Source organism: Furipterus horrens, unplaced genomic scaffold (genome assembly GCF_987537825.1).
Source record: "Furipterus horrens unplaced genomic scaffold, mFurHor1.1.pri manual_scaffold_5, whole genome shotgun sequence".
Classification (NCBI taxonomy): Eukaryota; Metazoa; Chordata; class Mammalia; order Chiroptera; family Furipteridae; genus Furipterus; species Furipterus horrens.
The window spans coordinates 4,258,116-4,330,204 of record NW_028327175.1 but is presented as its reverse complement, the minus strand read 5'-3'; positions in this window follow the sequence as shown (position 1 = coordinate 4,330,204).

Sequence of the window (72,089 nt, the reverse complement as noted above, 5' to 3'; positions counted from 1 at the left end):
GTGTCCTTGTATAAAAGGGGAAATTTTGGTCATAGAGTCAGACACGTGCAGAGAGAAGATGACGACCATCCGCAAGCCCGAGGGGAGCCAGAACAGACCCTCCCCCCGCCAGGCTCCGAAGTGTGGACTTGCAGCCTCAGAAACTGTGGGACGATAGGTCTCTGGGATTTGTCACTCCATCGATGTAACTTGGCTACAGCAGTCCTGGCAAACTAACACACCATGTTTTCTAGGACGTTTCAGCAGTGTGCTAAGAACCTGAAGATACAATGTCAATGTTTTCCTGGCTCCCTCTCTACCCACTTTTGAGAAAACCAGATTCCTGGTTTACTTGCATGTAGATATCCATCCTATGTGCTCCAAAGCCTTTCCGCGTCTTTCTCTTCATACTTTGTCCATCTGACCCACTCCCCCTGAAGTCACAGTTCTGTGAACCCTACTCGTGGCTTCTCTCAGGTCACTAGTGAAAACTGAAATGAGGACTAAGAATGGAGGGCAGAGGACAGGCTGCTGAGGCAGAAAGATGCTCAAGACCTGAGCCTGGTTCAGGCGCCTCACGAGGAGGCTGCAGCGGGGCTGGACCCAAAGAACACCTGACCCCCAGGGCTGGCTGCTCTCAGACTCGTAGGCCCTGATCTTGGCCGTACTAGTTACAGATACTGTGTCATGAAATTAATAACTAAATGGTGTTATGTGTTTTTAAAAATCTCAATTAATATGCAGATTTTTAAAAAGGCTAAAGCGCTTATTTATTCATTCAGGTCTGCTGCATGGGCAACAGCAGACCCTCCATATCACCCTGCCCAGGCTCTGTAGCTTCAGCTTCACTGGAGAGGACACTCCAGCGTCATCGCAAGATGTCGATTCAACACGGGAGGAGACAGATACCGTGTCACTCCCGAGTCGGACTGCACAGCCATTCTCGGCGGTGCAGATGGACTCTTAAGGAGCTACACCATCGTCTCTCGAGACGGACGGCTGCCGACGAATCTATTCATTCAGCAGATACTTACTGATGGCATCCTGTGTTCCAGGCACTCAAATCATTTGTAGAAAGTTACGATTCAAAGGTTTTTTGATCATGCTCTTGTGTAAGGCATGGACCCTCTGGGGCCTTTGAGTTTTCTATTTGCATGAGAGGAAGGGGAACTATATCACCTGCAAAGGCCTTCGTGGCCCTAAACGTCTATGACTTTTATGATTCCATTCATTTCATATTTTAATACTTCTTTGTTCCACTGTTTGATATTTTTTACTTGTGCAGAATCCATTATCCTGATTCAAAAGCCCAACCAAATGTGTGGCCGGTCCTGCCTACAGATGCTCCCAGGCATTGAGCTGCTCAGGTTTTCTAGGTCACAGACGAGATGTGGAAAATGGCAATATTATAAGTAGCAGCTGCCCCTTTAAGGCTTAGTACTGTGCTTTCTATCACCCCAAAGAGTCCTTCTTAACGTTTACCTTCGACTTCAGAATATGCTATAAACAGTCCACTTACCTATTTTTTTTTTTTCAAAATTAACAGCTATCGTGCGCACATGAAAGGGCACCATTGTGAAGTCTGTTTTCCATGTCTTTTCACTAAAACGTATTATTTTCAACATCTCGCTGTTTTCCTTCTCTGCCTGCTGCTGAGCACAATCCCGGCAGTATTCTCGTGACTGCAGCCGAGCTCCCTCCTGGCCTAAAGCCACGGTGTCGTTAACGCCACGAGGTCCCATAACGTTTCCCCAAACATGTCGTCCCTGCTGCCCCTGGGGAGCAATGCATGGAGGGGGAGGTGCGGGCTTGGTGCGAAGCGCATTCTTTTCTGCTTTCCTAATTTCAGATAATTATCGAGCTGAAGTTTATCAGCTCACTGTGTGCATACTGTGGCATTCAAGTGCTTTCATTCGGGTGGCTGACAGTAACTAGGGTTTTCTTCGACGTGGGTACGTCGTCGTCGTCGTCGGCAGCCGTCCGTCTCGAGAGACGATGGTGTAGCTTCTTAAGAGTCTATCTGCACCGCCGAGAATGGCTGTGCAGTCCGACTCGGGAGTGACATGGTATCTGTCTCCTCCCGTGTTGAATCGACATCTTGCGATTGTGAAGACACGTGGGTACGTGTCTTCAGATTTAGGAGGTGAAACTGCACATCACTAAGTGTGGTGCTTGGAAGCTCAGAATGGCTCTAACTAGAATTTAATCAGTTGCAGTTATTAGGGAATTATTTCATGCACCTCGGGGCATTATGTTCATCCTTCTCTACCAAGGTATCACCCAATGGGAGCTGCAACATGATAGTCACGAACTGTGGTGGTGTTTTACCTGTAACTCGGGGAGCGAGGTTAGGAGCAGGGACTGGATCCGTGTGAACCAACTAAACTTAGGTTCAAGTTCATCACTGCGGTGACACCTGAACATTTCTAGTTCCGTTCTCAGTGGTTTCAGAAAATATATAATTTTGACTTCAGAAAATATATCATTTTGGGGGCATGTACTTGGAAAACACTTTGCTTAGGTGAAATTGATTTATTGATCACTATTGTAATGAATTTGAAACATTGGACTTGATCTCACTGCTGCCTTCAGCAAAGCTTCGTAGCATACTTTATTTTTGGTTCAAAGCGTCATTTGACCCAAACGCCTATACCAAAGGGTCTCTTTGGTAGAGACGAAAGTTTACAGGACATGTTGAAAACATTTCTTACCAGTTCTCCAAATCGTCTTTAGGCTCTATACCTGTCAGAGCCTTAATGGGTTTCACAGAGAAGCTGGTCATCTGTCAGCCTTGGGGACTCCAAGACCGCGTCTCAGGCCCTGAGACGCATCAAACACTCAAGAGAATTCCAGGTGTTCTGACCAAGGCCATGTGAGACAAAGCAAAGTAACCCGAGGCATAAAGGACACCGGGAACACTTTCTCCTGTTGTCTACCCTCTCCCTTTACTGAGATATAATCAATATGCAGTAAACTGCATGCATCTGGAGCTTACCATTGGGTTAGGAGCCACCCATTCCCCCTTAGTTTCCTTGTGTCTGCCTGTACCTCCTCCTGCCGCGGCCACCTCCCCGCCCCCAAGGGCCCACCCATCTGCGTTCTGCCATGGGAGGCTGCCGTTTCCAGTGGTTCGTATAAACGGAACCACACCGTATGTATACCTCTCCTGGTCTGGCTTTTCTTCACTCAGAGTAATTAATCTGAGTTTCACTCATTGTAGTTCCTAACAGCTGATTGCTTTTATTGATGAGTTATATGCAACCCTATAGATGTACCATGATTTGCTTAGTCATGACAGCCAGCAAAATATTGAGCATCTCAACCCTACAACCGCAGAGAAGTGAGTTCTGCCAACAACCTGAATAGCTCGGAATAGGACCGTGAGCTTAAGTGAACTGGCCTGCGCCCACATCTTGACTTCAGTCTGACTGAAATCCTGAGTAGGGGCTCAGTTACCCTGGACCCAGACTCCTGGCCCATGTCTTGCTTTAAGCCTCTGTGTCGATGGTAATTTGTACACCACGGAGTTTGAGAAATGCCTGACCTCACGACAGAGTCAGAGTTCACCAAGAAGATCATGGGAAAGGGGGACGTTGCTGACAAAGGGAGTAGCCTGCCCACATGCCTGGTGGTGGAAGGAAGGGCAGAGTCTTCAGGGGACTGGGAAGGCTGTGGCTGGCCTGTGACTACTCAGAAGGATGGACAGAGATGGGTCTGGAGAGGCCACGAGGCCCTGGAAATGTTTAATCTTTTTATTAAGAGCATTGAGAACTTGAGGAGGATTTTTACCATATTTGGAGGATGGGGAAGAGGGTAGGGGGACTGGCATGATCAGATCTGCTGTTTTGGAAAGATTGCTCTAGCTGCGGTTTGGAGACTGGGCTCAGAGAGGGCAGCAGTGAACGTGGAAGCCCGTTAGGAATGCAGCGTTGTTGTCCCGGAGAGAGAGGTGGGCGGCAGAGAGCGGAGTTGTGTCAGTGGAGGCGAGAGGTGGGCAGATCTGAGAAATAGGTCAGCAAAGCTTTAGAAACAACCATGTGGAGATCGTGGGTAAAGAGTTGCATGTACAGATTTGAAGCTCAAAAAAGGTAGCCCTGCCCTGGAGAAAGTCATTGACCGGTAGAAGGTAACTGAAGCCAAGAGCAGGTTTGAAACAATCTAGGGGATCAGATTCTTCAATGTTTAGTTTCTTTGAGATTGTGTTTCAAAGGCTTTTAGTGACCAGAAATATAGGCACTGAGAAATTTAAGCCAGGGTACTCACAGTGTCAAGGCAACGGAGGGAGGAATATGAAGAGAATTTTGATCCTCAATATAAATAAATTCTGAGAAGGCCAATAAATAAATAGGAGGCCTGGTGATGTCAGCTGTATTCTGAGGCTCTCAGAAAGAGCGGTTTGGGTGAGGTCATGAAGGCGGCGAAGAAATGGAAGTGTAGTACAAACAGCATTTTGGAAAGTTTGTGGAAAAGAGGATGGAGCTTGAGAAGGAGGAAGGTCAGTGAGAATTTTGGGTGGCTTTTGCTTGTTTAATTAAAAACAGGAGAGATTTAAATGATCAGGGAAGACCCACTGAGGAGTATACCTATAGGACAGTCCTTACCGCTGTGCTTTTACAGCTCTGTGTGACTATTTCCCCTACGGAAAATGAGAAAGTTTGTACTAAACAGAAGAGTCTTCTAAGACTTCAGAGCTATTCTTTTCTTCTCCTTTAGTAGCATCCTGGCTTAAATTTGAATTCCAAATGACTCTGAAGGAAAGTTTTTTTTGCACTAAGTGTGCCAATACAGAAGCTCATTCAGAGCCTAGCGCTGGGTGATAGCTGTTCTTTGACACGGGTTATTCCCTGAGCAAGTCAGTCCCTTCAGCAGCAGCCACTGTCTTCTGAACTCTGTGTAAGCACCTGGGATAATTATTCAGGCTCTAGAAGACGAGATTGTTACTCACCAGGAGCTCAAAACCTAATGGGTGAGCAGGTGAATACCAGCAGGGGAAGGTTTGTGGAATGCTAATGGAGAGGAACCCGAGGAGAATTTCTGTTTCCCGCACTATTATTAAACCCCACTTTTAATATCAGATCCTCGGCCTAAGAAGTCTACACAACGTTTGGGGTTTTTGCTGTTGCCATCGTCCTGCTGCTGCGTATGAGAGCTACGGCCCAGGCTCCGCCGGCGCCACCCGTAGCATCAGGCTGTGCCTACACCACAACGCTTGGTTTGGACAAAGTCACGGCCGTCACGTGCTCGCTGGTTAGCCCATGTGATGTGTGAAGTTAGTCCTCGCAGTCCTACTTTTTTGTTGCAATGGGATGACTTCAGTCTCAACTCTCGCAGGCTTCTCTTTTCCTCCTGAACTTCCTGTTTTCACCCTGGCAGCTGCCAGACGGTTCTGCAGGCCCTGCTCCCAGGGTGTGGCTGACGTGCAAGACCGTGGGGAGGTCGCTCACTGTGAGTCTCAGAGCGAAGTTGTGACGAGTGCAGCAGCAGCTATGGCTGTGAAATAAACGGGCCTGGGCGTGGGGAGCACCCACGGTCTGAAGTTTATCGGAGGGAGGGGTAACAGAGGCAGGGACCCAGAAGTCCCCAGTGAGCTCCGGGATGCTGTCTAACTGCTGTCACATCAAACACCGGTCTCGCCAATACCAGGAAGCCCAGTGGGAGTCAGATCAGCTTCTAGATCATCCCATGACCATTCAAGGTCGCACTGGACCCTGTGTGTGCGAGGAAAACCTGGTCGCCTCCCCGAAAAGTCATCTCTCCAGCATCCAGCACACAGTCCGCTGATAGTCCTGCAAGGGGGATAGCGACAGAGAGCAAAGAAGGCAACACAGCAGATTTTGATATATTTGTAGAATTGTGCAACCGTCACCTGAGCATAATTTTGGAACATCTTCATCACCCCGAAAAGAAATCTTTTACTCATTAGCATTTACTCCCTCCAACCCCAGGCAACTGCCAGTCAACTTTCTGTCTCTACAGATGCGCTTATTCTGGACATTTCATAGAAACCGTTTCACGTAGTATGTGAAAGCCAGCACTTAAGCATGTGCCAGTACATTTCCTCTTACGGCCAGATGGTAGTCCATTGCTTGGATAACTACTCCATTCATCAGTTGGTGGGCGCTGGTTGTTTCCATTTGGGGGCCATTACGGATATTGCTACTATGAACATTTTTGTACGTGTTTTTGTGTGTTTATGTACATATTTTCATTTCTTTGGGGTTGATACCTAGAGAGCACATGACAGTTGTTAGCAGCTACCATGAGAACTTGAGGTTTCTATAGACCTGGTGGTTTGGAAGGTCTCTTCCTCCTAACCCCTGCCCCTATATATGATCTGTACGTGGGTGGGACTAACCAGAACGGGGTGCAGTCTGTGCTAGGCACATGCTGTGGTGAACTTTTTCCCTCTCTGCATAGTCTACATTCTTGGAAAAGTCTTACTTGGTTCTGCATTGGTATATGTGCTCAGTACATTGGAAACAGCGGTAAAGCAATTAGAATTCACATAACTGTTAGACGATAATCAGGAAACTCGGTATTAGTGAATAGTTTCATGACAAATTACTGAGTCATCTAAAAATAATTTTAAAAATAATTCAATTCAAATAAATATCTATAAATAGGTAGTCGAGAAGTTTTGGAGGCAGAACATGGTACCAAAGTAAAAGAATGGACTTCAGACCTGGTGTTGAGTCTCAGCTTTTCTACTCAATTGTTGTTTTGCTTTCAGCAAATTACGCAATCTCCGGAAGACTCATTTTCATCATTTCTAAAGCAGTGTTAATAATAATATTATATTTTAGGACCATTGTTAAAATCACATAACAGAGCTTGGTTCATGGTAAAAGCTCAAGAAGCAGAAGTTACACTTATCTTGGAATATCAGACTCCAATCACGGTGATCACGGTATTGTCCAAGAAACCTAGGATTATTTGCATGTAATCTCTCACGTTAGAACGCAGTGAGTGAGAGGAGGTTCTATATGATGTTGAAATGGGAAATTCCCACCCCTACAAAATGTGTCATTTTTTAAATTCAAAGATTACCTGGTGCCTGAGACAGATACACATATTTAGAGGAGACAGAGAAATGGAGCTGTCATTGCTGAATAAAAAGAACAGCTGGGAATGATCACCCGTATGCTCTGGTTTATTAAGTCAATTATCAATCTCTAAAACCAACCTGATTTAAAAAATCAGTACTAATTAACTTCAAATGTCTTTTCTTTAGTCTATCATATATGTATCCAGTAACGTATATTTCACTTGATAAGTGACCACAGTAGGTCTTTTTTGGCTGATCATGTCCCCAACTGTCAGGAGTCCTGAAGGTGCTTTGCCGCACCATGCCCTCTGGGGTGGTTGAAGTACTGAGTACTTAAAATGGATTCTTGTGGCATTAACTTGCTCAATGCAATTCTTCAGCGTGGAGATACTGATGACTTTTGTTTAGGTAGGAAAAGAATTAATGTTCTCTTTGACAATTTAATGCTGTCAGGTACCGCTGCTCATGTTTTATTGCAGTTTCTTCTGAGAAGTGATGCATAGAATATGTACGTTGCTTGATTATTTGGCTGAGTTGGTTTCTAAGGTCTGCCAACAATTTTTCTTTTTTGGCTCAAGAATTGTTTGGGAACAGCTTTCATGTAAGATAGTGTAAAATTGTCTATAAGAAATATATAAAATATACACACAGAGAAAGTTCTAGAAGGATATAGAATAAACTGCATACAATCGTTAGATCTGGAGAAGGAAGAGGAATGGCTGCAGACGTTGAGAAAGAGAACTTTAATTTTCTTCAAAGCATTCTTCTGTATTGTTCTCCTTGGTTTTTAGACAGTGACCTGGTATTAACCTTGTACTTGAGATGCTGCCTGGCTGCTTGCGCGCACTCCCGCTTTGCGCTTGAGAACGCAATGTCCCTTTTTCTAGGTCACTGCTCTCCCCGGCGTTGCATATAAAACACGCAAGAAGGCATACCTCTCTGACTAGACTAGAGGGTGCTTTGGGTTTTTTGCTCCATTTCCTGCAGAAAAAGTGTGTGAAATGAGACCGTGAGAGCACTGGGATGAAATAAAAATCAGTCATGGCACCAGATTCTCAAGGCAGACACTCAGGAGCATCTATTAATCACAGATGGTGCACATCTTGTCTGCATATCGTTTCCAAATAACGATACATTCAGCAGAGTGAGTGGATTTGCTTTGGTAACTATTTAGAGCAATGTGTTTCTAGCATAAGCATTGCAGCCACGGGATAGATTGTGCGTTCCTGTTTGTATCAGGAACAGCAAACCCAGCGGCGCTCATTTCCCGTTTTATGATTCCTATAGTAAGAGGTACAATAAATAGAATATGAATGTCCTGAGGCACTCACTACTCTGTATAAATAGACTTCTTAATTAAGGAAACAATACACGATTATTTATTTTGTTAATTTAATCTCAGTGTTTGTTACTGTATGTCATTAAGTCAGCTGTTGTAAATTCATCTCTGAAATACCATTATAATGAATAAAAGTCTAGATATGCTGAAGTTAATGTTACAGAATAAACTCAAATGATATTTCAGGGACATTTTTTAGATAGAAATCCCATGTATTTTATTTTAGGCGATGGCCCTAGAACCTCCAGTTTTTGTTTTTTCAGCTAAAACAGCTTTTTATTAGTTTAATATCATATATTAATACTGATATCTCCAAGTGATGTTAATGCAAAAAATTTTAGTGATAATTTTATATTTTCATGTTTTTAAGGGAGAAGGAAGAGTAAAACAGGACGCAGGTTTAATCATCAGCTGTATAAAGGCCCACAGTTGAAAAGCCATTTGAGTCACTTTTCCAGCAGTATTTTTTTTTAAGTATGTTTCTAAAAAATTTTTTATTTTAAAAATATCTTATTGATTGTGCTGTTACAGTTGTCCCAATTTTTCCCTCTTCGCTGCCCAACTCAGCACCCCCTGCTCCCTCAGGCAACCCCTACATCACTGTTCATGTCCATGGGTCACGTGTGTAAGTTCTTTGGCTACTCATTTCCTGTCCTGGATTTACATCCCCGTGGCTATTCTGTAACTGACTGTTTGTACTTCTGAATCCCCTCAGCTCTTCACCCATCCCCCCCACACCCCCTTCCCATCTGGTAACCATCAAAATGCTCTGCGTATCCATGATTCTCTGTTCTTGTTTGCTAAGTTTGTTTTTTAGATTCAGTTGTTGATAGGTATGTGTTTATTGCCACTTTATCATTTATAGTCTTGATCTTCTTCTTACCTAAATAAGTCCCTTGAACATTTCATATAATAATGATGATGATGAACTCTTTTAATTGGTGATGATGAACTCCTTTAGTTTTTTCTTGCCTGGGAAGCTCTTTATCTGCCCTTCAATTCTAAATGATAGCTTTGCTGAGTAGAGCAATCTTGGCTGTAGGTCCCTGCTTTTCATGACTTTAAATATTTCTTGCCAATCCTTTCTAGCCTGAGAAATCAGCTGACAGTCTTATGGGAACTCCCCTGTAGGTAACTAACTGCTTTTCTCTTGATGCTTTTAAGATTCTCTATCTTTATCCTTTGGCATTTTAAGTATGACGTGTCTTGGTGTGAAATGGTTTATGTCCATCTTCTTTGGGACTCTCTGTGCTTCCTGGACTTGCATGTCTATTTCCTTCACCAAATCAGGGAAGTTTCCTTTCATTATATTTTCTTATAGATTTCCAATTTCTTGTTCTTTCTCTTCTCCTTCTGGCACCCCTAAGATGCAGATACTGGAACACCTGAAATTGTCTCAGAGGCTTCTTACACTGTCCTCACTGTTTTGGGTTAATTTTTCTTCTTGTTGATCTGCTTAGTTGTTTTTTGTTTTTTGTTTTTTCCTTATGTTCCATACCATTGATTTGATTCTTGGCTTCATGCACTCATTTGTTGATTCCCTGTGAATTGTTCATTTCCATTAGTACGTCCTTCATTTCTTCCTGGCACTTTTTATGCTGCTGTAGTGCTTACTGAGTTCCTTGAGCATCCTTATAACCAGCGTTTTGAATTTTGCATCTGATAGATTGTTCATCTCCATTTCGTTTAATTCTTTTTCAGGAGTTTTGATCTATTCTTTCATCTGGGCCACATTTCTTTGTCTCTTCATTTGGGCAGCCTCCCTGTATTGGTTTCTATGTATAATGTAGAGCTGCTATGACTTGCTGACTTTCTAGTGTGGCCTGTAGGTTCCAGTGGCACAGCCTCCCCTGTCACCCAAGCTGGGTACTTGAGGTGTGTCCTTCGTGTGGGCTGAGTACACCCTCCTCTTGTAGCTGAGCCTTGTTCGCTGCTGGCAGGTCAATGGGAGGGATTTACCCAGGCCATCAACTGCAAGGACTGGCTGTGACCACTGACCACCCACCATCACCCTCCATGGAGGATCAGCTGTGCAGGGGCAGGGTGGTGGTGCTCCGATGTGGTCTGTAGCTGACCCCTGGGTGAGCAGACTCTGAGTTTCCTGGGTGGTGCATGTGAGGGTCAGCCCCCACCAGTGTTCTGCCTGGGGCCACCTACTTGAGCTACAAAGCCATCTGAGATGGCTGCTACTTGTGCCCGGCTTGGAGGTTCCCAGGTAAAGCCAAGCTGTGATCCAAAGCTGTCTGCTGCTAGTGCCAGTCCTGGGGCCACTTAGCCAGAGTTAGAGGGCTGGCGGCAGGCCATAAGTTGGTTGGGGTGGAGCCTCATGTAGATGTCAGGGTGGGGTAAACAGTGTAAGCCAGGTTGATGGAGTCTCAGATATGGCCCTTGCCTGCCAGCTCCCTAGCTCTGTGGGGTGAGGACTCAGAAAGTGGACCAAGACCTCTGCCCATCTTTCTGTCTGGGAGACAGCTGTCCCCCAGCCCTTGCCCAAATGCCAGACACTTCAGTTCCTCCCCATATGCCACTGGTGCCTTTTAAGCAGCTACCTCAGTGGTGCTAGAGTTCAGAGGGAGTGTGTCTGGGTAAGTTCAGCACAGGCCCTTCAAGAGGAATTGCCAGGGAGTCCAGTACTTTTTTTCCACCAATTCTAATCCCACTGATTTTTGCAGCCAGAAGTTATGGGAGCTTCTCTTCCCGGCACTGGTACCCTGAGCTGTGGGTCCTGCTTGTGTTCCATTTGACATGCTGCTGGGCATTCAGGTGAAGACGGCAGACTATATGGCGAGAGATTCAGCCTCATGAAATAGCTGAGTGTCTTTAGCACAGAGCTGACATTTAACACCACGAGAGGGGACAAGGTCGTTGGGTGGGGGATAAGACTTAGAGCGGGCTCAAACAGGCGGAGGGGGGGAGAAATGGCAGGCGTGAGGGCAGGCAACTTTCCAAGGCATTTCATCCTAAAGGGAAGGAGAGAAAAGGCGGTAGCTGGAGACGGGCATGCAGGAAAGACGTAAAATATAACTATAAAAGTGGCTGCAACTATAAAAGTGGCTGCAACTGATACTTGAGAGGTGTGTTTTTGAACCTCTTATTACCTTATTTTGATTATAGGGTCTCATACAATTCATATGACAACTATTAATTTTTTTTTAAGAGCAGGACCTCAGGGAGGTCGCATGTGATTGGGGTGTAGACAGTGGGGGACAATTACTGGAGAAATCTCACACCTAAGAGGCTCACCTGCCCGGGGAGCAGGACTTTGTACAGTTGTGTTAGGAACTCAGAAATGGAAAAACATACAGAGAAGTCCTTGTAGGAGAAACTGTTCTGTTAAATAATGACTAGAAAAATCAGACAGTATTTTTGACTCTCTCAGTTCCATCTATCTGTATAAATGTCTTAAGATTTAGATTATTGAATTATCTTGTGTATCTTACGTGTAACAATGCCTAGTGAAGGAAAAATATTTTTTGAAAAATCAGACTCCAGCTTTTATGGATCAATTTCCTCCTGCTCAGTGCTTCAGGATGGCCTCGCGTGGCCAAGTGCCTGACCATAAATACCCTCTGGCTGACCTTCATTGAGTCTTGTCCAAGGAGGGCGCCTTCATCTTTGTGCCGGGCCGGGAAGGGTCTAAGGTCAGGCAGCTGGACGGCGCTGTGGCCACGGATGAGCCGGGCTGGCTCCCCTTGATGTCAGCCTCTTCCTGTCCAGACACGCGCTTTCTCACACCTTTGCTCTCTTAGCCCGAAGCCGGCTGCACGTGAGGGACCTGACCCTTTCAGTGACGCCCCGCTGCAGAAGCCACAAAGCCTGTTTAGGTTGCAAAATGGGCTTCGCGCTTTGGAAGAATTTCTATGAGCCCAAGAGGAAACTGCTATTTCCTGTTTCTCTACTAGCAAAATTGTTTGCAGTCGTTTTAGACATTATCGTGAACAACATAGTCATTCAGAGGGTAAAGTGAGGCATGACACAGAGTTGGTTTCTGGTTTTAGTCTTTTCCACCTACAAGGTGATGTTGAGCAAAGGGTGTAACCGAAGCCCCAGTTTCCCCAGTGCTGAGTGGCTGGGTTTATGGGCCCAAGGCCACCGTGCCCAGAAGGCAGCACTTCCGTGCCTGCGGCAAGTGGGCATTAACAGTAAAATACCTCCAGTGTGACCTGTGTGACCTTGTGCAGATAACTTCACCACCGCGTGCCTCGGTTTTCTTATTTAGAAGAAGGGGATACTTGTATTATCTGAGTCATAGAGCTACTATTAGGGTAAAATAAAACTCATTTCAAAAGCATTCAGAACAGTGTTGGCCACATAGTAAGTGGTAAGTTAAATGTAGGCTGCCATTCTCATCATCATCGTCATCATCATTATCAACAGTTTTAACATAATCATCAGCATTATTTATTAAGATGGTAATAGCTAAGCGAGAGCCTAGCTGTGTTATTTACAATTGGTATATATTTAATGTAGTTTTTTTGTGTAGGTAGAGTATTCTGTCTTATTTCAGGACTACTTCAAAAAAACAAAAACCAAAAAATGAAACAAGCCTCCATCCCCCTCTATTCCAGTCCATGACGACATTCTCACATGAGGCTCCGAGGTCAGATGACCCCACTCCAATGGCTGTCCCTTAAAAGGGGGTAGAGCTTAAACTACGCACGTATCTTTATCTGAGGAGTAATAACGCCCAAAGGGAGAGGTAACGAGGACCAGCTTATCAGGTCCCGTTCCGTCTTGGTAGCAAGAGCGTGGCCCACTTGGAGAGCAGCAGCCTCCCAGGGCCGTGGGGGAGATGCGCAGGCAGAGAGGGAACCGCCAAAGGTGAGCGCTGCTGCTTTAGCGTCAGAGGGGGTTTTACCCAAACGACTGGAAACAGAGCAGCTGCTATGCTTGTCCCTCTTCTTCCCTGGAGGCACACGTAGCCGCAGAATCTGATTTATGAGACATGTCCTCAGATGCTGCAGGAAGCAATATCTGAGGTCGCGTGTCTCAGGCAGAGAGGACGGAACCGCCGGTGCATTCATTTGAATCTTCCATTTGGGACGGAGGCTGCTGCCGAGCAGACGTGGCTGCCTGGTTCGTCTTCTGAGCAATAAAAATGCAATAGGACCAGTGCATGCAAAGAAAGAATTTGAAACGTTTAGACTTATAAAAAAGTGTTCTCAGCAAAAAGTCACTAAGCTAAAATCGTTTGCAAACTTAAATGAGAGATGGAACTAGAAATTTAGCAAGAGGTATATTAAATACTAAAATAGTAACGTTTACGTCAAACCGTTGCTTTCAGTGACTTTTATCAGCACCAATTTTATGTAGCATCATGAGCAACATGGCGAAATCAAGATGATATAGACAATAAATATGAACATTTTTGAGGAAGTACTACCATCAACAGACTTTTTGAAGCTGATGAAACTTGGAAACTCCTTTTTTGTCACAGGTACAAAATTATCCAGATTGACTTTTTATTCATTCATACTCACCCCATAATAAGCAAGCAGAAGATAATTAACACTCCTTGAATTCATGTTAAACTTCATACACTCAGCCAACGTAACAGCTATTTCACTTTGCAATGCTGTGGCCTTTGGAAAAGTGACTGTGAATGATGTAATCTATGATCATCAAACTAGTGTCATTCTGATGGGATCCGGAATAGGTACCTTTTATGGTAAACATCCAAACAAAAGTAGAGGTCACTTTCCATTAGAACACCAGGACCAGGCTGTGGCAAAGTCAAATAAGGACCACACCCCCACAGAGGGTTTTTAGGACCAACCACAGAGCTAGCTGACCCTACATGTTCTTCCCATCAGCTTGCACAGTGTCTGGAATTTCTACTTTTAAATTCCCATTTTTGAGTTGACATCATGTCCAGAAGATATAATTTGCCTACCTAGAGGTTAGTTAGCTAAACAGGTGATAAGCCTCAGTATACAGGCTTCTGTTGGCCTCAGGTAACCTTGCTATCACGGAGCACAGAAGCCAGGCAGGAGACAAGGGGAACCCTGTGTGAAATACCTGAAATAAGAACTAAGCCGCATGGGTTATCACACAGGGCAAGAGCGCAGAGCATCCTGGTACTTGAGAGGAAGGCCCTAAAAGGTTGAGGGTGGAGTAGCTAACTGGGGGATGGGAGGAGCTTGATGCACTTTCCATGGACATCATCACTGATGCCCATTTCACTTAAACATAGTTCTTTTATAACATTTTCAAAAAGTGATTTTGCTAATACAATTAAACTTGGTTCAAAAAGTGTTGAAATCTTTTAACATTGCTTTCTAGTATGCCTGCATGGATAGTATCAGAGCACAAGAAGTAAGACCCAAGATTAAGCCCAGAGTTGAACTATTATCATCCTTATTTGTGTGGAAAGAATAAAAGTTGATCACTATCTCACTCCACACCCCAAAGTTAACTCAAGACGGACCACAGACTTAGATTTAAAACCTAGTAGCATAGTGCATTTAGAAGAAAACTTCAGTCAGGTAGATATTTCTTGGTGGAAACACTAGAAGTAATAACTATAAAATATAAATTGAATTTCTTGAAACTAAGGGCACTTATCAAAAGTCACTATGAAGAAAATAGGCAGACCACAGATTGGGAAAATATCTGCAGTATATACATGACAAAGGACTTATACCAATAATATACAAACTCAACAACAAAAGCACCAACAATATAATAAAAAGATAGTAACATGGATACTTCAAAAATAAAATATACGAAAGGCCAATAAGCATACAACGAAGTGATTAACATTAACAGTTATCAAGGCAATGGAAACTAAAACCACAATGAGATATCTTTTCTTACCCATTAGAATGGCTATAAACACACACACACACACACACACAACTTGATAACACTAAATATTATCAAGGCTGTAGGGCAGCTGAAGCTCTCATACTTTGCTGGTAGGACTACAAAATGGTCCAACCATTTTAGAGAACTGTTTGGTGGTTTATTATAAAGTTAAATACCCATTACCCCAAGACTCAACAGTTCTACTTCTAAGTATTCGTTAAAGAGAAATAAAAACATAAATCCACAAAAAAAGCATTTACAAGGATATTCATAGCAGCTTTTCTGAATGTCATCTATAAATGGAGCTCATACTTGAGAAGGTGGCCCTTATCCTCTCAGATAAATTCTTTGGACACACCAGCTCTCCAGTGATGAGAACCACCTCACCCTTGACCTGTGCCTTCCTCTCCCTCACAAGCATTTATTGAGCATTGATATGCTGACCTATACAAAGCACCAGAGTCAGTCTTTATGGCAGTTAATCAAAAGCCTCCATTTTTATAACAGAAAATACATATGAACCAAAGTAAACACAGTGAATTTTACCAAAACTCTTGGCTTTTCAATAACGCTCACTTCATTGCTGGAGCCTACAAAGTTAAATATTTTTAACTTTAATAAATGTTGACAGGTTCAGTTGAATGAGGGCTTCCAAAGGCTACATTTTAATAATCCATATATCTACATTATTCTGAATTCAAACAAAAAATATCCACAGTAATATGGCAATTAGCCTCAAAGTTATCCTTGCATCTTTATAAATTATTCATGATGCTGACAGAGTGTAGAAAGTCAGCCAATATTTCTACTTCTGAATATTGTGATAAGACAGTTTTTCCACATAAAAATAAGCCATTTTTAGCTGTTTAATAAAATTACCCATTTATTCATTTTAATAGGAGTCTGGGGTTGTCATATATCAAAGAGCATAAAGAAGATGGCCAACGAGAAAAAATGAGGATGGGCGAGCAAGGACACAGTATCATTATTCTGAATTCAAATATTTGAAAAACTATCACGTGCAGAGAGGGTTGGATTAGTTTTATATGTTCACAAAGGTGAGAATATATTGATCAGTGACCTAGAGCTAGATTGAGACTAAATATAAGAAAGAATTTTTCCATCAAAACTGTCAAAAAATGGTGAGTTGATTCAGGAGGCTGTGATTTCTCTTGAACTATGAATATTTGAGAACAGGAAGGAATTCTTTCATTGATTCGACAAATTATTTGTTGCCCACCGTCCTGCTAGGCATCAGACACGCTGTGGGCCCTGGGAGTGAAATGAATACATGTGGATGCGACATCTGCGCTCATGGAACTTACGGTTTGGTGGAGGCGACAGACAAAGGATGGATAGATGTGCTGACTACCCTAGAGATGAACACGTCGCAGTAGTGAAGAGGCGGGACTAAGAAAGCGTGGAGCATCCTTCTCAGCCCGGAATGTCAGGGAAGGAAGGGACCGTCAAGGTGAGATCTGAAGACTTAGGCAGAGTGAAATTGCAGAGGTAAAGTAATAGGTAGGGATGAGCATGACCCATTTAAGACGTAGAAAGAAGGAGAGCCCAGTGTGAGGCGGGAAAGGCGTTCAGTAGTGAGACTTTGCCTGAACTTACAGGCGGCGTTAAGAATTATTTGGTATTTGTTTTTTATTTTTATTCTAAGAACACAGGGACACTCATTAAAAGGTTTCTCGCTCCCCCTCGCTCTTTTTTTTTTTTTAAGTGTTATGATCAACTTTGGGTTTCAAAAGGATCACTGTGCTGAAGCTTGGGTAGAGAATTTACTGGAAGGGGGCATGAGTAGACACGTGGGCACGGAGAATGGCTGTGGTATTTTGAATAATATAATAATCAAGGAGAGAGGTGTTGCCTACTTGGACTAGGCTGGTCACAGTGGAGCTCAAGATAGGGGATAGATCTGAAAAATACTGAAGTAAATCCCTAGGCTCTGGTGATGGTGGGAGAAGCTCAGGGTAACTGAGATGCCCGTGACCCAGGCAGTAGGGTGGAAGGTGAAGGTGGAGATGGGGAGGGGAGAATATGAGTTTCGATGAGGACACTTTGGCCCCGAGGTGCCTTTAAAGGACCAAAGTGAGGAACCCAGAGCAGTCATACCGGACAAAGATAAACCCTGTGAATCAAATCACGTAGACTGTTCTCAGAGCAGGGGAGTCAGACTTACAGTCTGTGGCCGTCTGGGGAGTGACGAGAGAAGACAGCCATGTCTGAGAGGCGTCACCGCTTCACAGAGAGAGAATGAACTTGCAAAGGAATGTGAAGAGAAGCAGGCAGAGACTTCGGGGAAAACCTGTCATTTATCAGAAACCAAGAGGAAAGAGTGGCAAGAAGTCAACAATGTCACACACATCTGAGGCGTCAAGACTCAATAATGTTCCCTGCTTCCAGCGACACAGAGTTGATTCCTGACCTTGGGAAGAGTGACAGGGGATTCATGTATAAGTTACTAGATAAGACAAATTCAAAAGTTCCCTTTGAGTGTGAGATCCGTCAAGCGTTTGTCATGGAAGGAAACACAAAATGCAATATACCAACGACATACTCAATATCATAGAATTGCATGCTTCCGACCAATGTCACACCAATAAATTTAATAAAAACAAGAGAATACAAATTTCATTAAAAGTTATTTTATAACAAGATCATTACTTCCCCTGCCCCTTCAAAAAATGTTTGTTAAATTTGGGACAATATTCATTGGAAAAACTACAGTGCAAATCATCCTGGGGTTAGAAAGAAAAAGGTCTTCAACCTTTGCCACACACTTGCTCCTCTTGATTTTCCTTTCTATTGTTTTCATCTGTGCCCTGCAATTAATTTACTCAGGGCAGGTTTTCTTTATGATTAACATTTCCTCCAAAGGCAGAGTCCTTGTATCTTCTGGACTACAGAGGGCCCTGGAGTCTGCCTTTTCAAGGGCACCTCCCCAACATCTCCCAAGAGTGAGAAGCACAGGCTTCTCTCAAGGCCCCCCTGGGTGCTGTCTCCCTGGTCCAGAGCCTTCAGCCTAACGAGTGACGCTTGAGGACACATTGGATGGAGATGAAAAAGTGACCATGGAGCCCAAACTCAGAGGCGGTTCAAAATACCACACCCATTTCACTTTCTTCCTGTTAAACCTTGCGCCCTCTTCCCATTTTTCAAACCAAATTTCTAAGAAGGTGGTGTTAAGTCTCTGAATCAAATCTGTTTGTCTGTTTATCCCTGAGTTTTTCAGACCAACCTGACATCATGGAGCAGACCCAGTTCCCTGCCCTGGGCGACCCTTCGGCCAGGGTGTTGATTCCCTCCCAGCACCCCTCCCACATGCATGAGCACAGCACCTGGAAGGAAGAGCCTGGGGGTCAGGCGTGGCCAGGAGAGGAGGGGAGCGGTCTGTCTGCCTAAAGGCAGCGGGGACTGTGGTCCCCAGCTCCTAGCTCCTCCGTCTCTGGATGGAGAGGGAGGCTGTGGAACGGAGTGGCCACCACTCTGTGGCTCTGGTCTTGGTTTCAGAAAACTGTGGGTTGTCTTTCTGGCTTGGCTGAAGAGTTCCTTTAAATTTTGGTCTTAATTTGGTGCCTCAAGTTTTCACGGGTAGAGTTTGGTTTCTCTCTCTTGAGTGAAACAAGGGAGCTTGGAGACAGTTTTCGTTGTCTTCCTTTTTCTTCCTCCAGCTGCCTGTCCCACATCTACCTGAGCATTACTTGATTTTTCACAGAGCTGCTATCTTCATCTCAAGAAAACCAAGTCACCCTGAGATTTGAAATCAGTCCAAAGTGCAGGTCTTTGCTGCTTACGAATTTTTTTTAAAGGACACCCAGAAGGGCTTACCCACAGTGAAATGCCTGCCCTTTCCCAAGGACTGAGTGTCTTCTTCCTTATCCCCCCTCATCGGGTGTTTTTCTTTTTGTTGACATCTTTATACTTGGGGTCGGAGGTCAAGCACTGCCGTTAGCCCTTAGAAGCATGGGTTCTTCATTTGGATTCTGGGGTGGAGTTTTGGGAGCCGCCTGCTGCAGCAGTGCTCTGTTTTGTTCCTTTGCAAAAGTCCAAGGAGCTCCCTGCCAGAGAAGACTAACGAAGCTTCTAAAAGTGTTGGGAGAATTCTCATTAGTACATGTGACGGAGAAGTCAATTTGTAGCATCCCTGTCACACACCTGATGGGACACCAGAAATGCTGAAACAGCTGTTTCCTTCTTTCTGACGTGTGGACAGGAGCCCATGGGTGTCCCTGTGGTCAGGCCAAGGAGGTGAGGTGTAGATGAGTCTCCTCATTGCACAGTTAACCTTGGGCAAGTAATGACCTTCACACCTAATTCATTCATGAGAAGGTCAAGTGATATCCACGACCTCACTGATTCTACATTTGGGGACCCAGTGGAGTATGGCTCTCGCAGCCAAATAACCCCTGGTACATGGAAAAACCATTGAAATATATAAATTCAGGGCAGGGACCCAACGCCCTCCCCAGCCCGCACCTCCAGGGCAGGGACACAGGGAAACTGGTAGGGAAGAGCGAAAGCTTTTTTTTCAAGAATACAAAAATTTGTTGCCAGGGTGGGAGGGGCTACCAGATAAATACCCTGATCTATTATTAATCCATGCACTTTCCCTCCCTGTCCACCACGTGGTCTGAACAACCCAAGGTGTCCCAAGGACAAATAGCAACAAAAATAAGTGATAACTCTATTTTTAATAAAAGAATAGAAAGCAAGACATAGTCTATGTTGAAGTGTTATTTCTTCAAAAACAGGTTTTTCATTTTCACGTGAGCAACGTCACAGGCTGCGAGGGGGTCTCCTTACCTGTTTCTTTCAGTGCTGGGATATGGACCTCCTACCGCAGCGTGGCCCCTGGGGTGGTCTAGCAGTAGGCCAGTCACCTGTGCCCCAGAGAGTGTCAAGTCCAGGATACTCTGAGTCACCTGCTATCAGTGGACATGAGTAGCCTTGATACCCAGTAGGTTGATACATCCAGCAGCATCTGACGGACAGGGGCAACCAACTTCCTTTATGCAAGTGATTATAATTTTATTGACGTTGTCACTATAGACAGGCGAAAGTAGCTGCCTCAGATGGTGTCCCAACGCACACTTCAGACAAGAATCCGAAGCAATTAATTCAATGATAAAGTCTTAAACATTCCTGTTTTTTTAAAATTATTTCAACATAACTGGTAATGAAATATGGCCACGCAATGAACAAATAACTATGCTTGTTACTATTACTTGATATTACAGTAAGAAACAGTTGACCTCTTAATCTCTGTGCTATCCCTCCCTGTCCAGCACCTGTTTTGATATTTTAAAGATCCAGATAATCTGATGTTTAAATGGTTGCAAAAATGCCAGTGTTCTCCCCTATCCTCCTTCTTCACAATGAGATGTTGTTGTATTGACATTGGATAAGAGAACAACGTATCTGTAAACAGAGACTTTGACTTCCGCAGGCCTACTGCACATTAGGCTAAAATCAAGATTTTCGTAGAAACAAATCTATTTAGTTCAGTCGGTGAGGGTGTAAAGGAGTTGACGAGGCAGTCACGTGACCCCACGCTAGCACAGTTTGGGAAACACGTAGGCCGCAGCAGCTAAGCATGTGTGCCATGTTTGAACAGTCCCCTGGCCCAAGGGTGGGGAGAGTGCCGCTCTGTAAGCGAGGTGCACCCGCCTCTGAGGATGTCGCTGTTCAAGGACACGTGCCGGGCGCACTGCCCTCTCAGTCTGCCCAGTGGGCAGCCAGGACCAGCCTGCCCGGGAATGTCCTGGTGTCACAGAAGGCCCAGCCCTTCCTGTGGGAAGAACGCACGTACATGTGTTGTGGAGTGTGAGCGCCCGGTGCACTGTGGGGACACAGATGTTCTCCAGCGGACACTGTTTGTCTTTAGCACCTGCCCTTGTGGGCTATCATCATTTTGAAGTCTATTCACAGACCTCTGAGCTAGGATCAAGGACTCCCTAAAGTGAATGTGTCTAGTGCAAGTGCTTCGTTCCCCGGAGGTACAGGAAGGAAGGGATATTATTCCGGACAAGAGTGAAAAAGAGGAACTCTCTTCTGGCCAGCAGGCTCCAGTGCCCAAGTCTTAGTCGAACACCTCAGAGCATCATTGTTGGCTGCAGAGCTCCAGCTGAAGGACATAGAAGTTTATTTTTCTGGAAGACTCTTCTCATCTCACTGACCCACGATGATCCGTCTCTCACAGTTCCAACTTGACAGCTCACTCATCAGGTGATGATTGAGTTCCTACTGTGTGCTGCACACCTCAGTAGTCTTTCTTGGCTCTTAGTACATATTCTATAGCCATTGGTCACTTTTCTGACCATGTCTTTTCTAGGGTGACCCAGTTGCAAAGCTTGAGGTGACTGACACTGGTCATGTTGCATCTCTATAAATGGCCTCTCTTGGACTTGTGCTCTGCAAAGACTTTATTATTTTAACCGAGAGGACTGTAAATTCTATGATAACAGAACCAATGTGTGTTGCTTCTTAAAGTTATCTCTAGGGTTTAATTTTATGATACAGCACATAGTAGTTGCTTAGCTAATGGAAGCATGCTATTATTACGATGATGATTATGGTGAATTTATCTCTTCTAAGGAAAGAATTAGGTATATGTATAGGTTATTCAATTGCTTGTTCCCTGAACATTCAGCAGTAACTGTTCTTTCCTGACCACTTTATTCTTATTCTGCATCTTGAGAATGTGAACAGCTACTGTATTTTGGAGAGATTTCATTGTTATACTTATTTTTATCAAGGAAAAGAGCAGAGTTTAAATCAAACTCAGGTAAAAATGATGTAGCTCTAGATTCCCATGGTTTATTTTAGCCAGAGACAAGAAACATCTCTGCTGTTGCCCAACTATTCAAATTGTTCTCATGGCAAATAAAACAGAAGTATTAGCCTCTTGGTCAGCATGCACACAACCACAGTTTTCTGGCTATGCTCTATAACTGTTAAGATTGCTAAAACTCACTCACGGGTCACCCAGCAAGCCCGGTCCTTCCTTTACCGAGAGCACTGGGAACTGAGTTAGCCCTTTCTTGTCCTAGTTTCTACAGTGATTTTACATTCCATGATGATATTTAGTTGTCTCATATATATGATACAGTTCCACAGCTCATATATAGAAACTACATGTAGTTTTCACCCATTCAACTTTACTACTTATTCATTTCCGGAGATAGTTTTGAACTAGTATACGAAAAAAGCACTACAAATATAAACAAACGCAAGCAAACATGTCAACCCGAGGTGTGATTTGCTGGTATACGTCACTCGGTGAAATGTTAGACCTCAGACTGGGACGTAGAAGAGTTACAACCACGGTTTCTGTGCTCTGAGGACATGTAGTTGGCAGAGTGATGGAAGTAGTGATGAAAGGTTGAAAACAGTGTACGGATAGAGAGGCTATATTTTGCACTTCAAATTGTTTTAAACATGCCAGAAGATCCATGTAGAATGGGTTGGTGCTTGACCTGGGATTAGTGCTTGAACTGGGACTTTAAACAAGGGTTGGAATTGAACCCTCAAGGATACCTACCCAGGTGGCTCCCACTGTCCCCATCATTGTGAGATAAACAATACTCAGTCAGATCCTCGTCTGTCCAGCCCCAAGCCCACACCTGTGCCTTTCCCTCTACTTGAAATGCTTTCCCTTAAGCCTCAAATTAAATGTCACTTTTTCCGCCTCAGTCTACTGTCACCCCAGAGTAGGGTGATTTCTCACCACACCCCCTATTCTTCCTTTGTTGCACTTACTAAATCCATAATCAAATACTTCCTTGTGTAATTATATTTTAACGTTTCTCTCCTTGGTGGGGACCTGGTATACTTCGATCATTATCTAATGCGGTGTCTAAGCACTTGGTACCTAACATGTATGAACAAATGAGCCAACCATAGCGGGTACTGGGGGAATAAAGACGAATAAAGCGTGGTGTCAATCTGAAGAACATGCAATGTGACCAAGAAGAGCTGGGGCTCGGAAAGCAGTGAAGATTTTTAGGGCCAGCTCTCCCAGAAAAGTTGTCTGATGAAAAATAGTGCGTGTGGAGAGGATTTATAGTGTTTCTGACTTGTGAAGCTCACTTTGTTCCGCAATATGTATTTCAAGTCACCCTGTGTAAGCCCGAATGGGAACACAGGAAGATCTACACGCAAATTTTAAAGACTTATGAGACACACGCCCTGATAGAGGAAATGCATTTGCAGCCCAGGACCCTTAAAGTAAATTACAACCCAAAATGGCACTCCAGGGAGAGTGAAGAGATGCAGAATGCTCTTCGTTCTTTGATATTGTTTTTTCCTCATTGATATGTAATTATTCTTCTCTTGTCTTTGAAATTATTGTTTTATGCTTCCCATTTCAGCTTGTTTACTAAATGACACAGAGAAGGAAAACTCTGATTCCAAAAAACCTCCGCTGCCTTGCGGCATACCTCTTCAGGGGAAAGGCTAAGGGAGTAAACCCCGACAGAAAATCCGGAGCCGGAGTCCCTAAGGCGGTTTGACGTTGTAGTCAACACCGGCAACTCCTGCGGCGCACCTGAAGCCAAGCTGTATTGACTCCGTCTTTCCCTTGGATCCTTCAGCTGCGAAGAGAGGGGGGGTCTGCTGCATGGGCAACAGCAGACCCTCCATATCACCCCGCCCAGGCTCTGTAGCTTCAGCTTCACTGGAGAGGACACTCCAGCGTCATCGCAAGATGTCGATTCAACACGGGAGGAGACAGATACCGTGTCACTCCCGAGTCGGACTGCACAGCCATTCTCGGCGGTGCAGATAGACTCTTAAGAAGCTACACCATCGTCTCTCGAGACGGACGGCTGCCGCCGCCGCTGACTAAATGACACGATTAATAACTGTTGCACAAAAATAACCAGTAATTATATGCATTTACTACTTTACGTAGCCAAAGAGATGGCAATTAGCAGGTTTTAGGACACTGGAGATTTCATTTTTAGACATATTTTTCCCAGTACCAATTGCTATATGTAAGTCATTGCACTGCTCAGTGATAGTGGTTCTAATTGTGTTGGACGAAAGAATGATAGCTCAGGAGTGCATAGGTGTGTCTGGGTAAAATATACGCCAAATATAAAAATTGTCCTCAGTGAAGGCTTAAGAGGAATACTACCAACTCAAACAAGGCGAAATATTTTAATGCAAAGTGAATCAGGGAAATCAATGTTTTTTGTGTGTGTAATAGAAAAATAATTCTGAAGGAAGCCACACAGTGTGAGTGTAGCTGTACCAGAAGACTAGACTGTCCCTCTTTCCGTGCTCTGCCGTAGCCTGTGGCTTTCCTCCCAGGATCTCAGGTGACTGCTGCCCTTCTAAGTAGCATATCCACATTCCAGGTGGGAGGAAGGGGGGAGGAAGGCATTTCCCCATTAAGCTTCTATTAGGGAAGGGACGTTCTACCCAGTGACTTTTTTTTTTTTAATGTGTAATTGGTTAGAGTTGTTTGACAAGGCCACCTCCAACTGCCAGATAGGCTTGGGACTTGAGAATGTTACTTGCCAGTCTCTTGGAGAGGAAGACAGAAGAGCAGGGAAGATAAGAGATTATCCTTTTTCATGGCTGAGTAATATTCCATGGTTTATCTGCACCACCACTTCTTCACCCGTTCACCTATTGTTGGGCACTTGGGTTGGTCCCATCGCTTGGTCATTGTGAATAGAGCTGCAATGAACATTGGGGTGCATATTTTCTTTTGAATTAATGTTTTGGGTTTCTACTAATATATTCTCAGAAGTGATATTCCTGGGTGACAAGGCATTTCCAATTTTAAGGGAAATAATTCGACAAAGAAAAGACAAATACCATATGATTTCGCTTCTATGTGGAAAAATACAGACTAACATTGCATGTAAACTGTAATTGAGAAATAAAGTGATTCAAAAAGGAAAAAGAGAAGGGGCAGTTGGGATGGATGTTAATTGAGCCAATTTAACAGAATCCACATAAATTCTGCCCTCGCTTGATGAGATCCTTGTAACAGATACTTAGTAAATTAGATAGAGGATACATACTCCGGCATTCTAGCGATGTAACAAACTACCCCAAACTTAGTATCAAAAAGAGTAACGTTTTTATACACTCACATAGAACGGCCAGTAACCCAGACAGGATACCGTGGAGATAGATAGCTTGTCTTTGCTCCACACTTTCTGGGGCCTTAGCTGATGTGCTGAGGCAGAGGTGTCTGGGGCTCGGTGACTTTCATCTAGGGGGACCAGCGTCCTCTGTAAGCTGCTTCACTCCCGTGCAGGCTTTGGGGCTGAGATGGCCTGAAGGCTGCGCTGGGCTGGGGGGTCAACCAGAACACCGACGCCTGGCCTTCTCATGTAGCTTGGGGTCCCCCGCGGAGGCTGGGTTGCGAGCAAGAACAAACATCCCAAGAGGGCGGGTGCCGAGATACCCAGGCGGAAGCTACGTGGCCTTCTATGACGTGGCCTTCTATGACGTGGCCTTCTTTGTCGTGGCCTTGACTTGTGGAAATAGTCACAAGCGCACACAGATTCATGGGCAAGGGACAGAGAGCCCTTCCTCGCAACGGGAGGGGTCTAAGGGATCTGCAGCCATTAAACGACCTGCCACCCACGGGGCACGGTTCTCTAAGAACGGCCCTTCTTCAACCTTCCTTTCCAACGTCCACTGTGCCTGCGCGCTCGCGGCGTGGCGTGGCCGGGACAGCGCGCAGGCCTGGAATGGAGCGACCGGCGCGCACGGCACGCGGCTCTCCTGTGCGCTGCGGACTCCCCTGCGTGTGGATTCTCGGGAGCGCGGAAAATCGCTTTTCTACGTTCCATGCAGTTTCAAATATGCGCCCTGCGTTTGTTCGAGGGCGGCCGGAGATAAGGCAGGTCGTGAAGAGGCAACGAAGTGGAACCAAAGACTCGCCCTGATGTGCACCGGGGAGCGGCGCGTTGCTGGGTTCTCCGCCGCAGCGGGACGATGGCACGGCGGCTCTGAGTACGTTAGGTCCAGGAGGAACGTTTCGGGTGTCGGACGCCAGTTCTGGTTTCCAGGTCCGTGTGGCGTGTTCTTCGCAGGGATGTGCAGCCTGACGATTTGGTCCTGGCCCGGGCACTTACTGCCTCGGGACTCGGGGCAGCTTTCTGCAGCTCTCTGGCCTTCGTCTCGGAAACGGGGTTAGAATGCCTGCCTGGAACAGTCACAGGGAGGAGTCCACGCAAACTCCCCCGGGGCAGTCCTTCCCCTTGCCCTGCCTTGCCCTGCCCCTGTTCCTGAGCGCGGACAGCCTGCAGGCCCACGAAGGGCGTGAGCTCCTCTGGGAAACTGTCTCTGGTGCCATCAAAGTCTCGGGAGACTATCTCTGCTGTGTGCTCCGGAGGACAGCTCTGGGCTCCCCCGCCAGAGCTCCTAACAGTCAACAGTTCACGTGACTCCTCCAAGTGAGACAGTTTTGTGCCACCTGCCGCACTAGGGTCTGGAAAGGCAACCGTGAGTGAGATCCACGGGGTCTCTCTCTGGTGATGTGCTCACTCCAGTGCAGCGACAGAGGCAATGAACAAGCAAAATTTCCCACAGTGACACGGGCACAAGGAAGCAAAGAATGTGGCAGGAATGAATCTCAGAAGGAGGGCCTTTGGGCATCTGCGGACATTCGGCAAGGACCTGGCATCTGAGCTGAAATCTAAGTGCTCAGTACCAGGCACACTTACGAGCCCTGATGGCGTGTCTGTTCCTCTATTCTCACGACAGCTCCCTGAACTGGGTACTCTCCTCAGTCCCTCTCTCTGAAGGGAGACACCGAGGTACGAAGGGGAAGCAGCCTGCCCAAGGCTGCAGGGCTGGTATGGGGCATAGCTTGGATCCGGCCCAAACACTGGGCTTCCAGAGCCCGCGTTCTCAGATGCATTGTGAGAACGGTCTCAAGAAGCATTCGACACGGCATTCCTGTTTACTCTTGCCTTGCATGTGTTTTCCTACTAGACCATGAATAAGTGGGTGGTTTGAACTCGGCCCCAGAAATGATCCCCCAGTTTTAGTCCATTCTTAATGTTTAGCAAGTGAGTGCCAGCTTGCCCCAAGCCAGTCTAGATGGAATAAAGGGTCTCATTCAGGGCTTAGCATCAGACGAGTGATTAAAAGGTTAGCTCTCCCTCCCTTCCTGCCCCTCAACTCCCTGAGTTAGACTCAGAGAGCCTGCTGCTGAACTTCAAGTAGCAAGGAGATTTATAGGGGACAGGGGGTTCACCTTTATAATGTAATGTATCAGAAAGGAAATTAAGGAAACCAAGTCTCTTAATTTGTTAGCGAAAGATGAAAAGGAGTAACTTTGGCGAGCTCTGAAGAAAAACACATGGACACAAAGAACCTGTAAGAGCAATAAATTTCCTCCCTCCAACACAAAAATGATGGTCCCTGAGCTTTAAAGGAAAGCAATTTGGAAAGCTTCCATACATGCACATTTTGGGGGAAATGTACGGAGAAATATAAAGTTAGTTAAATGCCTTTAATAGGCACTTCAAAGTCCTGGACGACTAAATCATTTCCACAGCTCTTTGACTGTTATCGCCCTTCCCCCCCACCCCCAAGCGTTGCCAAAACCACTCCTTGAAAGATTGCAATAAATTTGAAAGGCAAATCAGATTCGGAAATTTTGTATGCAAGAGAACTCTATTTTGTACTTCAGAAACATTTTTTCAATGTCAGCACGTAGCTGCCTCCTGCCAAAGATGAGCCGGGAGGGGTGACGTCTGCGGATGGCTTCTCTTGGTTTGATGTTTGCCCTACAGGATTTTGGAAGCTCGGCCACAAGAACGTGTAAGGATACCAGGTGGTTGAGAAATGCTTGGTTAAGTTGGGTGACTTCTGCGAGCCTCGGTGTAACATCTGAGGAACATAATTCATCCAGGATGAAAGTGAACATTTAAACAAGAATGGGTGGCCGGCAGTGTCCTCCGAAGTAACGGTAGTGTCCCTGCTGCTGAGTTCGATAGACAAGGCGAACACTATAGACTGATGTTTGCTGTCCCTCCAAAATTCCTATGTTGAAATCCTAACCTTTGAGGTGTTGGCAGTATTAGGAGGTGAGCCTTTGGTGGGTGGTGGGGTCATAAGGGTGGAGTCCTCGTGAATGGCATTAGTGCCCTGATAAGAGACCCCAGAGAGCTCCCACTGATGCTTCTGCTTCATGAGGTGACAACAGAAAGACAGCCAGGCGTCTGCAGACCAGGAAGCGGGTCCTCACCAGGCACAGAATCTGGTGGCACCTTGATCTTGGACTTCCAGCCCCCAGAGCTGTGAGCACCAGGTGCCTGTTATTTATAAAGCACCCACTGTGTGTACTGTGAACGGACCAGGACAGAGGGCGAGCTAAGAAGAAAGCAAGGAATCATCCTCTCTCTACATTTTTTAGCCCCGTGCCATGTTGAGTTTTTTTCTAGTTAAAAGTTTAAAATGTCACAGGCAGAGGTCACCAGCCTAGGCAGCTTGTGTCTCTCCTGCTTGATTTGTCGCCAGGAGACACGCTGAGAATGCCGGTCGCTGCTCCGGCAGCGTTCGGGGGGAGACCTCGCAGCCGAGCGAAGTCCCTGAGGTTGAGCACAGGTATGGGGAAAAGTAGCGTTTTGTACAGCGAGCTCCCCCCTCATCAACACAAAGGATCCTGTCCTTGGTCTCTACTATCAACCCATCGTGTGCCTGCAAAGGGAGAGAACGAGCCTGCGAGGCATTAAAGTAACACGAAGGGGTAGCAAGCGGGGGGACAGCTGCTGCGCCCCAGCACTCCCTGTCACGGGGATAACAGCCCCGGACGGCAGGAGTACCGAGTCGAGGAAGCGCCCCTGGCTGCGCAGGGACCAAAAAGAAATGCTAGTAACTAATGGGTGTTGTGGTGACGGGCGGTGGCCCCGGGTTATCGTTCTGGCCTCGCACATCCTAGATACTCAAGACATTTTAAAGGCGGATCTCCTGACCACAGCCTGATGTGCTCGAAGGGAGAAAGAAATGGGGTTTCTTGTGTTACTAGCCTACGGATTTGGAAGAGAGGATGTGACAGAGAAAAGTGACCTGACACAAGCATGAGATGGCTCAAAGATCATCCTGAAGTGTGGTCCTGCAGAAGGCTGGAACCCCGAGCCAGCCATTCCTCTTTGCACGCGCCCCTAGGCTGGCCAACACGCCGTCGGGCAGGGACAGCGTTCACGGCCGTCACTGACGCAGGGTGAACAGCAGGTGGCAGCAAAGGACGCCGTAAGAGGCAGGGACTTCCACGGGGCTCTGGGAGAATTCTAGAAAACTTTGGGGACGGCTCCTGAAGGCGAGGACACTCAAAGGTGCTTTCCTTCTTGCCTGTGAGGAAAACACACGGATGTGAAAAATAAATCTGCTGGGAAGGTTGACCCTGGTAACCAAGCTGAAATGCTTTCTGTCCTTGCAATCACCTTTTGACTCCAGGAGAGGGTGGAAAAGTTTACTGAAAATATAAGTAACCCCAGCAAAGTCTAACTATTTCCCTTACAAAATGGACACATATGCTGAAGAGAGATGCTTGTAATAAGACACGGCATGCAATATTTATTATAAACATGATCATTCAGACTGGCGTGGAAACATGCCGGTTGGAAGGTGATTTGTGTCTTGGCTCAGAAGAAATATTAATGGAAGGACAGTAAATATCCTTCACAGAACGGATATAACTACAGAAAACATTAGAGCATTATGAGGCGCAGACGGACTCCTTGAGAATGTGGTAATGGCATGGGAGAGAATTCGGTGGTGCAGAACCTCTGTGTCTTAACGTCTCCAACAGGAGGACTGATGCAAATGTTGCAAAGAAAAGAATGTGCATGAATTGGGCGGAGAGGGGGGAAAGTGGGGAAGGAACAAATGGGACAGCCTTCAGATACTTATGCCAGGGATCTACATGCAAGCCAAAGTCAGAGGTACCCCAACATCAGGACCAGCTTTGAGGTTCCTGCGAAGATCCAAGTGATGATCCTGGAAGATCAGTTTTCTGCAGAAAACCCCTCTTCACGTGGCTGCATCTGCGCTGTAACAGTGTGTTTTAGTTGGTAAGCATGTAGCCTGGTGAGCGCTGATGGGGGGGAGTGCTTCCCAAGATATCTAATATAAGAGAGAAGGAGAGGCTCCTGGTAGAATGGTTTTCGGTTATGGCGTCGTACCCATTGGGTTCCAAATGCCACTTCCACCCTAGAATGACTAGTTGATAATGTTCCCTGAGTCACAGCTTCTTGAATGTAAAGGAGACACACCAGGCTGTGTGAGATTAAATGAGACAGTGCATCAAAATGCCTGCTGCATGCAAATTACTTCTTAATCAGACTTCTTTTCTCTCCGCAGGAACATGTCCAAAGACGTTGAGGTACTTCGAGGGATGACTCCAAAACATCTCTCTCCCCAACAGCCCCCAGTTGTTCTGACTTCAGATGGAGCAAAATCTCTGGGAGGACTCCCAGGGCACGGCCAAGGGCAGAGGCTGACAACAGGGCTGAGCCGGTGACGAGAAATTGGTCACAGCTGTGTTCTAGCCACAAGGGTGATCATTGCGATTCCATTTCCTGCTCCTGGGACAGACCTTAATTTCCCTCTGAATTCTGGAAAAGAAGAGTCATCTTTTTCCAGTCTGTTTGGGGTGGGTGGGGGTTCTTAGGGGTAACTGGGGTCAAATCGGGTTCCAGAGTAAAATGTGGCATCCTGGAGTCAAGTCTGTGGCTGGAGGCCGAGTTCCCCGAGTGTCAGAAAGTGGCCTGTCACTCTGCAATGTACGTGCTACTGCACACACACACACTCACAATTCTCTTCCTCGTATCTCCTAGATTATCATCTAACTGCCGTAAAATGGAAGCAATTTCTTTATGGGTGCTCGTTATTTTGTTTACACAGTACGGATGAGATTTAAAAAAATAACTATGAAAAATCACATTTTTAAGCATCGAGTTGCCAAGGATATTGTGAAAATCTTCAAGAGTAGCACGACTTCAAAGCAAGTCCCTTCCCCAAGCTGGTACTTAACAGGGAAACGTTTCACAAGGCCAGGAAACAGTTCTGATGTTGCTGTCTCGGATGGCTGGCGGGTGGGGTGCGAGCCATTTTGGCGGCGTGGGTCTGACATGTTTGTTCTTACGGTGCCCTTAAAAAATGTCCCTTACAGGGAAGAAAATCTGCGTTTTATATGGTCCATCTTTTATTTTGCTACTTAAAAGATCTTAACAACATGAATGGAATATACCTACAGAGTATCTAAGTGCCGTGTTATGTTGTGATTTCTGGTGAGAACGGATGAAGCGAAAACCTCATGTCCCATTGCGGTTTATGATTTTTTTTGTTTTGTTTTGAGGTGCTTCATCTCTAATTGCCTCCTCCCAGCACACCCTTCTGCTATGACTAACCATCGCCAGCCAACCTCTGCCTAAGTTTCCCCATCACTGATCCGATTTTGAGAACTGAAACCCAGAAAAAGTTTCAAAGATTTGATATAGAGGGGCCATAAAGGGCAGTCACACATCTCTGCTCACCACTGAGCCAACACTAAACATTCCTGCCTTTATATCAACTTATTTGGGGAGATCATTACAGAACTTTCAAAAATACTATCCCTGAATTGTAGATTCAAGGCTTAGATTGGGTGAGTGGGGAAATTATACGCTGTCTGATTCTATTTTAATTAGTGGTACATTTTATACATACATGTGATTTTTTTTGATACTATTCAAGCTTTTCTAGCTATGCTGTCATTACAGAAAAGATCACATTTCAAAAATCTGGATTTTTAATAATTGTCCTATAGGAGAATGAATAGAACAAAGAGGAACACATAAGTCTGCAACTCTTAATCCTGTGCTTTTTTCTAGCTGTGCTTTAGATTTGTAAATTCAGAAAGTACCTTAAAATCATCCAAAGGGATTACTCCACTTATAGGAGAGGAAATTGAGGCACAACTTGATGAAAAGATTGTCCCAAAGTGAGACAGCATCTTACTGCCGTGTCAAAACCGGACTACACTCTAGCCCTTCACACAATTATATTTTTATACTAACATTATTCTCATCACGACTGAAGGTCTCATTGCATATGTTTACCCCGGTGAATGAAGAAAACAAGAGCCTAGTCTTTAAAAAATCTTATTTTATTTCAAGATACGATCTGATATTACATTCCAGAGGAAAATTTTCCACTCACCTGAAAAATAATCTTTGAAATAATAACTCCCAAGCGGCCTAGGGGTAATTATGAGTGCACGGCTTTCTAAGGGGAATTAGTGAATATCACAGCATATATAAAAGTTCAGTGTTCCGCCCACTGTACCCTCTCAGAATCCTGCACGGGGACCTGGGCCTGTGTGTGTGTGTGTGTGTGTGTGTGTGTGTGTGTGTGTGTGTGTGTGTGATATTTAGGTGAGACGAGACTAAGCTCCCCAGGTGATTCCAGCCGAGCCCCAGCTGAGGGCCCTTTCCCTGGGGCCGCAGGCCCCAGCCCCGATCCCACGCTAGTCCGCTAAGGGACAGCACCAGACCGCGGAAACCCAGGCCTGTGGCCGCCCCGCCCCCACCCCAGGCCTCTCGTCCCCGCCTGGGTCGCACTAGAGGGCGCCCCGACACCAAGTTTGCGCCCCGGGCACCTCTTCCCCTGAACCAAGAGCCCCGCAGAAGAGGTGACGGTTTGGGAGCCCGCGGAGGGAAAAGAAAAGACGGGGAATCGCACTTTGCGTATTCGTCTGCCCCACGGTACCCCACGGCTGACTTTCCTGAGCTTCTGCCCCGGCGCACCCCCCGGACTTCCCCGCTTTGGACCCGGAGAAACGTCACCGCCCGCGGGGCGAAGTCCGGGCTCGCGCGGCGGGGTGCGAGCGTGGACGGCCTTGCATCGGGCCAGTTCACTGTGTCCATAAATCTCGGTGAGCCACGGAGAACAATCTTCACATTAATCTTGCGTGATTAGCGTTATAACCCCCGGCCGCCCAGGAATCGCTGAAAACAAAGCGTTATGCAAATGTCCCGTCCCTGGCCCGCCACCCTCTACCCGAGGGGCTCCCTCTCTCCAGCCCCCCCCCCCCATCGCCTCTTGTCAGTGACACAGGACACTGGGCACCTGAAAATTAATTACAAAGTTCTTGACTTTAAACAATAAAAGTGTAACTGCGGCCACAAGCGGAGAAGAGGAGGGGCTCGTGCGGGCTGAGACTATTAGAAGGATTTAGGCACCAGGCAGCGGGCACCTGCCGGTGGCAGCCAGTATTGTCTAGTTAAGGACAGACCCCAACGCGCGGGGACACTTAGGGGCCTTGCGACGGCCTCTTCTCCAGCCAGCCGCTCCTGGGGTGCACACCCGAGGCTGGGCGCTCTCCCGGCAGGTAGGGGCAGCTCTCCAATCTCGCCCCAAGAACCCCACTCTGTGCTCCCGACGCACACCCTTCCCGGGCACTAACTGTGCACTGAGTCCTCAGCCGGGAGTTGCAGCTAAAAGGGGAGCCGGCCCCAAAGGAGGAGAAGAGTGTAGGGAATCTCAGCAACACCGGTCTTACTTGCAGGTGGTGGGGGTGGGGGTGCCGTGCGCCCCGAGGCCGAAGTGCGCGCTCAGCCGCGGGCTCCCGCACTGACAGCGAATTTGCAGATCCCCTGCCTGGTTCGGGATTATCTGCTCTGTGTTTACTGTTTCGGGGGGCGGGGGGGGGGGCTTTACGTGAAACGAATAAATTTTTACTTGCTCCCAGGGATCGGCTTGTTGTTTTTATGGCAGGTACTTATTTAAAGCCTCTTTGGCGGGGTTGGAATGATCCAAGCTCCCAAATACTGGGTAGGGTTATGAGCGACCCAGCCGCGGCCAAATGCGGTGGAGAGACCAGCCTTATTCTGCACACACTCACACACACACACGCACACGCACGCACACACAGGCACCACCCTGAACGATTGCTTTTCTTTTTCACAAACCAGAATCTAATGTTTTAAAATGTCTTATGCAGAGGAGAAGGAAAAATGCAATCTAGAGAAATATACCTGAAATACTGCAGGCATTGTAGACTTTTCTACAGACACCGTATTCTCATTAAAAACAAACCTCAATACAAATCTATTTATCCTCCATCCATCTGTATCCGCTTAGGGTTTAGTCCACCTTTTCTGACCCCTCCCCCCATCCCACCCCCAGCCAAGGTAAGCTTAGTACTAGGGAAAAGCGAAGATTTGATTTTTTAAACCAGTAATGGCTGTCCTCTCTACACTTTGTTTATGAAATGGAATAAGAATGGGAGGGAGACTTAATTTAACCGAGCAACCGAGCTGTATAAATACAATATTCATTTTTTAAAAGTGAAGTGGATTTGGTTTACTCTGAAGAACAGCAATTCAAACAGCACGTATCTGCTCCAGATAGAGTAGCTATGCACATCTATATAGGCAAGTTTGAAATTTAGAACAAGGTTTTGATTTATTTCCTTTCTATCAGTGATTAATGCCCCTTAATTAGCTAATCTCAAAGCCATTATTTACAACCAGGGCAGACCAAGGGAAAACTGATGATCCAATACTTATGTCAGTTTGAAATTTTGAAACAACAACCAAAAGATGTTGTTTTCAGAGTGCAGTGGTGAATCTTTCAGAGGAACTTCAAAATAACAAAGAAACCCAAAGAGAAATATTTAAAACCAAAATAAAATAATCAAGAGGAAATAAAATTCCACCCCTCAAACGATTCCAAACACAACCCGCCCCCTTTTCCCGGAAATTGCTGCCTGCCGCAATGCGAGATTGTAGATACTATAGATAGATAGAGAGATAGAGAATTTCCTCTGCATCTTTCTTCCACTTAAAAGTCTATAAAAGTTCTCAGTTTTGGTAGGGGGGAAGGGGTTTAGAGCTGAGCTTTCCCATCGTTTACAGAAAAAGAGGCTTTGGATTTGAAAAAGCAGTTTTCTCTTTGAACTTTTCCAAGGCACGTATCCAGGGTTTGGGGGGACAGGTTTGCTTCTCAAAATCGGGTGCCTCTGAACTCCTGGGGTCGGGCGGTGGTGGGACACTAATTAGCGCTCGCTAACGCTTAGGTGTTGGAGAATTCCTCTGTTCACTCTGCTCCCCAAAGCGCCGCCCCCTCGGTCACATAGTGATCCTTCCATCTTATCTCTGGACAGAGCTGCAGCTCCTCGGGTCTTTCTCCATAGAAAGCCCCATGGATCCGTAGCCTGGAGGCTGAAGGGGGTCGCCTGGGGTGGGGGGCAGAGAATGCGACCCCTGGTTACCAACGTCTCCGAGGAGCCTCGGGGGAAAAAGTGCAGCAGGCTAGGCCTCCCCTGGGGACCGTCGGCGGTCGCTGTAGGCCATTTGGGTCATCTGGGCTGTGTATCCTTCTCTGTGCCCCTTCAGAAGCCACGGTGAGGCGAGCACCCCCACGCCCTCGCTCTCCCCCATTACTTTTCTTCAGGAAAAACCCTTCCTTAAATGCATCTCCCCCTCTCGTTCCCTGGGCGCTCTGGCTCATTCAAAAACAGAAAAATGTCCAAAGAACAGAACCCGGGGCAGTGATTCTAAGCGCTGTGGCCACCCCAAGGCAAGGGTGGGACTGAAGAGAGGGCCTCGAAAGGCGCCAGTCTCTGCGGCGGGGAGAGAAGCCTTAGGGTCACTGGGGACTTCTGAATCCAGGACCTGAACGGAGCAGAAAAGATCTCTGGAAATTGGAGCATGCTCTCCAGGCAGCAAGAAAATGCATTAGAAATCCCGTCTGGAAAGTAGGCGGCCAAGGAGAGGGCAACAGCAGAGGACTGGGGCCTGAGGACACGGAAGGACGGCTTTAGAGCCAGGCGCGTGGGTGCGTGGGGTGGGGAATGAGGCGGGGAAGCTACACGGCAGCTGCGAACGCGAACCAGGGAAAGCAAGAGGCCCCGCATCCATTGTTTGGAAGCCCCGCGTCCTACATCGCAGGAACGAGGTAATCAGGAACGCTCAGACCTGGGGGAGAGAGAAAAGAACCGAGAAGCGCACTCCCCGCCTCTCTCTGAAATCGCTGGGCCTCGACCTCGGCCTCGGGGTTCCCATCCCGTAAGCGGTCCCTTCTCTCCCTCCTCTGCCTCTCCAAAGCACGAGGCAGAAGCGGAGCCAGGAGAACAGGAGGAAGGCAGGGAGAGGAAACCAACGAGATATTCAGGGTAAAACATAAAGCTGAGCAGCCAGATTTCCAAATGTTTTTTCCATTTGCATCAATTTATTTGGAAACAGTTGTTGGGGTGATAATTTGGCCTGAGAGATTCACTATTAAAGTCTCCACGTTTCCAGTGCTTGTGGAATCCTGCTTGTAAAAATACCGATTAAAAATTTTTTTTCTCTGTTTCTTTTTTCCCCTTTCCCACATGAAACCCGGAGAATGCGCTTTGGTCTTTGGGACAGAGGGTGTGGTGGGCTGACAGCTGTTGAATCCAAACAAAGACCCTGTGGATCCCACGCAGTTTGGGGTTCCATCTGGGAGGATGGTTCAACCCCTTCTTCCCATTCCAATGTAAAGGAACAGGCTTGTCAAAACTGGGTGCCTTTAAGGCAGACAGATGGAACAGGAAAGAAGCAACGGAGATTTATTTTCAGGGCCAGCAAATCCGGAAACAGCGCAAGCTAGGAAGCTATGGCGATACCAACACTCGAGATGCTAACAACGCTGTCTCCTAAAGGCATCATGTCTTTGCTTCTCTGCCTTCCTCCCCTCCATCGAGAGCTGTGGCCCCATCCGACAAGCTGCCTGGGAAACAGGACCTGCAGGACATTTTGAGAAGCAAGGCTTGAAATCTGACTGAAACTAACAAAGCCTTGCACCAGCCGCAGTGTCTCTCTCTCTCTCTCTCTCTCTCTCTCTCTCTCTCTCTCTCTCTCTCTCTCTCTCTCTCTCTCTCTCTCTCTCACCTCCCTCCCTCTCTGCACCTCCCTCCCTCCCCCTTCCCTCCAGCCTGCCTCCCCCAATTAGTGCCTAACAGCAAGTCAGCCTCACACCTGCTGGAGGGATCTCAGTAGCTGCGCCCAGGTTTTGGTTTCCAGCAGGGCTTGGGGCACCACGGTGTCAAGCCTGCTGAGGACCCCGGTAGGGCTCTCTCTGGGAAGGTATCGGAGACGGGAGTCAGGCACGCTTCCCTCAGCCTGAACCTTTGCCCGAGGTCGCTTTCGGTTTCTCTTACCAGCCAACGCCTGACACCCCTTTCCTCTGTCCCCTCTCTGCGCAGTCCAACCCTTTGCAGAGTTGACGGAGGTTACCTGCTGATGTAGGGTGTGCAGTTTAAAATGGGGAGAAGAGAGGGTCTCAGAGAGGAAGGAGGGACCCATTCGGTGCTTCTTTTTTAATTTTTAATTTTATTGACACATCTTTGAAAGGTCTGTTTTGGTAATAAGGCGAAGCTGCCAATTCCACATACAAACAGACGGACACATACTGTGTATATCAGATGTTGGGAATAAAAATGGTTTATTGATTGAAATAATAGAGGCATTATTTTGATTTGTCTTGACATGAACGCTGATTTATAGACCTCTTCCCTCATTGATTTCTCCTTGTAGTCCAGACACATGGAAATGATAAAAATCTCACCACAGCTCACCTGGGTGCTAATCAAGACTGCTCGATGCATGGTATAAATCTGATATTATATTTATTGCTTATCTTTAGCCGAGAGGTTGGTCCCCGTCCTAGGATTGTCCTCTTTCAAAAAAATTTTTTCCGGATGCATCTGTTTTCACTTTGCACTTTCAGCGGGCCGGCGCAGACAATAGTGTGAAAAACATCTGAAAATACGAGGCGACAGAGCTGCATGTGTGTTTCATTTCTGCACTGTTCGGGGAGAAAATGACAAAAGAAGCCCCGCACACACTCGCTGGCCCAGGACCGCGGCACAAAAGGCTCGATGACCCAGCGCTGACAGTACCGGACAAATTAAAGAAGGCGGCACATCGGAGGAGGGGCTCGGCCAGCCAGGGGCGGGGCGATTTGGGAAGAGATCAAGGACAAACAATAGTTGGGACACCGATCCTGGGTAAGGACCAGCAGAGAGAGGAAGTGTCCAGGACTGGAGCTCCCGTCCCTGAGAACGGGGAGAGGAAACAAGTTTTCTTAAAACGTGTAGAGTTTTCCTTTACTGAACGATAAAAGAAAAATAATCGTAAAACACACAACCCCCACCCCCAACAAAAGCAACCAGCCACCTCAAACCAAAACCGGAACCTAGCTGTCCGTGTTGAATTGTTGCGGGATCACAAAAGACCCCCATCTGGCCCCCGAGTCGTCTCAGGACAGGTTGAGGGGAGCCCCTGGAAGCTTTTCCCGGGAAGGGACACAAATATGGGTGAGGTTTGAGGAGGCGGGACTCTAAGGAGGGAGGGAGTCCGATGATCTGATTAGCAACGGATACCGAAGGTCCTCATTGTTGTCCCCCAAAGGTGATTGCATGAAAGTAAAACCTATTTGGCCAGGGCGGGGGGGGGGGGGGGGGGGGTGGCGCCGAACGTCAGCGAGAGCATCAGAGAGAGTGGGACCGAGCGCCGCAGCTCCAGGGCTGGAGGACAGCCGCGTGATGCACCCCGTGTCCTGGCCTGGGGGACCGAGGGACACGGCCCGGGAAGACCCGAGTGCGAGCAAGAGGGCTCCCTCCCCCGCCTCCCCAACCTGGGCGGCCAGGCAGCCCGAGGCCCGACCTACAGGACCACGGGGGCGGGGGCGGCGCGGGCCAAGGGTTTAAGATCTCTGGGCGAGGGGCTCTGGGCAGAAGTGGTGCTCTGGGTTCTTCTTTTCTCCTCCCCAGTCTCCGCCTCAGTTTCCCCAGAGTCCAGAGGACATGCCTTCAGGAGAGACGTCTGGGTGAGCTGGGAGAGGGTCGCGTCCCTGGGACCCCGGAGGCCCCGCACCCCAGCACTGGAGAGCGAGCGTCTGTTCTGCCAGTTCACTGCTCAGCCTGTCACCGTGTCAGAGTCCCAGGACAGGGGTCCGAGGATCCTGTACAGGGTGTCTCCCGGGACGCCCGCCCTGGGCCCTGCGGGGGACCCACAGGGGGTGTCCTTTGGAAGACCGGTCTCTGACTGCGGGTGGCGGGTCCCCGCCTGAAGCTCACCTCTGGCGGTCGCAGGAAGTTCAGCCCATCGCCAGCTGTCTTCTTACAGGGTCGCCTTCGGTCCGAGGCCGCCTTCTCCAGGCGAGTCCCACGATATGCGCATTTCTCTGCATTCAGCGCTGTGGAGATTTGGAGAAGGCGCTTTCCTGGGTACATTGTCTGCCGACAGCCCCTTCGCGTTAGGGGATCCCGCCCCCCCCCCCCACTCGTGCGCACATTAATTTTTATTTTTAATAAATGATTTTAAAAATCGAAACAAAACTCGGATCCAGTCCGGCCAATTTTATGCTCCCTCTCCTCTGTGTTTGCGTTAGATTCCCTCTGCCAATCCACAGGACACAGTGTTTAAGGGACATTTGTAATTTCCTTTGTCACTTGCCACTCTAGGTGTACAGATTTTGCATATCATTTGTTTACCAAATCAGTTCGCATTTCCTCATCCCAGGATTCAATATTTGCGTTCCTGGATTAATTAATTGCCCAGTACTCAAAAGGACAAGACATTCAGAGGAGCCTCCCAGTGCAGAAGCGCCCGCCCCCATGAGGGCCCCCCCGCAAGGGCCCTCCACAGGCTCTGAAGTAACCCAAAGAGCCCTTTGCCTTCCTGGGACTTAAAATAATACCCTAGTTTGAAGAGGGGGTGGGTGCCTGAAGTCTCCTGGCCTCTACTTCCAGACATTGCAAGTTACTTCTTGCCCAGCCCACACAGACTATGGTTTCACTCCCCAGATTGCAGATAATGCATAGTTACGTCAGTTCTCCTGGCCATGCAATGCCTACCAGTGAGCTGGCCTTGAATAGTTTCAGGTTTCTTATCGGGTCTTGCTGGTTTATTTATTGATTTCTTCACTAGATTGAGTCAGGATTTAATATGAAAGAGTGATGTGGAGTTTGTAGATGATACTATTATCACATTAATTAAAATTCACACTAATTAAAATGAAATTTGGTGATGGCTTCCTCAACAAGAAGACCTTAGCTTAGTTTAGTTTTTCCACACAAAATAAACTTTAGATTTTAGTACTCTCAAAATTATTATGCAAGTGTTTGGGTGTCAATTTCAGGTTTCTACGGCAACACTACTCTAGATCATCTGATGGTACATGAGTCCAGATGACCATCTGTCTACCATTGAGGAAATTTCATGGGAAAGTTCATCACAACTCACCCACCAGTCAAACAACTGGCATCTCAAAATGCATGAAGAACGTGGTCTCTTTCAGTAATATCAGATCCTCTGGGATTTGACGTTTACAAAAAGAAATAATTAAGAGTTATTTTGGAGACAAACTTGATTTTTTTAAACCATTTGCTCTGTCATCTGTAAGGGTGTCTATCCTGGTCTGTGGTCCTCTTCACACCCAGCTTTGAGCTGTAACTAAGGCCAGCCAGGCAAGGTCGAGATGCTCTGTGAGATGCTTCTGGGTAAATGACATAAAGCCCCGAGGCAACAGCCTTCCTTCAGAGCACAGCTGGTCCACTGGGTTCAAGGTGACATCTTTGACTCTTGTCTTTATCACTGCGCACCAGTTACTCTTATCTAAGATTATAATAAATACCCTGGGAGACCAGTGCTGCAGCAGGCCCAGGGTATAATCTCTGGCTTTGTAATGAAAGAAAAATTGATAGAAAGCACTCTTGGTCTTCCATGATGTTGTCTTTATCATGTGAGCAGAAGTGAGTTACTAAGCAGAATTTGGAACAAGCAACAAATGATTACCCTTCGAACAGCGAGCTACAAACCAATGTCTCGCAGACCCGAGAGAAGGGTGTCTCCCCAGCTGACAAAGGTCAGATTGCAACTTCATTGAAAGACTGACAAAAAGGGTAATAAATACAGATGATGACTTGAACTCATCCAATTACCAGTTTGGCCAGGAGAGATTAGGCCAAGGAAACCCCAGACTGATTCCCTTCATTACAATTCCATGTTTACTAAGCAACTTTCTGATTATATTTAGATCGCTACATACATCTACTGAGTTATGAGAATGTGAGTATTGAGATCTCTGAGATGATAAATAAATTGTGTGTGCGTGTGTGTGTGTGTGTGTGTATGAAAGGATATTCTGGCTTTAACATTGGTCACACTGACTTTGGTCAAGTGATTCTACTCCAGCAGTTACTTTTGGTTTGCAAGAAAATAAGATTTCTAAGCCTGCAAGATAGGATGAGCACTGGTCTATAAAGAGCTTTCTGGAAAAGGCACCCAGCCATGCCTTCTGGCAATGGCCATTTACATCTTCTTGGTAACAGTGGTACCTCTTTGGCCATCTGCCCAAATTTCAACAGACAGCAACTTAGCCACTGTCTCCTCAGTGCCTAGAACTTAGAAATGACCAAGAATTATTTGCTAAATGGACAAATTTTTTAAAAATCATAAAATTTCCCAACTTTTATCAAAAAGTAATTCATGCAAACTTGACATTAATTGTCTCCACCAAGCCTTGAAATCATTAGTTTGATACCCAACACTGTAATGTATTGTGTTCTTTTACGTTTCAATGCAATCTAACTGAATATTCTTTACATGCTCCATTCTGCTATTTTGTGAGCATATATGTTTGATTTTACAATCGTAGTTCCTAATTCTATTAATCTCTATCTTTCTTCAGTGAAAGGAACGACCAAATTTATTTAGCTGTTCCCAAAGAAAACCTCTCCATTTCTTGGTTGTAGAAGTTTCCCATTGTTTAACATGCGCTGTTAGAATTTTTTAGCAGTACAGTGACCAGCTCAGAGATGAATGCATTTAACATTTGTAAAAGTATAATTCCTATTTCTGGGGCTGTTAGAAAATTAAATCAGATAAAGCATGTCAGAAATGTAGCACAGTGCCCGGCACTTTGTGACTAAAAATATGTTAGTCAAAACCGTTTTTAGCAGAGAAGCCCTTGGGCTGAAACTTTCAAGGGGTCAGATATATTGGCACCTGTTTCCTTTTCTTTCCTTGCAGCTAAGAGCTTAGGATTCTTCCTCTTAAAAATATATTTGGAGTTATTTTTCCCTAAATACATTTCCTTAAAGTTGTTTATGCTCCGAGGTTTAATATAAACGTAGAGATGGACACTTACACTGTGCGACTCTTTCTACAAATTATTTAAACAAAGTTACAGTGAAGTACAATCCATCATTTGTCTCATGGTGACCTCATTTTTCATGTCGCTGCTCATAGATAGTTTGACTTATTCTTCCCGCTTCTCTGCATTGTGGAGTTGGAGGAAAACTTGAAGATCAAAGAACTGTGGAATTATTGAATTTTCAGCTAGAAATTAATTTAGATATATATGGTTTCTAGAATCTAAGCCAATTCTATATTCATCCATGGTAACACAAAGCTGTTTCCTTTTTAAACACTCTTGCAAAAGTCCCTTTAAACACACACCTAAATTATATCTTCTGATTCTCTCTTCTTCACACACATTCCAGTCTTCTTAAAAATGCTTTCTTATCAGTGGGTCAGGACTTCTTCTTATATATTCCACGTTTATTTCATCTAATAGTTGATGCTTGTTTTTTTTTAACTGATTTTTTTTTTTTTTTTTTTTTTTTTTTTTGCATTTAACTGTGTTTTCTCTAATTGCTAAAACTTGAAGCAGAACTCTCTGGTCACCTCTACATACATGTTATAGATGGCATTTTGTGCCAGCAACGCACCCGACTGGCAACTCAGTGAGGGTTTGTATGAGAAATGAGATACTGTAACAAAAATATTTTCAGGTTCACATCTCAGGCTGTGGATCAGGCTCCTCTTTCACTAAGAGTTGCTGCTATGTGACTGTAACGAAACCCTCCAAGTTGGTCTTTCTTTATTTCTTTATCTGTTAAACGGGGACGATGATTATTTTTTCTTTGTTATAAAGATTTGTGTTATGATGTGATGGGAGGGGGGTTGGGGAGAGAGAGAGAGAGAGAGGGAGGCTCAGGTTAGGCCACATAATTTAAAGGTCCCAGGAGGGAGCAGAAAACGACTCTTTCTGACCACCTCGGCTGGGGCATGCTTTTGTTAGCCATGCTGCGGGAGAAAACCATTCAATCTCACGATCCCTTGTGTTCAGGAAGTATACTTTCGGGAAAATTATCTGGCTCGAGCTTCCAGCCGGCGCCTTCCCCTCCAGCCGCATGGTGTCCATCACCTCCCGAGCCCTTGACTTCGTCCTTTTCACGGTAGCCGGTGCTTGTTGGACGGGTGGGAACGGATTACAGGAGGATTTGCAAGACTCTTGGTTTTAGAAACATTTCTTTCCCCCCACAGGTGATGATTTTTCTGACTTCACAGTTGGGAACCTCGCTTTTAGGGTCGTGGCTTTTGCTCAGATGTTTGCGGAGTCTTGGATCAGCGCTCGCTGTTGGACGTGAGTTTTCCTATGTGTGTGCGGTCGTCGCTGTCGGTCACTGGCTGCGAGGAAGGCCCGGGCTGCGCTGCAAGGGGAGGGTGTACCTGGCCCGCCTCCCAAGTGCCAAGTGTCACTGCGCTGGGGGCAGGCTGCGCCTGTGATGGGCCTCCAAGGGCAGCGGCCGCAGGTGTGCCTGCTGGTGCCTCCTGCCGGAAAGAGGACGGGGGAAGGATTTGGACGGTCTGGCTCCCTGGTTCTCAAATGCCCTGACCTCTGGCAAGCTCACAGGAGCACCGTGGGATATTTTAACATTTTGAGAGAAACATAGTGTTATTTACCATCTATCAGACAGAGCAAGAATTAGTAGGTGACAGTTTTAACCTTAGATCATGCTACATTCCTGCAGGCAATACCTTTTTATTTTTCCTTTTGTGAAGCTGAGGTTTTGGAGTTTGCTCTAACAAAAAGCAAATACCTTGAAAATCAAGGTGGAAGAGCAAATCAGGATAATTCCAAGACCTGAAATGCATAGTGTCCGGTACATAAACAGCTCCTATTAGTTAGTGTTGGTGGTTAGTTAAGAGAGACAAAATTTTTTTTTTGAATCAAATATAATACCTTTTCAAGTGACCACGAAGTTAAGACACAGATCCTTAAGTTGTTTGGACCTAACTACTCAGCACACAGAACTGTTACGGGATTCATTGGGCCCGAGGCAGGACACAAAAACAGATACTGAGACGTGCAGACTGGCGTGAACAGCAAAGGCCTGAGAGCCTCTGACCTTGAATTCTCCATCACCAAGTTCACAGATCCGCGAGGCTGGCGTCTGCCCAGAGCGTTTTCCGTGCCTGGTCTTTCCCGCTTCCGAGGCAGCGGCGGCTCTGACTCTGCTCTCAACGTCTGCAACAGCTCGAAGCTGTGGTTTCCTCCACTTTCTTCTCCCATCTGCTTCTGTCTTTCAGGGATTCCTAAACATTGCTGGGGCGGAGCGGAAATAATGTCACAGATTTAGCCTCCCGTTTTAATCCTATAAACTATATTAAAAACTTTAGGTCATATTTGAGATACATTTTTAAAATCTTTTTTTCTTGCCTTTGTTGTTTTGCTGGCTGCTCCCCCAATTATCCTTCAACTATATATATTTTTTATTGCACCTGGTTTGTCATATTTTTGAGTATTTCCTCTTTCTTTACACAGAGATACTTGCTGCTTCTCAAAGTTATCCTTTTGTGTAGAATAGATTATTTTTCTTTGCCAGCGAGGAGGGCAGAATTACTTCAGTATGTTTCCTTGAATTTTTTTTTTTCCAAATGTTTTCCAAATTGTTTTCTTGTAGGTCTTTTGATAAATAAACTTAAGTAATTGCATCAAGAATTATTTGGCCTTTTGTCTCCACATTGGAAGCGGAATCACTCCTTCTGTAATCACTATTACATGGTGGTTTCTTCATGAATATATCCCACACTAATTTTTGCTCATACTTCAAAAGAAAATGGAGTGTTTCCTTTTATGCTATCCCTGGCAGATAGCTGCATTCATAAACATTGACACGTGAATAATGATCTGGTTTGGAAGTCTGAAATTATGATGAAGTCATCAGTCTTTTTTGAACTGAACTTTTTACTAAAATGGCTCTTCATAAAATAAGAAGATTCTTGGGGTAGTGCTGAAGATTTCTTTAGGTCACCGAGGAGAAAAATAATCCCTTTGTCATAGTCATTTCAGTCTGCTATTACAGAATTCCCTAGACTGGGTGACTTAAGTGAGAAATATTTGTTTCTCAAAGTTCTAGAGACAGTCCAACGTCAACGTGCTCTACCTTCTGGACCTAATTACCTCCCAATGGACCCATCTGCACATTGAGGAGGGTGGGGTTTCACATTCAAATGTGGGGAGGATATAAAAGAATTTTCCAGCTACTGTTCATTTGTTTCAGACTGGGCAGCTGGAGAAGGTCGAATGAGGTTATATTTACATGATGTGAAATAACTGATTAAAACTTCAATCAAACAGTCTATTGGTACACACACACACAGACACACACACTCACACACACACACACACACACACACACTCACTGCACAGCCAGTCAGGCAGGAGTACACATGTAAACACAATGTGATCCACCCCCAGGGAGGGCAAGAAATTAGAGCTGTGGATCAAAATGTGCCATCTGAAAATTTTCAGTGAATGGTAAAACAACTTGGGACGCAGATCTGACCCCACCCTTGACTGTGACCTCACCCCTCACCAGGATGCTGCAGTGCCTAAAGCCACCTCCACTTCTTTTTGATAAATCGTCTAGCAGGACTATGGATGTGCTACTTTCTGGGAGTCCATTCGTTTATTTTCCTGGAAGAGCTTTGACGGGGAAAACCCTGATGCAAAGGGGCGCCGAGGAGTTTGGTTCCAGTGGGTGGCCGATGGCAGGAAGGTGTCATGGTGGTCTCGGTGCCAGGAGGGTAGTGAAGGGGTGTCATGGTCCATGAAGCCTGGGGTTCCCAGGGGGTAGATCAACACCCAGCCATCCTGAAAGCGGTTTTATAGAAACGGAAGCAAAGCACAAGCCTTAGCTGTATTCAGATTCTTCCCGGTGTCAGCCCTCAGTGTCCCTCTGGGCTTGGTCCTCTCTCCTACGTCCTTTAGATAACAATCCACGCTGCCTGGGTTGTCAGTCTTGACCTTCCCCAGGCCCCTAGGCCCCAAAGCGCCATGAGAAAAAGGACCTCTGTAGTGGCCCCTAGAACTTTTAGCAGAATTATTTCAAATCCTTTATATTGACAACTGGATCAATTTCTAGGTGTTGTCCAAAGAAAATAATATATAGTAAAACCCTATTATGGAAACTGGATCCCACTAACTTGGAATTTGTGTTAATTCAAATAGGAGCTTCTCTGAGCTGACACATTATTAGCAGACAGTACAAACCTGAATAGTAGTTTGCCTAAGGTTTCAGTGGGAAAAATAGGGGAATCTTAAAACACACGTACCAGTTGCTTGGGCACACCCTTGAATTCTTATGTATTTTGTTGATCTAACTAACTGTACATGCCAAGTCAAAAACAAGTTTCGGACTTATACTGTGATTAAAATGGCACCATTTCAGCTCTTGCCTGAAGGGAGATCGCTGTTTTTTTTGCTTCAAAATTTGTGGGGCATCTTGACTGATAATAAGAATTCTCGATTTCTCAGCATCGTTTCGTCTATAGCTACCTCAGAGATGGCAAACTGGAACATATTTATTTAGGGGTACTTAAACCGACGTTTCCTAGTTGGGGTTGCATGGTTGGCCATGCACGTATAAACTGAAAATACACATCGGTGAAAAAGTTCAAAAGTTTCCAGGTAGTGCTAGCTGAAGTGTTCCCCAGCTGTGACAGGAATCTGGACGGTAAGCGCCGCTGGCAGGCGAAGCTCCGTGTGTCCCATTTCTTGTTTAAATATTTGAGTTCTTAGAGGATTGCTTAGAACAAGGCCGCCATAACTTGGGGAAGAGAAAACACTCACTCAAAATGTAGTTACTAGAGAAAGGACAGACTCTTCTGTAGAGAAATTCTATTTTTGATGTGCTTCACGGTGGTCAGCAGGTTGAGGGATGCTTGATGAGGTCGCTGCAGTGTTTGACTTATGAGTCAGTATTTAACAAATAGAAACCACATCTGTATTATTGCAGCTCCACAGAAAAATAACTGCTCAGAGTGGAGAAATAATTTTTTATTCCAAGGTAATTTTTTTTTCCCAGAAATATGGATCTGAACAATAAAAGCAATGAGTCAGTGGCAGATCAAAGGTGACTGAAGTCCTGCTTCCATTTTTAGACACAGTCCATTCTGGCCTGATTTTCTAGTCATTCTTCAGCACATCTGTTTTCTTTGTGACGTGCATCCCTTCTAGTCTCCTCCCATGACAATTCATTCCCGTTCCCAGCAATGACTTTAGTTGGCTAATGCACAACAGCATGTCCCATAGGCAAATGCTGTTTCAGAGGGGGAAACTGAGAGTCCAGAGGGAAGAACACTACTCACAGTCACACGGAGCCAGTTGTTGGAAACACAGCAGGAACGAGAACCACCTCCTCGCTCCTCAGCAAACTCTTCCTGCCCCGTTCAGAGCCCGGTGCTCCTGCTATGACTTCAGAATGCCTAGCTGGGGCTTCAGTTTCACTTCTGGCTCTTCATAGGGTTTGACCCGGGAAGGGCAAGTTTGATTGAGTTGATTCATGAGCAAACAGTATAGAGAAAGTGATAAATGTATTTCGGGGAGAAATATGTTTAATTAGAGACCAACTATGAATGCCCATAATAGGAACCTCACTTACTACTTCCAAAAAAATGTAAAGCCTATGTGTAATTTCTCATGTTCTATTGTTTCAGAAATGAATTATGCATCAATTGCTCCTGAAATAGCATGGTAATTTGTTAACATACCTCACTAACTTCTGGGAGACTGTCCTAAGACACAAAGGCCGTGCCTGAGGCAATCATGGAACTTATCAGTTTTAATGTAGCTTGCGTTTTTGGTGGGACATCTTATCAGGCCAGTTTGGAACGACAGTCATACAAATAAATGATCTTCTTTATCTGCTGTTTCGTTCTGTAGGAACAAACAAAAGGAAGAAGATAAAACGCGATGTAACCGACCCCATACGGATGTGCTTCCAACATGCTGTCTGGGGCTGGCTACCCTGCGACTTCACCTTCCCCCCCCAATCTCTCCCTCTTTTCAGTAAACGTGAAACATAACATAGAACGTGAAATTTTTATGAGGTCTCCACTTATGCCAGCTCGTCCCTATCCATTTATTATTTATTTGCCAATTAAGAGAATCTGTGCTGCTAATCAGTTTGTTGTGTCAACAAGCTTTTGCTACAAAGCCACGCATTTTCCTGCGTTCAGAAGTAACGGAAGTCCTGAAATAATCCAAGAGCCATGACGTTTAAGAATGCAAAACACTTAGTAAGTAATAATCTACGTTATTTGAATTGATGTGTGTGTGTGGGGGCGGGGGGTTAGTTTTATCAGAAATGTGAATTTTAAATGAAAGAATGAAAAATGCATATAATAGACCATCACTATACAACAAGTTTAACATTGAAAATTTGACTCAATATCACTGTTTTTGAATATTCAGGCTCCAGCCTTCATTTATGTGTCAGAATGAAAAATACAAATTTTCACACATACTATTTATGGAAAATTATTTCAGATATGAGTTCCCTTATGAAAGCCCCAAATATAAGATCTGATTTATCTTCAAAACTGTAAAACCTAGTCCATATAAAATAATTTCATACCCATTTTTGTGTGTTAAATCCTCTGATATCTTTAAGTTCTAATAATCTAAGCTTTGAGTCTCTCATCTCTCTAAGATAACTCAGTGTCTTATATTCTGAAGGACAAGACTATGAACATTTGATAAAATAAGTTTTATGTGTTATTTATAAGAAAGACACTTAAGAATTTAAATAAGCCTTTAAAATATTTACATTTTTACTTCTGACTTTTTGTTTTACACTTTTTTTTTAAAATGGGTTTTTCTCTTATATTTGATGTAGATTTCAAGCTTTAGATTTATTGTTCAACACCTCGCAACAAATTTTGTAAATATTCAGTGGGGGCTTAGTCTTGAAATATAAACACTTCTTGCTATTGAAACACTGAAAAAAAGCAGATCCCCTCATCTGTTATGAGACAACCAGGAGACTAAGGAGATCTGGAGTTTTTTTTCTTTTTTCTGGAACATCTTCTTCAACAAGAAAAATGAAATGTCATCATGCTAAGGTGAATCATAATAAATATTATGTCTTGTCTGACACAGAAAATAAATCCCAGTAAGTTTGGAGAAATATTGGTGGCTTTTTCCCCCATAGAGGTTTAGATCAGCTTTATAAATTAAACAGTATGCGCTGACAGCCCAGGGCAGTAAGTAAACTATTCTGTAGATAATCTCCATAGAAACCAAAAAAGTTGAACCATCTCAATCTGCAATTGCACTCTGAGCTCAGCTGTTGATATAATAATGGCGGATTCTTCTTTTCTTCAATTTAATGATTAGTAGGAGAATTGCCATGTAGCAAATGTAGGATATAAAATAACTTCGTGGCACACAGGGGTTCATCACTGTGCTGCATTCCCTTGTGCTTGGTTGCTCCTCAAGTTTCCTTGTAATCTTTTCTAACTTTCAGAGAGGGCTGCTTGTCTGGCAGGCACTTATACGCCCTTCACGTTTATCAACTCGTTAAATCCTGTACCAGCGTTAGGAGATTCTGTTATTGTTCTCTTTTTACAGATGAGGAAATTGAGGCAGAGAGAGTCAATTGCCCAGTGTAAGTGGTGGAGCTTTGACTTGACCCTGGTCTCTCTGGCCTGTCATGTTCCCCAGATAAATGACATAGCTCTTCGACAACACAAACCTACATGGACATTTGTAGCCATTTATTTGATAAGGAGAAAAGTTAATTATTTTGAATAAAAAAATCATGTTTAGTTATCGATCAGTCTCTGGTGGTGTGATTTCACCGGTATTAAAAGGCCAGTTTTTCTTGATTTGTCTGCTCTGGAATCTGCAACTGCCCTAAATGGACATCATTTCCCCTCCTTTGAGGATAAAAGCCCCGCAGACGTCAACAGGAAGTCTTGTAAATTGTGAAGGCCAACAAATACGCATAGACTCATTTCTATGTTCATTTAGCTGTTCTACTTGGTTGACTAGTGTCCCCCCCGCCAAACATTTCACGTCCACCTGCAATGTGTGAATGTGACTTCATTTGGAAATAGGGCCTTTGCAGATGTGGTCAAGTTAAGATGAGCTCGTGCTGGATGAGGACCGTTCCTAAGTCCAATATGACTGGTGTTCTTGTCAGACGAGGGGACTTTGGGCCCAGAGACACCGACACTCAGGGAAGAAGGCATGAGAAGACCAGGGTGGGCTTGGAGCGATGCAGCTACAGTAGACCCCCCATTGTTTGGGGGGGGGATACATTACAATATGCCCAGGGAGGCCCGACACTGAGGATCGCACCGAACCCTGCCACAGCCTCGACTACGCTTTCCCTGTATGGATCCGTCGTCGGCAGCCGTCCGTCTCCAGAGACGATGGTGTAGCTTCTTAAGAGTCTATCTGCACCGCCGAGAATGGCTGTGCAGTCCGACTCGGGAGTGACACGGTATCTGTCTCCTCCCGTGTTGAATCCACATCTTGCGATGATGCTGGAGTGTCCTCTCCAGTGAAGCTGAAGCTACAGAGCCTGGGCAGGGTGATATGGAGGGTCTGCTGTTGCCCATGCAGCAGACCCCCCCTCTCTTCGCAGCTGAAGGGTCCAAGGGAAAGACGGAGTCAATACAGCTTGGCTTCAGGTGCGCCGCAGGAGTTGCCGGTGTTGACTACAACGTCAAACCGCCTTAGGGACTCCGGCTCCGGATTTTCTGTCGGGGTTTACTCCCTTAGCCTTTCCCCTGAAGAGGTATGCCGCAAGGCAGCGGAGGTTTTTTGGAGTCAGAGTTTTCCTTCTCTGATGTGCCCTGACTGGAAGATCGAACCAGCGACACTTAGCTCGCAGGCCGACGCTCAATCCACTGAGCCAAACCAGCCAGGGTGTTCCCTGTATGTATACACCTTGATAAAGTCTAATTTCTAAGTGAGGCGCAGTAAGACCCGGACAACGGTGACTAATACTAAAACAGAACAGCTATGACTCTGTACTGCAATAAGAGTTACGTGACTGTGGTCTCCCTCTCAAACGCTCCGGCTGTGCTGGACGCGCCCTCCTCGTGGGGACGTGAGGTGACACTGTGCCCATGTGGTGAGATGAAGGGAGGTGACTGAGACATTGTTAAGTAAAATAAGGGTGACTTGGACCCACGCATGTGTTACCGGGACAGTGGCTCTGATAACCAACTTGGTTGCTAAGCAACTAACGGCTGAGCAGCCTACGCAGACCACATGGTGGCCATGTGGACAGAGGAACGGGTTGCGTCCCAGGCGGGACAAAGCAAAATGGCGAAGTGCCCTCATGCTACTCAGAGTGGCACACAATTTAAAACTATGAAATTATGGATGAAAGAAGGTGAAAGGATGAGCCAAAGAACATACATGCACGACCCACACACACAGACGGCAGGGTGGTGATGGCCAGAGGGAAGAGGGAGGTGCAGGGTGGAGGTGGGCAAAGGCGGTGAAAACGGGGACATCTGTACTAATGTCAATAATAAAAATAAAGTTAAAAATACAATAAAATGATAAAATATTTTTCTGGAATTTTCCACTTGATATTTTTGGATCATGGACTGCAGGTAGCTGAAGCTGCAGAGAGGGAAACGGCAGACGGGGGAGGGATTGCTGTAAAGACAAGGAACACTGAGGATTGCCGGCGACCCCTGGAAGCCAGAAGAGGTAAGGAGGGATTCTTCCCCAGAAACTCTGGGGGGGGGGGACCACGGCCCTACCGCGCCCCTGAAATCACTGCTGTTTGACCTGTTCTGGGTGGACCCTGATGCTGCTGTCAATCCTGCAATGGTTCTCCCTTTTCCTCCCTTCTCCCTTACTTGCCACTGTCAACCACCCTTTGTCCGGAATTGTCCCTCAGTATTAGATATTTACTCATTAAATAATTAATTAACATCTATGATGGTTAGCTTTATGTGTCAACTCGACTTTTCCGAGGGCTGTCCAGATCGCTGAAGGTTCCTGGCTGTGCCTGGGGGTCATTCTAGAAGAGAGTAGCGTTTGATTTGTAGACAGAGCAAATAAGGTCACTGTCACCAATGCAGGTGGACACTGTTCAATTTGTTAGGGCCTAAATGGAACAGAAAGGCTGAAGAAGGGCACCTCTGCGGTCTGCGGAAGTCAGGACTCCATCTTTCCTGCACCTGGACATCAGTGTTCCTGATTCTCAGGCCTCTGCACTTGACCCAGCACTTACACCATCGACTCCCCTGCTTCTCAGGCCTTCAGTGTCATTGTCCCATGGATTCTACCCTGACAAATACAGTCGTGGGTTTAACTCTTAGGAATGCAGCGATGAACAAGATGCTCTGTGCTTTCAAAGCCTTGCCCTGGGAGTTCAGCAGGGCAGGCTGGCACACAGACAGGCAACGACAGCTCAGTGGGGTGGTCCTTGGAGACAGAGGTGGAGACCAGGACAGGAGCAAGTGACCCTTCTCTCTGTTTCTCTCTCTAAACTACCACAGGTAAGCATATTAAAGGCCCTCTGTAAGGAAATACAAAATGGTAATCAGAAACACTGTCTTATTTCTCCCAGATGCACTAGAATTTTTAATAATTAAAACATTTTTAGTCTTTATAGCTGGTCAGAGGAGATACAGGTTTTTGAGATAGGCTTTTCGTGTTCCTAAATAACTTGAAATCAGGAACCTTAGAGTTTGCCACTTTTTCCTGTGTGGATTTGGTGACAAGCCATCCTGGTAGAACCTTAGCAAATATGTGCTAAGTATCACTCACTCCAGCATTAGTGACTGGGACACTTGCCAATGAGTAAGACAGACAAGTGTCCCGTTCTCCTTGCAGGTTCCTATCACAGGAAAAGGAAAGGAATGTCTCTGAGATACCTGGGTCCTCATTCAGAGTGCTCGCAAGCTTCGCTGGAGGAGGTGTAGCCAGATCCACCATTGCTTTAAGGCTGGCCTACAATAACCTTCACAATGGGTAACAGGAGGAGCCTTCCGCGGGTTTCTGCCTACTTAAATTAAGCAAACAGCCTGCGGTGCCCATCTCACCCCCTTTAGAACTTAAAACAAGTAATGGACTTGGCCCATTGTGTAGATATTTGTATCTTTGCAGCTGCAAAAAGGACACCAACACCCCCCCCCCAATTAAATGCTCAAAAGCATTTAATTGCTTTCCTTTGAGATTTACACTTTAACCCCGTTTATTATTCTTCAGCCAGAGGGCAATATTTTTTATTGGTGACAGATTGCCCAAACTGTTGCCAGTGACCTAATCTCTCTCTGCAGACGTGCCTATATTTTGCTTAGAAGTGCCCTCTTGAATGAGGAGCTGCGTGTCTGCATTGGGGCACGTGCTCTGTTCTTTGTTACTCCAAATATGGACTGGATGCGTAGTAATCCGTCATGTAGACATCAACATTTCCACTTGAAGTGTGGGCACCGGGCATAGTTAAACCACCGTGGCATGGCTTAACGATCTGAATTGGTTCCTCCTTATGCTGTGTGAATAGAAATTTGGTGTTTGGTGCCTGAAGTTATTCATGACCTGTTTTTGGAAGGATCTGCTTAGGATGTCTTGATTCAAAACCAAGTGTCAGAGAAAAAGGCCTATTTTTAACTTCACTAATCAACACTGAACATGTGGCGACCTTCGCATGTGAGTTTTCACGTGTATGAAACAGTAGTGTTCATAGCTCTGCATATGTATGGGGTTCCAATGAGCACCAGCCCTTATCAGTTTGCGGCTAATTATTGCCGTCAAAGGTAGTGGTGATATCTGCTGGCTAATGACCACATTGCATTATCTCGACTTCTCCCAGTACTTCTTGAAGCACAGTGTTCATTGGTTTAAATGACTGAGTCAGAATAAAATCAGTTGAAAGTGTCATATCAGTTAAGAAGCATGTAATGACAGATGTGGATGAAAAACAATGTCAAAGACTATGAGATCTTTTCTGCCTTATCTCCTTGTATATAATATATGTAATCATGTATATGTGTATAAATATATAATCTCCTAATTATTAACATTTCAAAATCTGGCGCTTGACACCAATGAGTCCTTGCAGGCACCTGGCACAAGAATGCAGATAGAGATAACAGATGCTTTAACAAAGCATTTTTTTGAGGCAAAAAGTACACCCAGTTCTGGCACATGAACTTCAGTGAAGTGCTCCCCTCACCGCCAAGCCTTTTATTGGATATGGATTAAAAGCAGGAGAAAAAGGAGCAGAGAAAAAGGAACATAGAAATTTCCTATGACTAAGCTGTTTTAACCTTCAGGTCCAAACATTAAAATGTTTCCATGTTATATTAGGTAAGAAACTGGCCTTAAGTTATGTACACGCGACCAGGCTCAGGGAGCTGGAGAGTTTTTGTGGGTAGGTATAGCCTGCAGGGTTATGAAATGGCGGGAATGCTTATTAACCCAAAACAGAGGAAGGTGAATTCTTTTCTTTGTAACTGAGAGTCTTGTGAGTCGCGGTTCTCATAGAAGCTAGATCAGACTCAGTGATGTGTTTGCAAAGCGCTCTGTTGTGTGTATGGGATACAGTTCTGGACACTATGAGTTTTACTTGCATCTGTCAGAGTTTGCTGATACGTACACTCTGTCGAAAGTTCGAGTAGGAGAGGCTGGTGGGTTAGATAAATGTCACATGCCTTCCGAAGCACGCGCAGTGAGAGACAAGGTCTCTCTTTCCGTAGATACACACGCATGCATGAGTGCACATACTCATCCTCCCCCTCATACAGATATGATCGATTGGACATTTTCACAATCACCAGTTAGGGGGAAATCTTGGCTGCTTTTTAGGAAAAAAGGCAAAAGCCATTTGACACGTATTTACATATAACAATTCATACATTTAAGGATTTACTTATTTACGGGTCTACTAATATTATCAACTGTGTTTTAGATTTTTAAAGATATAGAGCGTGATCTACTCAAGGTTTGTGTTTAATCTTTCAGTTAACAAAAGATAAAAATATACTCCCAAATGGAAATATTCCTGTAGTATAAAAGAAAATATAATCAAATACAGGCTTTTACTCTAATGATCCAAACTGGGATTTGTTTACTTTACTTTGGGAACAGATGTGATCCATCACAGTAGCCCATAAATAAAGTGTCAAACTGTTCGGCTGATCAATGAATATAAATTATTGAAAAATAATGTAATTCCAAGGTCACCAAAGAATTGAGCTTAGTGTTTTTCTTTAAAGGAAGACTTGCCATTCTTAAAAATATATGTGCATATTTAAAAGTGAGTGATTCTATTCTAAATGGAAATTCTGGCCCTAAAGGCAGATTTGTGTTTGCTCATAGAAATTAATGATAATTCTTAGGCTCTCTTTATCTGAGTTTCAGCATTGTTTTCATTTGGGACAATGCTTTCAGAATTCTTACATAATCTGTGAGGTAGTTAAATGTGTCCATAAATCATTTGTTTCTCCTTTCTTCAAAAGAAGGGGATTAATTTTCCTCCCCTTGAACGCGGGCTGCTTGTTACCTTCAGTGACTCACTTTTAATGATTAGAATGTGGTGGAAATGTCTGTAACTCCCAAGACTAGTCCTAAAAGACGCTGTCACTCTGTCTTGGTCTCTCTTGGATCATCCTCCCTGGGGAAGCCAGCTGCGTTGTCATGAGCACATGGAAGAGCCTGTAAGAAAGAGGCCCGTGTGGCAGAAGGAGGTCTCCTCAACAACTAGCACATCTTGCAAGACATGTGAGCATGTGCGGGAACCACTTGGCCAGGGAGCTCTTCGGCCCCCACAGCCCTCAGGTGACTGTGACCTTAGCTGATGTGCTGTTGATCGTCCCCTTAGAGAAACTCAAGCCAGAACCAGCCAGTGAAGCTCCCCCTAAAATCCTGACTCATAGCACCTGGATAATTAAATATTTACAATGGTTTCAAATCTCCAAAATATGGAGTAATTTGTTTCTGCAGTAGAGTTAGCAAATATTTATGTGTGTATGTATGTATTTACAATATTTGTTTATGCACGAGAGGCTGGTGGAGTGCAGAAATGTTTTCATCTTTGTCAATAGAATGACCGATGGTGGCGGACCAACAGAAAATATATTTTGGGAGAGAAGAGTCTTTGCTTTGCTAGCATAACCCACTGTCAAATTCCTTGCACAGACTTGGCCCCCCTATTCTGCCCGTTGCTGCGATCCTTCCAGTGATGCAGGGGCCACCAGGGGAAACCTGTGCACTTTTCAAGAGCCTATGAAGATATTTTAAAACGTAAAACAAACAATAAGAACAAGACTTCAAAATCATAAATGAGAGAGTCAAATATAAGACTGCACACTGTTTCAGACTTACAAAAAAGAAAGTATAAAATAGAAATTAGTTGTTAATATCATGTTTGAAGAACACTGTTAGTCAACTCCATGTCAAGTAATCTCTCCCAATTCTGTACAGCTTATACTTCCCATAGACTGTGGGTGGCAAAGTAGGAGTTCCTGAGATTTATAAAGGTCCTACATACCTCTAAACTTACTCTACCTGTGAATGTCCCTGGAATGAAAAAGGAATTATGTTTTCTTTATACAAAGTAAGGGCATTTACTCTTTAATTATTTTTGATAGCTGCCAACAGGAATATCCTTTCAGGAAATGAAACTCGGGATTTTATGAATGGCAATTATTTAAATGATTTATCTAAGTAACTATTTTTAAAAGTGCTGAAAGGGACAATGGAATTTTAATAATGTTTAGTAGTTTTTTCTATTTTTCCTTTCTCTTCCTTCCCCCATTTCCTTTCCCTTTCTCCCTTCTTCTTCCTTTTTCCTTCTTTAGAAGATTAGAGAAAATATTTCTCAAGCATTTCTGAAGATACCTGTCAAGATAACATAGATAAAGCTTAGAAAAGTTTAAGAGAGAGTAGAAAGTGGGTAGTTTGCCTGTCATATACTAATCTGTTTTATAGCCTGAGTTGAATATTTTACTTCTCACAATTTTTGTGATCTACATAGTGAGAAATAATAACCCAGATTTGGGTAGAGTACTGTGAATACATTTTTGTAAATGCCTTTGAAAGTTAAAAAGTGTCACGTGAAGACAAAGTGTCTTGATAGAAAGTGGCTGAGGGGACTGGTCCCTCTGTGTCACACACAGAGACACTGAAAGCCATCTAAGTGCCAGCTTGCCTTGTACTTGAAAACAGAGTCCTCTAGTGCTTAGCTTTCTCTAGATCAGCAGTTCTCAACGTTCCTAACGCCGCGACCCTTTAATACAGCTCCTCATGTTGTGGGGACCCCCAACCATAAACTTATTTTCCTTGCTACTTCATAACTGTAATTTTGCTACTGTTATGAATTGTCATGTAAATATCTGATATGCAGGATGTATTTTCATTGTCACAAATTGAACATAATTAAAACATAGTGATTAATCACAAAAACAATATGTAATTATATATGTGTTTTCTGACGGTTTTAGGCGACCCCTGTGAAAGGGTCATTCGACCCCCAAAGGGGTTGCGACCCACAGGTTGAGAACTGCTGCTCTATGTCCTGGTCCCAGAGAAGTGGCTGATATTAGAGTTTTATTTTGTCTCACTCTCTCACAGCTGTAGTGGGGCTTTGGTGAAAGACTTGGTGAGTGGGAACAATGGTGTCTGGATCTGGCTTTTGAGGAATAGACAGAAACACATCCGATGCATCCAAGTAGAGCTTAGGAACACCAAACATATCTGTGAGCCTACATAAGAAGAAATTATATTCCCTCTTCTGCTGTGTCTGAGATACCCCAGGAACGTGTCTGTGTAACCCCATCGTTGGGTGGTTGGCATGGTTTCTCCCCTTCTCAGTGTCTCAGGGCACTTTCCTGAAAACCACATTCTCTTGTTCCATTGCCCGCCTTCGTGTTGCTGACCCGGGGCCATGGTCCCCAATTGTTAATTAGTTTTGGAGTCCCTGACTTGCATGTTGCCTATGGGACACTGTGCAGTGTGTTGTTTATTCAGCGCTCTGCTCAGACCCCCTCGTCGGTGACCTCCGACCAGGGCACCTATGAGCTGTCTCACTTCCTAAGGCTCTTACCATGTGCCTCTCAGTTTTTGCATCTTTGTCTTCCTGTCTCCGGTGTCTAGGAAACTGTCTACCCCTTTTATGTACAAATCTTTTTGTTCTTGTTTGTGACGGGAGCAGCAGGAGAGAGGAGGGTGACGAATAGTAGAGCTTTGTAGACCTGAAAGAATGAGTTTTGGCCAATTCTAGCACAATCTGACCTTCTCAGTGCGACAGGCTCTCCATGGTGGCAACGAAAGAACTGGGATGGTCAAGGACAGTCAAGGACGGTCAAGGATGGTCAAGGCTGGCCGTCAACCATTTCTACACCTAACCAGGCTCAGCTGCTGAGTCCAGCTTTCTTAGTGATGGGGCTTGATCTCTCATGTCTTGTTTGCTCTTCTGAAATACCTTCAGACATGTCCGTGTAGGGTTAGATTTCAGTTATGGACACAAGCTTGTCCTTGTCCACGAACTCCTGACTACAGTCAAGTAGATGATTGGGTACTTATTGAAGGATTACCAGATGTTTTCTCATCAGACTCTGTTCACCAAAAACAGAGAAGGGAGTTGTGGGGAGTGGTGTGACAGTGGTTTTGTCTAACTATCCCAGCAGCCAGCCTGGCTGGATTTCAGGGGAAGTCCAGTTTGAAAACCCACAAATCTTGTTTAAAAGCATCTCTGCGTTTGTCCTGGGTGGTGTGGCTCAATGGACTGAGCGCCGGTGTGTGAACCAAAGATTTGATTCCCAGTCAGGACACATGCCTAGGTCATGGGCCAGGTCCCCACTTGGGGGCGCGTGAGAGGCAACCACACATTGATGTTTATCTCCTTCTCTTTCTCCCTCCCTTTTCTTCTTTCTAAAAATAAATAAATAAAATCTTAAAAAAAAAAGTATCTTTGCTCTTTATCTGTACAGAAGTAGCTAAAATCATAGCATCGGTCTGGTTCCCTGGTGAGATATGAAAGAGTTTAGAAATTCAAATATGTTTGTGAATGGCAAACATACATGTATGTGCTAATGATTTCTATCAGATTGCAGTTCTTAGCTTCTAAATTTAGACTTTTACACAATCAATCAAGGAAAGGTCAGCATTTTGTTAAATGTCCCTTTCTGCCATGACCATTAACCAGAAGTCAACCATTTTCATTTTCTAAAAAGGGGCATTTAAGAACAGGATTTACATTCAGTGGGTGCCCCACTGTGCATCTGCTGTCTCTAAATGCAAGTAACCAGCTCCAAGGAGTTACGCCGGGGGCCAAACTTTCCCTGAAGATGAATTGTCTCTTAAATGGGAGACAAGAACGTTGACGGTGAATGAACAAGTTTCACCACGCTGTACTTCCTAAATGCTCTTGTGGGAAAAGTAAATATCATGGAAAAAAATAGACAGAAATGAATTATGGTAGAAAATAAATACAAAAACCAAAGGTGACTCTTCGACTAGCAAAATGTCTTTGGTTAAGAAACACAGAACTACCTGTTTGATGTGTCCACTATCTTTAAAGTTTTTTATTTTTTAAAAACTTAGTATGTTATTTTGGTCAGTTGAACCTACAACAGCACATGGTGCCATTAAAAACAACTAAGAGACGTAAGACTGTCTATACAGTCGTTTACTTTTTCCAGAGAAAATTATTTTGTGCAGGGACAGGCTTTTATATCTTGTAACCACATCATTCTCTAAAAGAATGCAGAGAATATCTAAGCAAATATTAATTCCTTGGCACAGCTAATGTAGAATAATTGCCCATCGTTTACATTGTTCATTAAGTTAAAAAGTTGTAAAAAACTGAGTATGAAATACCTAATGACATCTTTATTTTTCTGTGGTTATTATTGGAAACAATCTTGTCAAGAATTTTTCTTGGCTCCTTTTGCATTTTTCTTTCCCCCTCAAAATGTATGTTATGATTTATGCGCACACACACACACACACACACACATGTATATGTTATCAGTTTGAACTGATTTCACACTTTGCAACCCACCAGACTGCTGGTTACATCATATTACACATGACACTTTAGTTCACTTTGTACTCAACATCCTGGCCCAAGAAACTGGAATGTTGCATGAGTGTATGTGTGCACGCATGTGCTCACACACACACACACACACACACACACGAACTAACAAATGGTTGCGTAAGAGCCAGGAGAAATGGTGATGATGTTGAGGCTTGTCATTTAAATTTCTGCACTCACCATTACCCCAGACAGTCCTAACATGGTGAGAGAACAAAAGTACTGTGCTAGATTTCTGCTTCAGGGCTGCGCAGTGAGATAAAAATAAATCACCTGATCTTCCACTGAAAGTATAAGAGGAAAAAAATGAGCTTTTCCTTCCCTGATTACTCACGGATCTGAGAATATTAGTGAGTACAGCTTTGAGAAAAACCTTTTCTGTCAGAAGTTCCAGAGCCCAGTCAACGTAAAAACAATGCTGTGAGGCTATAAGTTATGTAACTATTGTCTTAAGCAATTACGACCTCCACCAGGTGTTTAGAAAACACTTCTACCGGATTTCTAAATCACGGAGACCTGCAGCTGAATTTATTTCGTGCGGTTTCCTGGTGCCAGTGGCTTTCTTCTTCTTTTACACACCATTGCCTTCTTGAATTGGACCGGAAACGCAAGATCTATTGCCCTAATAAGTGTCTTGTCATTAATCAGCGCCCTTCCCCCTGTGCTCCCCCATCACTCCTCGTTGGCAACTCCTCGGGCTCCTTCAATTGTCTGCATCCAGGGGAGGCTCTCCCCACCAAAGGCTTAGTGCTGGATGAGTCAGGGCGCAGCCAAAACATTGAAGCCAAGTTGAGTGTTTATAACAAGGGAATTTAAGGTGGGCTTTGATTGCCAAGAATGGAAACCTCACCTGAAGGTACAAGTGAACTCAGAGGTAAAGAAACAGCTACCTACTGTGACCCTAGGCTGGAGGGACAGAGGCTAGAGGGCTGTTGCCAAAATGCAAGAATGCCCAGGAGGAGACCTGAGGCCAAACAGAATCTGAAAAGGCACAGACATCCCTACAGTCCTCAGTAACGGCAACTAGACTAGCAGCCACCCACCTTTCTGTAGCCAGTCCCCTCTGATTCTCCAGAATTGCTCTGGCAGATATTCTCGGGGTGTCTAAAGCTCCCTAACCCATTATGTACCCCCTCATACACTCAATTTGTTCAACTCCTCTCTCCCAAAACAAGCTCCCTTGTCCTTTGTCACCAAGGATGCAGTGTCTCTCTCTTCCCAGGGAAGTTACCCTCCCCGGGCTTCGCATTCTATGTCCATTTCTGTCATCAGAGAATTTAAATAATCTATTTTAAACTCTCTTCTGTGTCTTCAAACCATTCTGCTAGTCATTAAAATGTTGGTTCAACTCCCCCCTGTTCCCTGACACTCTCATAAAAAGAGAGGAGGAAAAGGCCCTCCCACCACACTATCCTCCTGGCCGCAGTCACGATTTTGGAAGCATTGTTTCTGCTCACTGCATACGCCCCATCTTACCTCCTGTTTCCTTGTCAGATCTCCGCAATCTGCCCCTTGCTTTTCCTTTCTACTGAAGTTTCACCCTCCCAAGCCACCTTTTTCTCCCACAAATGACCCTTTGTCTTGATGTAACGGGGAGTATATTTTTGGACTACTACAAAAACACAGTTTTGTCCCTGTAATCCCCAATTTCTAGTTATCCCTTAGCTCTCATATCAAGAGCCATATTGGAGGCTTCGGGAAGTAGTTTTCTTCACTGTTCAGAGAGGATGCCTATTCCGAATTTAAGATCGAGTTGCCTTCAGGCTTAATTCAATGCCTCCCTTCCCAACCAATACCCTGCGGAGCAGTAGATCTCTAAGTGCGGTCTGGGGCCTGCACCATCAGCACCGCCTGGGGGCTTGTGAGGAGAGTAGATTCTCGGAATCCATCCTGCAACTACTGAATCGACAACCCTACAGATGGGGTCTAGAAACAGGATTGTAATAAACCATCCTGTTATTCTGATGCATGCTAAAGTTAAGTACCGAGGAAGGGAGAAAGAGAACATAGGAAAGAGGTAGAGATAGAACGAAGCTTTTACAGTCTAAAGGCCCTAATTTGTTCCATCCCTTCTAGCGGGCTGGGGGGTTGCAGCGGAAGCCTCAGAGAATATTGCAGGAAGAGGTGAGGGGGTAGGTTGGGTGCTTCTCCAGGCAAAACCTGCGGAGATTCATGCATCATGGCGTATAGTGGGTCTGCAGAGGCTGTTAGCTTCACCTTCCGTGGGGCCAAGGCATAAAGCCTAGCTGACCTTGGTGAGCTGAGTGTGAAGATGGAATGCCACACCCTGCAAACCTTGAGGACAAGAGTAGGCCACTGCAGGCACCTACCCTGGTGGCTGGAGGCAATTTCTGTGGCTAGCACTGAGTGGTGGGTGCTGGTGCTTGTCTAAGAGTCCATATTCCCTTGAACCGTATCCATGGCCAGTCATAGTGAGAACAAAGAAGGACCTCGCCACGGAGACCTGGCTGCAAGGCATCATCCTAAAATAGAAATAGGACAACAGTCTTATAGCTGCAGGAGCTGAGGCAGAAATTCAAGACCCTATAAACCTAGAAGACAAAAAATGGGAGCACAAGGGCCAGTGTAAACACAACAATAGAATTTTGAATTTGGTACTAAAGAATCAGATATATAATGAATCTTGTCTTTAAAGAAGAGGAAGAAGGAGAAGAAAGAGGAGGAATATGGGGGAAGAATCTTCCTGACTTATTAAGAAAGTGAGAATTTGTCTTATTACTAAGTTCTTTTAAAAAGAGAGAGATTAACATGAAATTATTAAAGGATCTTCTGTCACCATACCTGGTGACAGAAGATGATATGACTTTGGGGGATGAGCACACAATGCATGATGCGGCTCATGTATCCTAGAAATATACCCTTGAAACTGATATAATCTTATTAACTAATGTCACTCCAATACATTTCATTTAAAAATAAAATAAAAGTAATAAAACTAAAAAAGTACAGAAGTACTGACTGATAGAGTGAACGAAATCTTTGATAAGATTTCTATAGTTGTTTGGTAAGTGGCTGAGCTTGGGTAAGTTTTGTATTTTTACACGTTATTTTACTTATTTATACATGATCGTAAGTTCGTGAACTTATGAGAGTCATGTGTGGGTTTATGTGTAATATGGAAACCATGGGGAGGTTTAGTATCTTAGTCTTTATACTATGCCCACTTTAAGCCAAATCTTTGTGTTTGGCTCATGGTTCACCCTTATTAACACTTGAAACTATTTATAAGCCCACTTTAAAAAAAAAAGATTATTTGACAATCTAAACTATATTAAAGTATCCAAAAAAATCTTACATGTTAATAACCAGCTTATTTGTTTAATTTGTTTAATTAAGCTAGTATTTGATTTGATTACATAATCATAAAAATTACTTGAAAAATTGTGCACAGTAAGAAATAAGATTTATAAAATGTCTTCTAACCAAGAATAAAAGTTTAAAGTTGATTTAAAGTTGAAACACTTACAACTAGAATCAAAGTCATTCATTGATAATTCTTTCTCCAGACAGGCTCTTATGGGCTTCTTAAGTGGTAAAGTAAAGGTCAAATGCTTCCAGCCAAGATAGAGGCCTAGACAGACACGCTGCATCTCCCTTCACAGCTAGGAAGGAATACAACTACCTCAAAACTAAAGACAACCGGAAGTTTCAGAAAATCGAGCTTCATAGAAGTCCAACAAACAAAGACATAAAGAAGAGATACTCATCCAGACAGGTAGAAAGGGTGGAGCCAGGGTGGAGAGGATGCGGTGTGCTGGTAGCAGCAACGGCAGGCCGGTGGAAAGTGTACTCACATGTTTTAAAAAGTCAGGAGGGACGGGACACTTGGAGAGTGCTCCCAGCACCACACCAGACCAGACCACGCAGCTCACAGTCCCAGCACCGGGAAAAATCAAGCCTCATTGCTTCTGACTGTGCAAACCAGTGGAGGTTTGTGTGGAGGAAGAAACAGCTGGTCTCTCAGCAGAGTCCACTTGTTTAAAGGGCCCCCATGGTCCTAGAACATCTGCAGACCCACCTACTCTGGGAACAGTGCCAGGGCAACAGCTAGAGAGGTGACAGAGTTCAAAACACTGATGATAAAGATGTTCACAGGCTTGACAGATATGCTTAAGTACAGCAAATGCATAAGGGAAGAAGTGAAGGCTATGCTAAATAAAATGAAGGAAAATCCTCACAAAACCAATAGTGAAGGGAAGGAAACTGGGGTTCAAATCAATGATTTGGAAAATAAGGAGGAAAACAACAGTCAACCAATACAGAATGAGGAAACAAGAATAGAAAAAACTGAGGAGAGGATTAGGAACCTCTGGGACAACTTTAAACGTGCCAACATCCAAACCATAGGGGAGCCAGAAGGAGAAGAGGAAGCGCAAGAAATTGAAAATTTAATGTGAGAAAATAATGAAGGAAAACTCTCCATAATTGGTGAATGAAATAGATATACAAGTCCAGGAAGCACAGAGAGTCCCAAACAAGCTAGATGCAAAAAGGACCACACCAAGACACATCATCATTAAAATGTCAAAGTTTCAAGATAAAGAGAGAATCTTAAAAGTAGCAAGAGAAAAGCAGAGAGTTACCTACAAAGGGGTGCCTATAATACTATCAGCTAATTTTTCAAAAGAAACTTTGCAGGCAAGAAGGGACTGGCAAGAAGTATTCGAGGTGATGAAAAGCAAGGACTTACAACCAAGATTACTCTATCCAGCAAAGCTATTATTTAGAATGAAAGGGCAGGTAAAGTGCTTCCCAGACAAGGTAAAGCTGAAGAAGTTTATCATCACCAAGCCATTATTATATGAAATATCAAAGGGACTTACTTAAGAAAAAAAAGATCAAAATTATGAACATTAAAATGACAACAAACTCACAAATATCAACAACTGAATCTAAAAAATAAGAAAGGGAAGATGAATTATTTTCTTCCATATAAAGCAGTGAACTATGTATGCCTTGAAAGACTTCCATAAAGAAGAGACAGTCATATGCTCTAACTGGTGGGTCATTTTTATTTTACCTTTCAGTGAATGGAATTTATTCATACCTTGATTTTAATTTCCTAAAACCTCTAGTGTTATGCAAAGGAGTGTGATCTTTCTCAGGTCTCTCTACAGTCTTCCCAATTCACTTAACTGGGATTTGCTAGCCAGTAGGTCTTCTGTGTGCTCATGGACACCTTAATCATTCATACTGTAATGAAAAACAACTCTCGTCCAACTCTATTCTCATTCCCCTTTGATCTTCAGCATCATTATCATCATCATCATCATCATTATATTAGCCATCATTGTCATCACTGTCATCATCATCATCAACAATGAGCATTGGCTCATCACTCAGAATAATATAATAATGACCCAAGAGGGATTGACAGGAATCTCTGAAGAGCAAGGCCAAAATTGATATATGGATTGCGTGGGCCAGGGAGTGGGCCGCGGGGGTGGAAATTGAGCTGGAGTCTGAGTGAGGTAAAATGGTGGTGAGAAAAGCTGAGGTGGGAGAGAAAGCCCATGAACAATGAGGGGCAGATGGAGTTTGGGGTGGTGTGTGTATGTATGGGTAGCAGCTCTGCATGGCGCAGTGATGGGAGACAAGAATAATAGGACTCAAAACAACAGAGGTGGATTTGGACCTTTATCAGGGAGAATGACGAAAGAATTTTGAGTAGAATTCCGAATCAGAATCAATAAAATGCTGTCCAAGTGAGAATTGTCTGACTTTAAAATATATTTCCTAATTAGTTTAGGTCTGATTTCCAAGTAGCTAGGAATCTAGGAATAGTTTCAGCTTACTGGGAGTTGACGTTCTCAGTTCATTTTTAAAGAAGTTCTATCCCACCTGCTTTTAAATTTTAGGCCAAGTGTTGAAAAGTCAAAGGGTGTGATGATGAGGGGTGGGAGGGCAGATGAGGTTTCTGGATTATGGGAGACTATCTTTCTAATGTAGAGTTGGTATAAGATCCGAAAACCAGCTGGAGTAAGAATTGGATGATAAAGGGCTGCGTTTAGGTTTCACTCTGCAAAGTTGTCCGTGTTTTTCTTAGAGGAAGAGTTATAATCCTGTATGGTTATTTTGGGTCAATTGTTTACATGCTTTTACCAGTTGACCCAATTTTCTTAAAACATTTGAAATATGGGATAACAGAACATCCTAGAAATTAATCATCTCATCATGCAAGGACATACTTAAAAGTTTTAAAGAAACATTGTTCCAGCCCCCACAATATCCCAGTGACAGAACAAAAAGAGAGAAGACCAATCTGGGGGTCCCCATCTTGTTGACAGGAACCTGAACCTGCGGAGGAAATACTGTGCACATAAGCCCTCCTCAGGCCCACACGGGCTGGGAAGAAGTGAATAAACCATGCTGTGCCCTCCAAATCCCTCTAATGACAATGGAAATGGGACTATGTTTCTCTCCCAAGTGGCTGATTATTGCCCCTCTTCACGAGTAGAAATAAATGGATTCACTCAAGGAATCCTGACTGACTACATGGGTGTCCCCATGTAACTGGTAAAAATCCCTACCTATGAATATGCTCAGCTTCTGAGTTAGATGCACACGTGCGCACACACACACACACACACACAAGCACCATTTTCAAGAGCAAAAGTCCATGGTTAACTGGTTCATATTATTTTAGCATAGAATGGTTAATGACTTTTTTTTTCAGTCTGTGACTATGACATCTGTAGCTTTTGGCCCAGGGTCAGGCCAACACTGTGAACAGCATTGGTGTTCCTTCCATGGTTGCAGGTGCAGCTGCCACCTGTGTTCACACCTGTTGGCCTGCATTCATTTACACCTGTGGACACATTCCTGTCATGTGTATGGGAATCCTGCTCCCTCTGAACACAGAGCACGGCGCATTTCCATGAACATCACTGCATGCTCGGACATACAGAAATAGCAGTGATGCATCACACCTTTAACAAGCATTTCATTAATCGCTGGAGCAGGACACACTTCTGTTGTGTGTCGCTTAATTGTTATGTATTTAAAACGAGACATATGGCTAACTTTCTTTTCCAGCTTTCATAGACTTCAAATTTATTATGTCAGTCGTTAGTGGCAATGACATCACAAGATGAATTTGGAGCAATGATGGCTTCAGCATTTAGAAAGCTCGGAGCGCCCGATTATTCAGGCCTGCTAAGCGAGAGTCCATACAAATGTCAGCGCGGCTATCTATAATCTCATACTGTTTAAAGGTTCATGAATTACACATGCAGTGGGTAGAGATGGAGGAACTGAATTTGACTAAAAGACCCTTTTCACCAAAAATTTGCTGAAATGGTTTCTTCTAATGTATTTCAGTGATTAATCAATTTGATTTAAAATGTTAGAATTATTCAAGGTCTGTACTTTGGATTTACTGTGAACTCAAAGCATGTTTATATTTATTGCATCAACTAAGTAAACAGCATATGCTTAATCCTCTTAAAATGCTTTCCAGTAAAATTTAGGTCAGTGCTTACTTGTTAGCTCTCAGCCGCGAAGATGCTTTGTTTGACACGCTGGATGAACGGCGCGCTCCTCCCACGGTGCTTTGTGTAACTCCGGCGTCGCATGTCATCGGCCGACGCTCAGCATCAGCTGGTATCATATACTTAACGATGTTTTACTTGCATGAATTTTCTGTGCTTTTCAATATTTACACGCTCTCTTTTCTAAATTAAGTTCATCTTCTTTGAAGGACAAACAATTCCGCCACGTGGATATTCTTTAGAGTGTAAAAATAGAAATACTTAGGTTGCATTAATTTCCTACTAACACAGTGGCCTGGAGGGCATGGTTTCAATGCAGTGAGGACCAATAATGACTGAAAATTAGGATTATTTGAAATTTTAACCCCTCTCTGAGCCTATTAAACCCTATATACTTCCGTTACTATATAGCTCTATAAATGGCACCACAAAACCAGATTGTCTGGAAAGAAATATTTTACCCCTTTTCCGGCAAGCAATTCCTGGGTTTGGTCCAGATTATTGTTGGTACATGTTAATGGGTACATGCTATAATGGACACTAAAAATACAAGGACATAACTCGGCTAGACATATTAGAAGACATAATTTGATTGCATGTTGGCATCTACCAAATCTCACGTCTCTCTACTGAAGATGCTTCATGGTCATAAATCTTTCCACCCACCTAGGAAAGAAAATAGAAAAGGAAATGATGACTCTCAGTCCCAAACACTTGAATCTGTCAATGAAAAGAATTAATTTATAAATAATTCTACCAATTTGAACATTGAAAAATGGTAGCTACATTGACCCAGAAAGCAGAATGCCCTGCTGCATGGTGGGCATTTGGTTTAAGATAACAGAAATTCCAAGCTGAAAAATTGGAATTGTAAGGCTGAAAAACTGCCACGATAAACTCATGGCTCAGCTAAAGAGTCCTCCTTAGGGCAAAGAATATTAGCCTACACTGGCCAGATCTGCTAGTATCTAGGAGGCCACCCAGAAATGATTACGGAATCCTTGAATCTTTAGCTTTTGAAAAGGCAGATGAACCAATTGACAAGGTTCATTTACATTGTAGTAGAAGAAATTGTTTCACAGTTGTTCCCACTGTCCACATCTCTAAATCCTTCCCACGGACTCATCTAGGTCAGAGCATCCTTGATCTTCACCCTGGACATCTTCTGTGCATTCTCACGTATTCACAAGTATTCAGAGGGCACTTCAAACTTGGCCTATTCAAATCAGAATGCATCTTGTTTTTCTGCCAAGTTAGCGTCCCTTCTGCACTGTGTCCCTTCCTGTGATCGGTGCCACTAGCTTTTTAAGTGCCGGAGATGTTTCTGGAAAGTCGCATCAACGTTTCCCTCCATCCAGCCCAGAATCCTGCTGTCATTTCTGCCTTACCTGGGTTTCAATATTTCAAATTTATTTTTTTTAATAACTGGCCATCTTCTTTAAGCTGTTTCACCCACCATCATGCTTTTGAACTGCCATAAAATTAATATAATAAAATATTTTCATCTTGTAATAAAATATCACTTATAATGAGCTCCAATTTCAATCAAGTCGAGTTTTCAAAGATCTTTTCAGTTGGGCTCCCTCGTCTCACTTTAGTCTCCATGGTTTCAACCAAGTCACCATCTCTCCAGAGCCCTACGGACACAGTTCCCATTTCTGATGGGAATTCAGACTTGACACCCAGACACAACTCCTACATTTTCTTGGACTGTCCAGAACCCACCTATTGTTTCACATCTCTTCAACCTCTAAAACTCATTTTTGATGACCCTCGATCCGGTCTTCCGCGTACATGCGCGTATGTATGTTCTTGTCTTTGACAGGTCACTCTCCTCATCTGAAGCCATCAGGAGCGTCCAGACCCTTGGCTACATTTTCAAAACTCCTGCCCCACCTCTTTGTGCAAGTCCTTCTCCTTTGCCGTCCCAGCAGCTAGGAGCCCATCAGCCCGTCTTCAGTTGTTAATCTCTCCGATGTCAGTTCAGCTGAACCCTCACTATGGGGGCCCCAAGGCGCTTTCTGACCTTGAGTTCTACCAAATCTAAAAACATTTTTCCTGGTAAGCTTAGTCAAGACCTCCACCTCCTAGAAATCAGCAACGCTATTCTGGCTGGGGTGCGAGTATGACAAGGGGAAGGAACTTACGATAATTTCTAAATGCTCCCAATAATGTTGCATTGCCTGGAATGCAGTAATTTGGTTTTCCTTGACTCCTCCACAGTATTTGCCAGGCAATTAATCGATATCCATGTGATTGGATGGAACCGAAAGTCAGATAGAGGGAGAAAAACGATGTCATAGGGAGTAAGGACCTGGTATTGAGGGGACAGAGCACCAGGGAGGGGGGAGAGGGACTTAGCAGCTTGTTCCGAAGACTTAGAAGCTGCTGGAATGGGGCAGATAAATGGGTCGTTTGCTTTCACATGAGGCTGGCTGGACCCGCGGGTCTCCAACATAGCTGCACATTTTAGCAACTGGTAGGAGCTGTCATGAGGTTTTATTCCTTGCTCCACTCCCCACCACTGCCCACCTCCCTCAGATGGATGCGACTGGTCTGGAATGGAGCACTGATGGCATTTTAAAAAATCTTGGTATGCCATCCTAAGATGCACAGGGTGTGGAGAGGCACCAGCGCAGGACTTTGCTGCGGAGCGCGGGTCCCTGGGACCAACGGCGCAGGCCTCATCCGGGAGGTGGGGTCTCCGCCTCACCCCAAACCTCCGGAATCAGAGTCTGCATTTTAACCAGCTTTCCCAGGTGCCTCGCGTGCACACTGAAGGCTGAGAAGCCCCGCTCTGTGGGATCCGCACTGATTTCGTCCTGGGGATCACCGCCACGGCGAGCAGCTTGCTTAGCACGACCTTGGCCAACTTTGCCGCTCTGGGTTCAGACATAGGCTGTCCAGCTCGGATGGCCACTCAGTGCTGAGTTTGCCTCAGAGGCGCAGGGGAGGTAGAAGAAAGAAAACAAGGCCAACGAGAGGGCAGGGCTTCCCCACACCTGGCAAGGACTCCGGTTAGCCTTGGATCCCGAGACTTTTTTTTCAGGATCAGTTTTGGGTAGTGACTCAGTGCCTCTGCCTCCTTCCTGTTTTCTCTTCTCACAATTTCATCCTCTTCCAAGAAAATCTATTTCTTTGTTGATCGTCCAGAATCCTAAAGCCACTGATCCAAAGCTTCTTATCGGAGGGTGTTAATGCTAATAATGGATTTGGTGCTAACCACACCAGTCAAGCAGGCAACCACATCCATGAAAGGATGTTCCTGCTTCCTGCCTCTTTAATGCCAGGGAAGTAATCAATGGGAGATTTGGGAAGGATGTCAGTGTGTGAGGGAGAGGCCATAATCTCCTCATGCTGGCAAGGGCTCCTGTCTTTCAATAGCTAATGCAAAGCCTGATGTTAAACTTTGAAATGTGAAGTATTACTTCTATCTGAGGAGGTCAGCCTTGGTTCACTCCCGAGGTCGCCAGGCAGAATGCTGTAGAGCTGCAGCGTCCACAATGATAGCTGCTAACCACACGTGGTTACCGAGCATTTGGCATGTGGGCACTCCAAGAGGAGCTGTGTACAGTGCTTTCTGAATACTCTGTGTGAGAAAAATAAAAGAATACAAAAAGCAAAGTACTTGATGAATCATTTGACCTGGACTGCATATTAAAACTACTATTTTGGATCTGTTGGACTAAAAAATACTATTAAGATTAACTTCAATGGTGACTTTAGATTTTAAGAGTGAGCCTGTAGGGAAGGTAAAGGTACCCATGTGACTTGCAGAATGTTTCTGTTAGCTGGTCCCGACCTGAAAGAACTGAGCAGCCTTCGGGGCCGCTGAGTGCTGGGTCAGGACTGGCTCTCGCCCTGACTTTGCTGTAATGTTAACTCGCAACGAAGCAGGAGACTCACAGACATGAGCTAAGCGTAGAAGAAGCGGCTACGGCTTGGTGGCTTGAGCGAAGGCAGAAAATGCCAGCAACATTACATTATACATAATTTGGGTTGAGTCCATTTTTCTTACTGACGCCATACTCTCCAGAAAATTCATAAGCTTTCATAAACAGTCTTAAGGTGATTTTCACTAGTTCAGGGCAAGTTTGTTGAGCTGGTTTGGCCAGAGCTAAAGTGATGGCATTCATGTCTGAGAACACGTTCAGGAGATAAATCATATCTAAGTAACAAATCATTACTGAACAGCTACTATGTGCAAGGTACTGTGCTAGATGCTGCATCACGCAGAAAATATTTCATATTTTACAGAGGAGAGCA